Consider the following 72089-nt stretch of genomic DNA (forward strand, 5'->3'; position numbering starts at 1 on the left):
TTTCCAAAATTTGGGGTAAAATTTTGATTATTTTATAAATAAAGGTGAAATATATTGACTCAAATTTATCACTGTCGTGAAGTACAGTGTGTCACGAGAAAACAATCTCAGAATGGCTTGGATAAGTAAAAGCGTTCCAAAGTTATTACCACAAAAAATCGGCGTGGGATTTAAGATGCTCGGTAGTGAAAGGGTTAAATAAAGATTTGAAGTGTATCAAAGGAAGTATCTGGATAAAACCTGATACATTTAGGGTTGATAAACATAAGGTCTTAAGTTTCCATCCATCTCTTATTCACAGAAATTTTAAAAATGTATAAAACTTTTTATACTTTTTTTTTTTGCGTGGTATGCTATGTCATTGAGGCCTGCAAAAAAATAGTTTAGAGTAGTGAACGAGTTAAAAAAAAGTATCCCACCTTTAAGATATTGATGACCTATTATCTGGATAATTCATCAACATCAGATCAGGGGACGGGCTGACACCCAGCACCCCCGCCGATCAGCTGTTTGTGACAGTCGCCGACACTGGAAACCTAACAGGTGACAAAGCCAGACGCAGAAGGCTGTGTCCACTGTGTGACCACCATGCCGACATATTGCAGCTCAGCTCCCATTCACTATGAGGCTGCAGGAAATAACTGGGCACTGAATACAGCGGCAGTGTGCAAGCTCAACAGCCCAGTAAATGGGCACCAAACTCTTATTCTCATGTTTGGTGGGGTTCCCAATGGTTGGACCCCATCAATCTGATAATTATTACCTATTTCCTTGCTCCTCATTGGTGGCTCAGAAATAGACATCATAAGAAAATCAGGCCTGTCACAGAGCAGCTCGGACAATCATAAGCTATGAGGACCAATGGGGAGTTTTAGAAGGATACTAGGATTTTTTGGTGATTGATAAAAATCCATAAAAAAAAAATACTTTATTTATCTTTATGCCACAAATTTCATATGAAGAGGTACAGAAGAGCCTCAAATGCTTCTGTTGGTGTCCTATTACAGCTCTGCACAGTAGTGAGTGTTGAAGGAGGCCTAAATCTGCCAGGCTCCCTATATGTTAAATTATAATCTCATTAGTCCATTTCTGCAACAACGGTACAATCTCTTCGACAATTTTACACATCAAAATAAAATTTTTACTTTAAATTCTGCAAAAATGTATAGAGAAGCTGAAGGAGCTTTGAGAGGCAATCAGTGAAAACTGTGCTCTACTGAAAGGCTATGGACAATTTCGGGGCAATTTTTTTTATAATTGCATTTTACTAATTTGGGGCTAAAATTTTTTTTTTCAATTGGTATTAAAAATTTTCATCAGCTTGTGTGAAGTATGGGGTTAAAAAGAATTCAGTCTATTTGCAGACTGTCACTCCTGAGTTCTGGCAGCTCATGTGAAGCCTTATCTCTGATCTCCTGACCTCATAAACACTAATTTAAAGGGAATCTGTCAGGTCCAAACTAGAGTAACCGGTGTATAGTGTAAGTGACATAGAATCCGGTTATGTAATTTGTATTTTCATACTCACTTGCGTTCAGATGCTGTGCTCCCGCAAACCAGCAGTAACATGCACTGAGAGGACTCCTGTCTCACACACATAATGGAGAGGACTCAAAGAGGAGTCCTGTCAATGCATTTTACTGCTGGTTTGTCGGGGCACAGTGTCGGAACGCTAGTGAGTATGACGGTAAAATTTACATTGCTAGGCTCAGCATCATTTGCAATCTACACTGCTTACTCTAGTTTGGTGGGTGTTTCGGAGCTGACAAATTCCCTTAAAGTAAGGTTCTTATCAGTTTGAGTGATAGACTGCTTTTTTTTAGCCCCATGTATCACAAAAACTGTTAAAATTTGTAATAAATACCAATTGTAAAAAAAAAAAATTTTAGCTCAAAATGAGTAAAATGCAAAGGTGTCCATAGCCTTTAAATCTTGGAACTATTTCCGGGACTGGTTTTTGTCATTTATTGCACATGCTACCCGGTTTCTGTGTGTTAGTTAGTTCTGTATGTATACAGTTCTTGTGTTTTTGATCTGGCTTGTTTATCACACTTCTCTTTGCTTGCTACTATGTTTGACCCCAAATTCTTAATCACCATTCTCCCATCTTTGTGTCTCTGTGCCTTGTCTCTCTTGGTTTTGCCTCGGCTTGTTTCTGACATGTTTGACTTGTTTCTGGCTGTTTTGGCTTTGACATTGGACCATTCTGCTTCCGCTCCACCTGCCTGCAGCTACCCAGTGAATAGTGCAAGATAGATTCCATTCCACCTGCAAGGAGCTCTCAGGGTTATCTTGTTAGGTTCCTGACCGTGGGATCACTCTCGTCAGGGCGGCTATTCTGCTGTAGTGATAGAGGTGTTGCAGGGCTAGTTTCCCAACTCTTGTTCAGCCGGGTAGCTTGTTGGACAGGTTACTTATATCACACCAGTTGAGCCACAAGTGGATTCAAGTAGATTCTTTACTTCTGAATTTTGTACAATTAAGAAACTATAATATCAAGTATATTCACACCATTTATTCATTTGCTGAGGTACCTTTTGCAGCAGTAAGCCTTTTTATGAGAACTGAAATTTCTCTATTTCTTCGTTACAGATCTTCTCAAGCTCTGTCAGGGCAGATGGAAGCCTCTATGGACAGTTATGGAACAGGTTTTCAAAAAGTATCTCTTTGTAATTTGTTCCATTCATCTTCCCCTGAATCCTCACTAGTCTCCTAGATCCTGCAGCTCAAACACATTTTGATAGCATTTGATAGCATGGTATTGTCCAAGTGCTGAGTAGTGCAGGCATCATGCTTGGCATTCATACCAAGAAGTTCAATCTTCGTTTCCTTAGACCAAATAATCTTGTTTTTCTGCCGTCCATATGCCTTTTACTGAGGGGCGCCTGTCATCATTCTGGCCACCCTACCATAAAAGCCTAATTGGCGTGATGCTGATAAGTGTTGTTCTGGAAGCTTCTCTCATCTGCACAGTGGAACTCTAGAGCACTGACCAATGAGATCTTGGTCATCTTAAAAAATTGCTCAGTTTGGCTGGAAAACCAACTTTAGGGCATGTTCGCCCACCTTTATAACTTGGTTGCCATGATGTCTTTGACATGCCCCTTTATCATGGGACACCCCCCAGTTTTATGCGACACTACGCGGCACCTCATTGGAAGTATGAATGCTGGGAGTGAGTTTAAGTTTAGACATGGCTGCTCCCCAGGAGACATTGGACAGCTTTTGCACCATGCACAAGATTTGCAGCTCTTCCAGGACCCTGTGAGGTCTCCCCTTATTTTGGGAACCACTCAACCAGAGAGAATAATCCTGGTGAGTCTGACCTTCTACCATTTGTACCCTACAGTAGATCTGTGCCTTGAGTTAAGGCTGCTTTCACATCAGTATTCTTATTTACACTGTTCTGCTACATTAACATGACATTGATGCCACTGGGGCTAATTACATGGCTGTTTTTTGTTTTTTAAAAGGCCAGTGAATAGCAGCAATAAAAAAAAATAGAACATTTTTCACGGCCAGATGGACCGCATTGAAATTAAGGAGTCCATTTTTAACGGCTTTTAGATAGAGTACACCTACCTAACGGCCATTAAAAATGGGTACACTAGTGGAAAATGACCTTTTAGGAGTTAAAACCCAAAAAATTACTCACCTTATCCACTTTCACACGCAGAGACAGTCACTCCTCTATTGATGCTATAGGACCTGCTCTACCAGCGTGATGATGTGAGTAATTAATTTTTTACTACTGGGGGCCACTCTGGAGGACATTACTACTGCTGGGGGACATTATTACTGGTGAGGGCCACTCTAGGGACATTATCACTGTTGGGGGCCGCTCTGGGGTACATTATTACTCTTGGGGCTGCTCTGGGGGACATTATTAATGCTGGTGGCCACTCTGGGGGACATTAAGTAAAAAAAAATGTAAACAATGACATTCATCTGGATCCAAAACGGCCATTAAAAACGGACAAACGGTCGGAAAATGGATGCTCACATGGTTGCAGAATGGCCATAAAAAACAGACACAGTCCGTTTTTAATTGGCATTTTTTTCCCCGTCATGTGAATATAGCCTTATAGGAGCAAAACAACTGAAATAACGGAAGCGTTGTTTGCATCGAGGTATTACTTTCAAATTCGTAAGTTGGTTCCTTTCCTATTAGTATCTTTGGATAACAAAGCTAGTTTTGAACCTCAGCATTGGGGAAGCAGTAATGACTCATTCCTCTCTTACGAAAAATGTACTTTTTTTTATTTTTTTTGACCGTTCATATTAGCTTTGATCAAAAGAAAAGAGGAGGCTCGTAAAGTTACATTTCCTGGCTGTTATTTCCTCCACAGAATGCAGAAAATACCATTTAATTACAATAAATGCTTTGAAAACGTAATTATGTCCCCATGCTAATGCATTCCAACATACTAAAGAATTTCAATTTTCTAAAACTGCAACCCGATTTTCTAATAAAAAAAGACAGAAAATGAGATGAAAGGCCTGTATAAATGTTATTTATACAGCACAATGAATGATGCAAACATTCTAAAAATAAAAAAAACTAATAAAAATTGCTGTTTAAAACCTTAAAACCCCCTAAAAATATAATAAAAGTTATTGAATGTGTTATACGTACCCCAAAGATAGACCCTTAGAAAGGTCGAAACATTGCAATGTTTTATGAATAAAGCTTTTTAAAGGGGTTGCCCATCTCACACATTGGTGGCATATCACTAGTATATACCACCAACATCAGATAGGTGCAGGTCCTACCTTTGGGATCTGCATCGATCTCTAGAACAAGACTCCCAAAGCGAAGGATAGAGCACTGTGCATGTGCTACGTGCTTTCCATTCACTTCTATGCGAGTTCCAAAAAGAGCTGAAAGGGCGCATGGTTAGTGGAAATAGCCGATCCGGTGCTCAACTATTTTTGGCACTCCCATAGAAGTGAATAGAGGATGGTGGCGCTTCTGCTGTGCAATCTCTTTCACTTTGGGGGCCCCATTCCCAGTTAAGTGGGACCCGCACCTATCTTACAATGGTGGCATATCCTGGTGATACTGTATGGCACCAATGTTTGAGAGGTCTGCTGTTTTTCCACTTTTTCTGCGACTGTGGGGGTTCGTTAAGACCGGATCCTCTGACAATGTCTAAAGAACTAGGGGGTCATTTTCTATACTGAAATACTCCTAAATTAGGCGTATTTCAGGCGCAGATGGCGGCACAACAGTGTGAGCATGGGGTGGGCGGGGAAGGGCTGTCAGGCCCGTCTCATTCCCCATTTTCCATGCCTGTTTTAGGCGTAGAAAAAAGTCTAAATATAAGATAGCTCAGAAGCCGTGTTACATTTAGAACTGGTGTTGGATGCCCTGAAGTTATGGAGAAAGGCCGGCGCCTCTTCATAACTTTGGCGGATCCTCTGCCAGCTATGGGGCTTTATTAAGCCCAGCGTCTAAAATGCTGGTGTTAATAAATGTGCCCCTATTCCCTATATTTGGTCTATGGCTGTGCTGTTAATCTCGGTTGTTTACCCCAAAATTGTACGACTGTAAACTATAACCCGACTGGCAAAAAGCAAGCCCCCATGACGCTACATTGACAGGAATACAAAACATTTATTTGGAATGTTACAATGCAAAGAAAAAAAGAAAACATTCTATCAAAAATGTTAGGAAAGGGATCCAGAGACATAAAGGAAACGTAAATTAAAAGATGGATACAAATTTGATGCCAGGGGCGGAGAGCACAAAGCATGAAAATGGTGTCAATTAGGACTGGAAACTGACCCATTCCTACCAGGCTTACACGTAAGGTGTGGAGGGCTGAGGGGGTGAAAGCAATCCGCTTTTCCATCCACTGGACACAGGAAATTTCCTGAAACCGATCCTCCAGAGAGAGGATGTTTGCAGCAAGGGGAAATCCGTTTTGGCTGCCTTTAGAAGGCGATGTACAAGGGATGTGAACATAGCATTGGAAAAATGCAGAGAAGGATGGTGGACCTCAGAGAGCCATAACGTTTTACATTTTTTTAATGCTTTTTTCATTTCAATTTGTCATTTTTTAGCATTCAATATACATTTTTTCGGAAAGGAATGTCCTAATGTGTGTCCTCTAGGGTCACTTAGAAAAGGTGGCATGTTTGTACTCATCAAGTTTATAGGGAGAAGTTTAGGCTACCTTCCCACTTGCGTTTTGCCCGATCCGGCAGGGATCAGCAAAAACGCTTCCGTTACTGATAATACAACCGCCTGCATCCTTTATGAACGGATCCGGTCGTATTATTTTTTAACATTAGCAAGGACAGATCCGACATTGACACAACTGAAAGTCAATGGGTGACGGATCCGTTTTCTATTGTGTCTGAGAAAACTGATCCGTCCCCATTGACTTGCATTGTGGGTCATGCCGGATCCATTTTGCTCCGCATCCCAGGACGGAAAGAAAACTGCAGCATGCTGCGGTTTGCTCTCCTGTATGGGAATGCATTTTGGAGCACTCCGTTCTGTTCAGTTACATTTTGTCCGCGTTGACAATGAATGGGGACAAAACGGAAGCGTTTTTCTCCGGTATTGAGACCCCATGACGGATCTCAATACCGGAAAATGTAATCGCAAGTGTGAAAGTAGCCTTACAATCCAATTTTCTGCATATTTGTGTGACAGCGTTTAACAGAAAGCGACACAAGCCCCCATGTTATGTCTGTCAGAGGCTGTAGACGTTGGCACATATTAGTTACATTAGTACAGTTGTGGTTACAGTGTATCTGGCACAGGAAGCCACACAGATATGTAGTCACTTTAAGAACCTTCATACAAACCTGACATAGGAGGTCGGCGTGCCCTTCCATTAAATCCCCTCTGCGACCCAAAAGGAGTCTTGAAAACTGACATGATGTATGCCACCATCTTACCCTGATGAGCTTCTGAACTGTCCGTGGCCACAGAATTTATATTCATCTATTAGTTTTCTATACTTTGTAATTCAGGAAAATATACAGTGCATTCAGAAAGTCTTCAGACCTTATGCTAAAATAAAATAAAAATATATAGCGTTTCATAATTTTAGAAATCTTTGCAAATTTTTCGAAAAAGAAAAACTAAAATCTTGCATTCAGGCCCTTTACTCAGGAGTTGGAGCCCCTTTGGCAGTCTTCTTGGGTACGATGCCACAAGATTTGCACACCTGGATCTGGGGATTTTCCTCTCAAGCTCTGTCAGGTTGGATGGGGACCGTCAATGGACAGCCATTTTCAGGTCTCTCCAGAGATTTTCCATTGGATTCAAGTCAGGTTTGTGGCTAGTTGTCCCTAGGCCACTGCTGAGCTGTCTTGGCTGTGTGCTTTCAATCAGTGGGGCAGATTTACTATTGATAATGCATTGCATCACATTTACTGTTTTACACTCTTTTCTAAGCATTTTATGCCTCGTCTGACAAGGTGGCATTATGGGGAATGGGTGCGGCTTTACGGGAAAAGGGGACTTGCCTAAATGCACCTCCATGCGCCAAAAATCCGCATTTGGTGCATTTTTTTTGTGAAACTTCAAGGGAACCTGTCACCGGGATTTTGTGTACAGAGCTGAGGACATGGGTTGCTAGATGGTCGCTAGCACATCCGCAATACCCAGTCCCCATAGCTCTGTGTGCTTTTATTGTGTCAAAAAAACGATTTGATACATATGCAAATTAACCTGAGATGAGTCCTGTACGTGAGATGAGTCAGGGACAGGACTCATCTCAGGGTAATTTGCATATGTATCAAATCGTTTTTTTGACACAATAAAAGCACACAGAGCTCTGGGGACTGGGTATTGCGGATGTGCTAGAGGCCATCTAGCAACCCATGTCCCCAGCTCTATACACAAAATCCCGGTGACAGGTTCCCTTTCACTACCAGACTAGACAGTTTTTTTGGGCAAATGGACATATATTTTTTTTTTTGCGCACGGACAAATTTAAGGTGTGCAGAAAAAATTCTGGCACGTGGACAAATTTTTGCTGCATAAATGGAATTCTAGCGTAAATCTGAAGCAGGACTTACCATATTCCAAACTTAAAAACGTCCATGAGCCAGAATAGTAAATTTGTCTAATATTAAGACTGTGATTTGTATTCTTACTTCTTTACTATTAGTAAATCTGACCCATTGTCTTATTGGAAGGTGAACCTTCAGCCCAGTCTGAGGTCCACAGCATGTTGGGTCAGGTTTTCATTAAAAATATCTGTTTGCTACATTCAGCTTTCCCTCAACCATGACCAGTCTACCTGTGCCAGCTGCTGAAAAACATTCACAGAGCGTGATGCTGCCACCACCATGCTTCACTGTAGGGATGGTATTGGGTAGGTGGTGACATGACTCTTTGCATTAAGGCCAAAAAAGTTCAATCTTGGTTTCATCAGACCAGAAAATCTTGCTTGTCGCAGTCAGAGTCCTTTAGGTGCTTTTTGTAAACACCACGTGGGCTTTCATATGTCTTTTAGGGAGGAGAGGCTTCCTTCTGGCTGCTCTGCCATAAAGCCCAGATTGGTGGAGTCCTGCAGTGATGGATGACCTTCTGGAAGGTTCTCCCATCTGCAGACAGAATCTGTGGTTCTTGGTCACCTTTCTAACCAAGTGCAGAATGATGGTGAAAAATGTTATGTTGTGCCACAAGGCCACAACAAAACAAAATGAATAAAAAAATTAAAGGTCTGAAGACTTTCCAAATGCAATTTTTTATCACTTTGCTCAGCTCCAGGTCCTCTATAACATGGTGACTGCAGATTGGACAGCATATCCAATGTGACCGGTTTCCTTTAAAGGGAACCTGTCACCGGGATTTTGTGTATAGAGCTGAGGACATGGGTTGCTAGAACATCCACAATACCCAGTCCCCATAGCTCTGTGTGCTTTTATTATGTAAAAAAAAATTATTTGATCCATATGCAAATTAACCTGAGATGAGTCCTGTCCGTGACTCATCTCAGGTTAATTTGCATATGGATCAAATCGTTTTTTTACACAATAAGCACACAGAGCTATGGAGACTGGGTATTGCGGATGTCCTAGCGGCCATCTAGCAACCCATGTCCTCAGCTCTATACACAAAATCCCGGTGACCGGTTCCCTTTAAGAGTCATGTATCAAAGGCAGAAAATCAGTAAATGAAAGAATCAGCTGAAACTTGAAATATCACAAACTCCCGATGTGAGCTGCCTTTTTGCCATAGAAAAGTTATGCACTATGAATACAACCCCCCAAATGAAAACGATATGAGGAAATGTGCATAAAATAGAGACCTGAGTTATTTAAAAATTCAGTTTTTATAAATGAACCCCACAATATGTTTAGCTTCATTAGAGACATTCTATCTAATCATTATAATGTAAAAAAGACATTCTAGAAGAAAAATGTAATTGTAAAAACATTTGTTTCAACACCTGATAGACATAATATACAATTTATAGCATTTTTTACAACATAATACATCTCATTGGGCTCATGCACCTGAACATATTTTTTTTCCGTGCTGTTTGATTTGCGGCCCATATGTTGATCCATTCACTTCAATGGCTCCGCATAAAAAAGACCTGAATTTACTCTGTGTGCATTGCGTTTACGTATGTCTGGATGGCTGTTCCACAAAAGAAAATGGAACATGTCCTATTATTCGCCATATTACGGACAAGCATAGGACAGTTCTATTATAGGCCAGACGTTCCATTCCACAAAATGCGGAATGCATGCGGCCGGTATCCATGATTTGTGGATCTGCAATTTCAGGACTGCAAAACAGCCAGCAGTCGTGTGCATGAGCCCTTAAAAGTAGGAGAAATAATAAATAATCAAGGCCACAGAAAAGCTTCATTGCCACCAGGTCATCAATGGTCAATGCTACCAGTGAAGACCACCAGATACCCATTTACATCCTCGGGGCTGCAGAACAGGTTGGTACAAAAGCAATCATATAATAACTATTTTCTGCTTGCTACAGGAGCTAGTGCTTATTGAAAATATACAAAAAAAGTTCTTATTTCCTTCGGTGAAACAACAACTGTAAAGTCCTCCATGCTTTTCATAGGCATCCTCTCATCTAAACAAAACAAACACAAAAAAAATCTATTAATCTTCAAGTCATAATAATACAATATAAAAGTAGCCATTTTCTATTCTGTTAAGGCTACTTTCACACTGGCGTTCTGGCTTTCCGTTTGTGAGATCCGTCATGGGCTCCCACAAGCGGTCCAAAACGGATCAGTTTTGCCCTCAGTTCTGAATGGAAAATAATCCGCTCAGAATGCATCAGTTTGCCTCCGTTCAGTCTCCATTCTGCTCTGGAGGCTGCTTGCAGCGTTTTGGTGTCTGTCTGACGAAACTGAGCCAAACGGATCCGTCCTGACACACAATGTAAATGGGGACGGATCCATTTTCACTGACACAATAAGGCATAATAGAAAACGGATCTGTCCTCCATTGACTTTCAATGGTGTTCTAGACGGATCCGCCTTGGCTATGTTAAAGATAATACAGATAATACAAACGGAACCGTTCTGAACGGATGCATGCGGTTGTATTATCTTAATGGATCCATCTGTGCATATCCATGACGGATCCGCACCAAAACGCGAGTGTAAAAGTAGTCTAAACTGTAAAAAAAATTCATAACTGCTGTACATCCCATTGTAAAAAAAAAAAGCTGGGTGACAATGACATTTCCCCCTACTATAATATTAGTTAAAGGGGTTGTCCAGCTTTATAACCCCTTTAAAATTTGACCAGTACAGCTCTGGTCAAAAGCAACAAAACATAAGAACGTAGGGGGTCATTCATTAAGACCTACGTTTTAGACGCCGGTCTTAAAGGGATTCTGTCACCTCGTTTTCGGTTATAGAGCTGCGGACATGCACGGCTAGATCACTGCTAGCATGTCCGCAAAATACCGGTCCTATAGGGCTGTGTCCTTTTATTTCGTTTAAAAAATGATTTTAGAGATATGTAAATGAGTCTTGTAGGTGCCCAAGGGGCTTTACTAACCTTCCTGGTGCCCAGCCATGTCCCCTGTGAAGGAGCTCAGCACCGCCTGCATCCTCTGAATCTCCTCCTTTTGTCACAGTTAGATTGCCGTAATCTCGCAATGCGCATTGCGAGATTACGGCAATCTAATCTAACTGTGACAATAGGAGGAGATTCGGAGGACATAGGCCGTGCATGTCCGCATGTCTAGCCGTGCATGTCCGCAGCTCTATAACCGAAAACGAGGTGACAGAATCCCTATAATAAGCCCTATATGTGGTTGTGGATCTGCCAAAGTTATGAAGAGTCTCTGGCCTCTCCATAACTTCGGCGCATCCAGAGCTAGTTCTAAATGTAAGAACGCTTCCGAGCTGTCTTACATTTAGACCATTTTCTACGCCTAAAACAGGTGTAAAAAGTGATGAATGAGACGGGCCGACCGGCCCGTTTCCTTCCTCGCCCACTTTTTTTAGACCTGGCGTGAGCGTGGGAAAAGTGGCAGTTTGTGTTGCCAATAACCCTTGGGCCACAATCTGCGCCAGAAGTACACCCAATATATATGGATTTCTGGATAATAAATGACCCCTGTAGTTCTTGTACTGTTCACTAGAAGAAACATTTTAAAGAATTCGACTTGTCACACATAAATAACGATTACATGGTTAAGAGCGGAAATAATAATAATAATCTTTATATAGCGCCAACATATTCCGCAGCGCTTTACAGTTCAGGGGTTCATGTACAAACAGTCATAAATAGCGGAGCAACAGACAAGTCAATAATTACAACAAGAGGAATGAGGGCCCTACGTGTAAGAGCTTACAATTCCATTGGAATTGTTTTATTGCACCTTTAAAATGTACTCGTACTTAAATAAAAAACTTCTGATTTGTCATAGGGATATGTCAAAGGTTTTAGTCAATGGGGATCTGAGCGCGGAGACCCCCCAGTGATTGCTAAAATGAGGAGATAGAAGTGCTCAGTCTCCTTGCAGCTGCAGACGGGCTCATTGACTTTCCATTATGTCCGTCTTCAGCAGATAGGAGACACAACGCTCGGTGTCTCTATTTTTGGGACCTCTGCCTCGCGCGCAGTGCATCAGATTTGCCCAGAGTGCTCCTTTACATTAAATGGATTTACTGGTTTTACATTCACAAAGGTTCATCACTGGAATAGATGGAGAGTTCTACAGCTATCTAATATACTTTGTGTTTAAGTTTCTTAACATTGTCAAGAAAAGGAAATGCATTTGTATCCATTCTAGGCAATGCTCTGTGAGCTAAACAGCCTGGATTCCAAACTGATACATTGTAACAAACCATCAGTGAGATTTGTGCAGCTGCAGACTACACTGAATACAATGGAATCCACTTCTCAGTGGCGGGCCCGGACTAGTGTCCTCATTCACTGACGGCACGGAACGTGAAGACGCTGAAGAACTGAAACACAAAAGGGGGAGGAGGAGGGGAATTCATCAAGAATGGAGTGGGATCATCATACTGGAGTGGGTCGCAGCCAAATTATTAAGAAGAACCTCTTCATAAATTAGGCGCTTCTCTTGCTGTCCATGCACCAGAAGGCAACATCTACTCCTGCTTGCAAACATCTGAGCTATAAGCTACAGCAATTTCTGGTGTAAATTATAAAAACATGCAAGGCAGTGAGGCATCGGCCAACATTTAGTGACTTTTTAAGGCCAGTTCTCTGGCGTAAAAGAAGTGATAAATTCCCCGATAGTAGATTACGAAATTGTTAAAACCCCTTTAAATCCAAACTTGCTGGGGATCTGTTCCCTCATATACCAGGGACAAACACGTCCTCAATGGCAGAGACTCTAAATGTAGGAATTTGCCATCCCGTGCCAAGTGTGACCGCCATGGCTGGTGAGATGAGTGCATTCTTTGCTCTTCAAAATAGATGTTGGCATGTCAGGACTCGGAGGCAGGAAACCACAAATTATCGCCTGCTGACAGTACCGTCAAGCGGGTAAATACCCAGGGGTTGGTATGACTATAGATATGGCCACACAGTCAGATTTCTGCAAGGAGGCAGAATATAAAGGACAGATATGATGTCTCCTCTTTTTTTTTATTCATTCCTGGTTTTGGCTTACAAAACTGCATAAGAAACCTGACCGTGTGGCCGTACCTTAAGGAGAAGTTCTGCAACCATCCAATATTCTCAGCTTGCTGTCAGTGGATGGAAACAATCTTAGTTTTATCAAGAAAATTTATGGGAGCAGCAGAAATAGTTGAGCATTTTGTAACTCACACACCACTACTGTACAATGGAGATACATACTCCTCTCTACCAAGAGCGTCGAAGAGAAAACAGTTCTTCTATACGGGGGTCCCAGAGATAGCTGGGGGCTACAAAGAATGACAATGTGGTACAGATAGAGCAAGCATCCTCTGTACGGACAGCTTTCTCCACGATCTGAGTTTCACGCCACTGTCCATACAACGGCTCTTGCTACATCTGTAGCCATAGTAATTACAGGGGCTACAACCTTGACTATCTACACCAGATATTTTACCAGCTATGTTCTGCTTAGTTCAGGTAATATTACTATACTGATGGCTATTTTCTTGTAAGAGGGCACAAAATGAAATCCTCTTTCAGCTAAGCTGTGGAGAGAAGACACTTCGAGAAGTCCTTTCCGTCACTCCGCCGATTCTACGATCCCGGCTGGGATAAAGTGACCTCCTGAATAGGTTGCGAGCTTTTCCTTTGACCAGTCTTGCATAACGTCAATGTAGCTGAACAGAAATAAGAGGAGCTCATCTGGTTGCAAGGTTAGAGGAAGGGCATCACTACAAGTGTACATTGTAGTGCTGTCAATGTGTCATAGTGTACTGCTCTTTGATCTAAGGAAAGAGGGGGCTTCAAAAGAAGGAGTGGATGGGTGGAGGTGTGAAAAACCATGTTCTACAGATAACATCTTCCTAGACTATGATGAGCTGATAGCGCAAGGTTCAAGTACGCCATAGGTCAACAGAGTGCATGTTCATTCTTGATCACCTTCTGCTCGTTAGCGGCATTTACATTCAGTGATGATCGGGGGCGTATGGGGATGAACGCTACTACGATCAGTCGTCCCCATACCGTTTCATTCCTATTTACACAGGGTGATGTGCTGCTGATGAACACGGATTTTAGGTGCCGCATGAAAGCATTTACTCGTTCACTGGATGACTGGCGGTCTTTTTACACCAGGCGATTGTTGGAAATGAGTGTTTGTACATATGCTTGTCCCCGATATCTGTCCCACGCCTCTGTCTCACTTCAGCAATCGGCATTTATCATGTAGACAAGGTTAATACCAGGCACTTACTAATTTATTGTGATTGTCCATACTGCCTTCTTTGCTGGCTTGACTCGTTTCTCCTTCGCATTAGACACTGCTCATTTCCAGGGGTTACATCCACCGATGCAGCGCAGACTTGGCATGGCCGGTAGCTGCTGTGCATGCGCGCCTATGTGCACTCTAGCAGTCCCGGCCACTAGAGATGCTGGTGCTTTTTCCTATATTGTACAAGCACGACCACCACTGATAGATTAGAGAGTGGTCATAACCCCTCCCAGCGTGGTACATGTATAGCACTGGGGGGGGGGGTTTAAATATGGCGCTGGCTCGAGTGCAACGTACACCATAGCCGGCAGGTCTCTTCTGTTTCAAAGAGCAGAGGCCCGCAGCTAATGCCTGCGACCAGGAGGCATTTAACTCTTTAGAAGCAGGACCACGGCATCTAAATGGGCCAGCTCCCACATGCGGCAATTGGGGAAGCCGGTCCTTAATTCCAGTGGGCTGAGTCTCTCTAAAGAGACCCAGCGTATTAGAGCTGCAGTTTCTATGGAGACCTGCAGGTGGCAGGCCAACATAGAAAAACTACAAATTAAGCCAGTCATTTCAGTACTAAAACACAAGAGTTGTAATCCAGAGGATAAATGGCACAGGTCACTTTTGCTGTATAGTAAAGGCCGTAGGGACAAAACCCATAACACTGTTGTGGAATTCGGCTTTTTTCCCCTATTCCACCGCATTTGGAATTTTTTTTCCCGCTTGCCACTACTAACTTACTTGTATGCCATATTAAATGGTGGCATTAGAAAGTACAACTAGTCCTGCAAAAAACAAGCAATCCTACGGCTATGTAAACTGAAAAAAAAATCAAAAGGTTATGGCTCCATTAAGACAGGGAAGAAAATGAAAACGCAAAAAATGAAGAAACCTCTGTATCCAAGGGGCTAATACATCAATGCTAAGCAATGATATTTATCCACTCACCACTGTCTTTCCTCGGCGTGGACTTCCACTTCCATCTCTCCATGGTGGTCAGGTCCCAGGTTCCAGTAAGAGAGCGTTCTTCCACCAATCTCACAGACCCCAGTCCTTTAAGAAGAAGCTAACATAAAACATAATTTAGTATGCAAGTCCCAATATGAACAATCAGGCAACGAAACTGAATAGACAAAAAAGTGCCAGTCATACTGGAATAGACTTAAAGAGCTCCCAGTTTAGAAAACCCATCTTCATTCACCATAGAGGGTGGGTTCACCAGAATGGAGAGCAGTTACAGAGATCATCTCTGGTGCTGAAGGACCTGTCTTGTCCTGCTTTATACAACGACCAATCCCCTCGTAAGGACACTGTGTAATGCTTCATTTTGCCATGTGGTGGCGTTGCAGAGAAACCCAATGCTTACTGCCAGGTTTCCCACAGATAACAGCAGATTGCTGGGGGTTACAGCAGGGGGGGAACTTATGATCTGTGACAGGTGCCCCTATGCCTAAAATTTGTACCTCCAAGTGCCCAGTTCTGTCATTATGTTGTTCTCCTGTGTACTGTGCAGCGACTAGAAGATTTACAAAATCTCTCAAAAATAAACTTTTAGGTGATTTTAGCCCATGAGGAAATGGTTAATTATCCATATGCTTTCCAAAAGTAATACTGACAAGTGTGATGGGGGAATAATTACAACCATCTGTCATGTTGACGAATCAAACTGCTATGACAGCAGATACACACGACTGTAAGGAGGCATCTCATGTGTAGCCTTGTAAAGACTTCAACAGAATGGAGATCCTATGTCAAGACTTATACCAGCACTAAAGGTTACTGATGTCTCCACTAGAGGGACATATAGACATCATCCAGCAGAGATCGGCAACCTCCGGCACTCCAGCTGCTGTGAAACTACAACTCCCAGCATGCACACTTACTCGGTTGGTCTTGTAGCTCCCATAAAATTTAAAGGATGATTCTGGGAGTTGTAGTTTCTGAACAGCTGGACTGCCAATGTTTGCTAAGGCTACTTTCACACTGGCGTTTTGGCTTTCTGTTTGTGAGATCCGTTCAGGGCTCTCGCAAGCGGTCCAAAACGGATCAGTTTTGTCCTAATGCAGTGGCATTTTGCGGACCGCACATCGCCGGCACTCTCATCTTGTCCGCAATTACAAATATGCCATCTTTTTTTTTCTGTACAGAGCGGACATGCTCTAGTAGCACCCTGGATTTTCTGTCTTTTCCATCAGACTAGGAGCTGACGGGCACCTTATCTCTGCTCTCTGACCTCCTAAACACTCATTATAGATCTTACTGATAAGAATGTAGCTTAAAAGGGTCCTGCAGTTTGTTTAAACTGATGATCTATCCACTGGATAAATCATTAGCATCTGATCGGCGGGGATCCAACATCCGGGACACCGACCGATCAGCTATTTGAGATGGCAGCGGCGCTCCAGCAGCGCCGCAGCCTTTTCACAGTTTACAGCAGGCCCAGTGACGTCACGACTAGTATCACTGGCCTGGGCGGGGCTAAACTCCATTCAAGTGAACAGAGCTTAGCCGCACGCAGGCCAGTGATACTAGTCGTGACGTCACTGGGCCAGCAGTAAACAGTGAGAAGGCAGCGGTGCTCCTGGAGCGCCGCTGCCTTTTCAAACAGCTGATCAGCGGGGGTCCTGGGTGTCGGACCCTCGCTGATCAGATGCTGATGACCTATCCGGAGGATAGATCATCAGTTTAAACAAACTCCAGAACCCCTTTAAATAAGTGCTTATCACCTCTTAGAGATAAGGTTTATTCGACCAGCACAAAGTGAAAATGAAAGTTCCAGTCACACAGCTAAAAACAGTTAACCCTTTGTGATAGAACAGCTAAATATTTTTAATAAAGGCCAATGGAAAAAAATATTTTTAGCCAAAAATGCAATCATAAAAAAAAATTGCGTCCGAAGGTGTACATGGCCTTAAAGTTCCCAGTCGGCCGCTGGCAAAGTTTTAACAGGAATCGCTGAGGAAATTTAAATTGCTGGGGATGGCTACAGCACCTTTTTGCCCCATAAACGAGACTATAAGTGGGGTGTGGTTTGAAATAAAGGGGTTCACCTGCGTAGATGGGGCTCACAAATGTCCTGCGATACTGGATATTCGTGCTGGTAAGTATGCTGTGGAGAAGACACCTATAGATGGCTATAAACAATGTTAGTCCATAGCTTAGCGACATACATGAGGGATTTGATTAATGACGCGATATTGGAGAATATCACCTAGTATTTTCCCAAAGGCAGATACACAAATTATCCCTCAGTGAAGAAGGGATTGGCAGAACAAAGAACACCCTTACATAAGGAATCTCTGCGGTTCTGCACTGAGGACGCCTTCTGCTGCTGCAGCAGATTTCAGACTGTGCGGCAGATTGTCCGACATGTTCGTTGGATGAAATCCTGTCGTATTTGCATAGTTTACATGTGCAGCGCTGAGACAGACAGGGCTCCTTCTGCCTTGAAGTCAATTTTAACAGGTTTTTTGTTATTTTCAAGATCTGTTCACATATCCTTTTGTTGGAAGAACACATGGGGGAGAAGTAGCACCTCTGGCAGAAGTCATTATACAGGCAATCAGTGGCAGCGTTCACCACTGGAATATACAAATGCACACCGCTTTATTATTGTATGTCTCTATATAGGAAAGTACCTAATACAGTGGCCTGTGGTCTATTTTACAGGGGAGTAACAAGTAACAATGGGGCCCCATAGCAAAACTACATCATAACCATATTCAGCAGCATTTTTAAAAGATGATTATTTTGGTACACGCTGTACCTGTCGTTACGGATGCAGTGATACCAACTATGGCTTATATTTATATACAAATGTGCGTGTGTGTGTAAAAAGAGGGGGGGGGGGTTAAAATTTGTTTAGCCCCCCCCCAGGGGTCTTGAACCTGCAATTATTTGATCACTAGTACTATATACTGTAATACTTCTGTATTACAGTGCATAGTCACTCTGACAGACAGTCTGTTGTTACATCCTGGAACATGGCAGGCCCGGGGGCCACCAGATGCCCTCGGCTGCCATGACAACTTCTCAGCACCCTGCAAACCCAATCGGTACAGATGGAGCTTCCTTCTTCTGCCTGGATGTTGTGGTCGCTACCGACTGCTACATCTGAAGGTTTAAACTGACGGAATCTGAGTTATCTCCAATTCCAGCAGTAAAAGCTAGGTGTCTGCAGTATAATACAGCTGGCACCTGCAATCAGTGGATTGACAGCCATCACTGTGACCAACTATTATGGCACTGAGTGTTAACTACATACACTGAGTGACGTAATAATACATCACTAAGTGAGAAGGGGCATCACAGTCACATGACATAGACTACATTTACTGGTCTAAATTACATTCAGGGGCTGGATAATAATGCACTGCCACCCAGGAGTCAGTGGCAACCTAAAATTGTTGGAACCACAGAGGTCAGATACAAATGGATGCCTCAAATGTATTAACCACTTCAGCCCCGCTAGCTTAAACCCCCTTCATGACCAGAGCACTTTTTACACTTCGGCACTACACTACTTTCATCGTTTATCGCTCGGTCATACAACTTACCACCCAAATGAATTTTACCTCCTTTTCTTCTCACTAATAGAGCTTTCATTTGGTGGTATTTCATTGCTGCTGACATTTTTACTTTTTTTGTTATTAATCTAAATTTAACGATTTTTTTTGCAAAAAAAAAAGACATTTTTCACTTTCAGTTGTAAAATTTAGCAAAAAAAACTACATCCATATATAAATTTTTCGCTAAATTTATTGTTCTACATATCTTTGTTAAAAAAAAAATGTTTGGGTAAAAAAAAAAAATGGTTTGGGTAAAAGTTTACACATGTGGTATCGCCGTACTCAGGAGAAGTTGGGGAATGTGTTTTGGGGTGTCATTTTACATATACCCATGCTGGGTGAGAGAAATATCTTGGTCAAATGCCAACTTTGTATAAAAAAATGGGAAATGTTGTCTTTTGCCAAGATATTTCTCTCACCCAGCATGGGTATATGTAAAATGACACCCCAAAACACATTCCCCAACTTCTCCTGAGTACAGCGATACCAGATGTGTGACACTTTTTTGCAGCCTAGGTGGGCAAAGGGGCCCACATTCCAAAGAGCACCTTTCGGATTTCACCGGTCATTTTTTACAGATTTTGATTGCAAACTACTTCTCACGCATATAGGCCCCTAAAATGCCAGGGCAGTATAACTACCCCACAAGTGACCCCATTTTGGAAAGAAGACACCCCAGGATATTCCGTGAGGGGCATGGCGAGTTCCTAGAATTTTTTTTTTTGTCACAAGTTAGTGGAATATGAGACTTTGTAAGAAAAAAAATAATAATAAAAAATCATCATTTTCCGCTAACTTGTGACAAAAAATAAAAAATTCTAGGAACTCGCTATGCCCCTCACGGAATACCTTGGGGTGTCTTCTTTCCAAAATGGGGTCACTTGTGGGGTAGTTATACTGCCCTGGCATTCCATTCAGATGTCCGTATGTGTTTTGCGGATCCGATCCATGTATCCGTGGATCCGTAAATATCATACGGACGTCTGAATGGAGCCTTACAGGGGGGGTGATCAATAACAGGGGGGTGATCAATGACAGGGGGGTGATCAGGGAGTCTATATGGATGATCACCCCCCTGTCATTGATCACCCCCCTGTAAGGCTCCATTCAGACGTCCGTATGTGTTTTGCGGATCCGATCCATGTATCCGTGGATCCGTAAAAATCATACGGACGTCTGAATGGAGCCTTACGGGGGGTGATCAATGACAGGGGGGTGATCAGGGAGTGTATATGAGGTGATCACCCCCCTGTCATTGATCACCCCCCTGTGAGGCTCCATTCAGACGTCCGTATGTGTTTTGCGGATCCAATCCATGTATCCGTGGATCCATAAAAATCATACGGATGTCTGAATGGAGCCTTACAGGGGGTTGATCAATGACAGGGGGGTGATCAGGGAGTGTATATGAGGTGATCACCCCCCTGTCATTGATCACCCTCCTGTAAGGCTCCATTCAGATGTCCGTATGTGTTTTGCGGATCCGATCCATGTATCCGTGGATCCGTAAAAATCATACGGACGTCTGAATGGAGCCTTACAGGGGGGTGATCAATGACAGGGGGGTGATCAATGACAGGGGGTGATCAATGACAGGGGGTGATCAGGGAGTGTATATGAGGTGATCACCCCCCTGTCATTGATCACCCCCCTGTAAGGCTCCATTCAGACGTCCGTATGTGTTTTGCGGATCCGATCCATGTATCCTTGATTCCGTAAAAATCATAAGGACGTCTGAATGAATGGAGCCTTACAGGGGGGGGGGCTGATCAATGACAGGGGGGTGATCAGGGAGTGTATATGAGGTGATCACCCCCCTGTCAGGCTCCATTCAGACGGTGGTATGTGTTTTGCGGATCCGATCCATGTATCCGTGGATCCGTAAAAATCATACGGACGTCTGAATGGAGCCTTACAGGGGGGTGATCAATGACAGGGGGGTGATCAATGACAGCGGGGTGATCAGGGAGTCTATATGGGGTGATCAGGGGTTAATAAGTGACAGGGGGGGGGGGGGTGTAGTGTAGTGGTGTTTGGTGCTACTTTACACCGCTACCTGTGTCCTCTGGTGGTCGATCCAAACAAAAGGGACCACCAGAGGACCAGGTAGCAGGTATATTAGACGCCGTTATCAAAACAGCGTCTAATATACCTGTTAGGGGTTAAAAAAAATCGTATCTCCAGCCTGCCAGCGAACGATCGCCGCTGGCAGGCTGGAGATCCACTCGCTTACCTTCCTGCGCGCGTTCACAGGAAATCTCGCGTCTCGCGAGAGGACGCGTATATGCGTCCAGGAGGAATGAATCGACCGCCTCCAGGACGCGTCCCTGCGTTCGGCGGTTAAGACACACAGGCCTCTTGATAAATTTGGTGTACCCTATGCCAACTTCTGATGTAAATATAAAAAATTTGGTGGGCTGTGGCTGGCCCCACCCCTCCAGCTAATCCTGCCCCTTGTGAGAAGGCTAAAAAGTCGCAAATCATGCCACAAATATGGTGTGTACCATAATTTGTAACTTTTTATGCCAGAAAAAGCCGCAAATACCTTAAAGGGGTTATCCGACTTAAAAAAATGTGTTAGGGCTGCTTTATACATCATTAAAGATACATTTCTAATGTACTCACTTTATTGATTTTGCGCTGTTTCCACACTGCTGATTTGGGTCATGTGACCCCCGACGGCATCAACCGTTCTCTGGCACGGACGTCTCGTTTACAAGCTTCTCCCTGCTTGAGGGAGTGGCCCAGCTCTGTAAACGAGACGTCAGAGCCTTTGGTGCCCGCCCCCTCTCTCCCTGTATCTGTCTTCCGCGATCTCATTAGCATATCAATAGAGCAGCAGGGCTGTCATTACCATACACAGGGCTGACAGTACTGTGCAAAACAGAAGCTCCTGTGTTGCACTGAAAGAGTGTACAGGAGAGCTCTGATAAGGAAAGGGTTACCCAGGCGCTGCCAGTCGCTGTATTGCTGTGATCCCGGAGCAGGAATGAAGGACAAGCAGCTCAGGCAATAAAAGAGAGAAGGCAAAGTCAGGACAGCCAATCAGATGAAAGACCCGCCCTCCCTGCAGTTTACACTGGAGAGTAAAGACATGTGCTTCTGCCTGGGCTCTTAGGTTTCCCGGAGAGAGGAAGGTGGGGGACCCTGCATTGTGTATATTGTGTGTATGGAGGGGTGGGGGACACTGCATTGTGTATATTGTGTGTATGGAGGGGTGGGGGACACTGCATTGTGTGTATGGAGGGGTGGGGGACACTGCATTGTGTGTATGGAGGGGTGGGGGACACTGCATTGTGTGTATGGAGGGAGTGGGGGACACTGCATTGTGTGTATGGAGGGGTGGGGGGACACTGCATTGTGTGTATGGAGGGGTTGGGGGACACTGCATTGTGTATATTGTGTGTATGGGGTGGGGGGGGAGTACACTGCCATTTGGTTATATGGGGTGGGGGAGGGGGACACTGCGATTTGTGTATATTGTGTGTATGGGGAGGGGGGACACTGTGCATTATGTATATTGGTGTGTATGGGGTGGGGGAGGGTACACTGCATTGTGTATACTTGTGTGTATGGAGGGGGGGGGACACTGCATTTGTGTATATTGGTGTGTATTGGTGTTGGGGGGGACACTGCATTGTGTGTATGGAGGGGTGGGGGACACTGCATTGTGTGTAGAGGGTGGGTGACTGTGTGATGTGTGTATGGAGGGGTGGGGGACACTGCATTGTGTGTATGGAGGGGTGGGGGACACTGCATTGTGTGTATGGGGTGGGGGTGACTGCATTGTGGATACTGTTTGTATGGAGGGGTGGGGGACACTGCATTGTGTGTATGGAGGGGTGGGGGACACTGCATTGTGTATAATGTGTGTATGGAGGGGTGGGGGACACTGCATTGTGTGTATGGAGGGGTGGGGGACACTACATAGTATATAGTCAACATAGATATGGGTGTAATATAGCTTAGATAGATATAGGTGTCATATATGACACCTATATCTATCTAAGCTATATTAGATACATACAGCTTAGATACACAGATCTGCCTCAGAGCTTAGATACACAGAGCTGCCTCAGAGCTTAGATACACAGAGCTGCCTCAGAGCTTAGATACACAGAGCTGCCATAGAGCTTAGATACACAGAGCTGCCATAGAGCTTAGATACACAGAGCTGCCATAGAGCTTAGATACACAGAGCTGCCATAGAGCTTAGATACACAGAGCTGCCATAGAGCTTAGATACACAGAGCTGCCATAGAGCTTAGATACACAGAGCTGCTATAGAGCTTAGATACACAGAGCTGCCATAGAGCTTAGATACACAGAGCTGCCATAGAGCTTAGATACACAGAGCTGCCATAGAGATTAGATACACAGAGCTGCCATAGAACTTAGATACACAGAGCTGCCATAGAACTTAGATACACAGAGCTGCCATAGAGCTTAGATACATAGAGCCTGTGTTTCTGCAATGTGACAGGATGATCTGTCTGTGTGAGCTGGGAGATGATCATGTGACTGGTTTATGCAAAGTTAGGATGTGCAGAGCAGGGTGAGGGGAAGGTCAGATTGTTCACGCCCACAAATATTCATGAGGCAGAGCTCAGGCTTTGTTGTTATACGCCCCCTCAGCATGTACTTCAGCATGTAAACAAAGCAATGACAGAACCATGAAAAGGTGTACATATGGGTTTTAACTTGATGAAATCTAGCTTAACCAAATTATATGTATATCCAGATGGGTTTTAAGAGTTATTTTTTTTTTTATTAACTCAGATAACCCCTTTAATAAATTTGCCCCAGTGTATACATGCTAGGCTGAATACATTTAGGGATATACCCTAAATACCTTGATATTTATGGAAGCTGGCCTGGAGAGTATGGGATCTTCATCGGCTTCATACAGGTGCTGCAATCTTAACAATATCCGGCTAAAATCTGCATCATCTCGTGTTTTACCTAAGGTAAAAGATGGAAATTCTGTGGGTGAAATCGCATCACTTATTTATTCTCCGAATTCATAAACGATTTACGGGAAAATATATTTAAAAGGGGACTCCAACTGAAAAGCCTAAAGTTAAAAACGTAAACATAACTGTGTAAAAAAAACGTTGACATCCCTAGATTTACGGTAGGATAGTCGGGGCAAGGATCAGCACTAAACTACTATTACATTTTATAATGTTCATCTAGTGACACTTCAGGACCTTCATCAATCGGCCAGTGGAATGAGTGGCTCTCACTCTGGAGGACTCAGCTTGTCCATTCATAATATAGAAAGCCTATTGTTTTCAAATAGAATTGTGTAATGATGCATTACCCATGTGAGTACTTCTCTGTAACATCTTCCATTATTCTGGGACTGCTTCTGCGAGACTGTGAGACAGTTAGGAAGCAGATTCTCCTCTACTTTCTGGGTATGCAGTGGAAGGCAGCTAGTATCCAACCACCATGTCTGGGAGTACTGCAAAGTAGACATTCGCCATGCACAGAGCAAAACGGTGTCCAGAAATAGTGTTATTCCTCATGTACACACACTTTACTATTGTTTAATGCAAAGTTTGTTGAAAGTGAAGCATTAAAAATATATATATTTTTCTACTTGTCTCAGGAGTTCAGCCATGTCCCCTCTCCTACTTTGCACAGTCTTGTGTCCAACGGAAAGACAACTGCCTGCAGCTGGAGCCTATCCCCCTGTTCCGTCTGCAGTTGGGACAGAATGTTTGTTAAACCCGTACCCCTTTGTAATGCCCCACCCGTCAGCCACTCACCAACTGAAAAATGTCCTACCTTTATGCACATTATGTATATGCTCTGTGTGGTCTGAAGAATATTTCCATCCAGGAATACTTAGGATCTGAAGGTGAATATTGGCTGGCAAAGTGACTGGAACATCATCCACCATTCGATTCTCAGCTTTTCCACTGCCCTGGCAAAAAATAATGAATAGTAACTTATTAGAAGATCAAGTGTGAATACATTCCAATAATAACAACGAGAAAAATCCATCTATCTACCTCAGCACAAGGGTCACATTACCCTATACACACAGTAAACACATATCTATAGTTTACTCTGGAGGCATGAGACATATTTTAAATACATCTGAGCCTGTAAATATACCTAAGGAATGAAAGGACGACCCCCAGGGGGACAAAGGGGTGGCTGCTGAGGGAGCTAGATGATATCTGGGAGGTCTCCCTACATAGTCTGACACTGTCCAATCATTGCTAACAGTGTGAGGGTGTATAAATGTGTATACACACTTACACAGAGAATACTATCAATCACTGATGACACCTCCTCCATGTACAGCTATCTCTGTAAACACACTTACACAGAGAATGATATCAATCACTGATGACACCTTCTCCATGTACAAATATCACTGACCGACAGCTATCTATGTATACACACTTACACAGAGAATGCTACTAATCACTGATAACACTTCCCCGTGTTCAACTATGAGAGACTGACAGCTATTTTGTATACACACTAACACAGAGAATACTATCAATCACTGATAATACCTCCCTGTGTACAGCCATCGGTGACTGACAGTTATCTCTGTATACACACTTACACAGAGAATACCATCACTGATAACCCTTCCTCCATATACAAGTAAAGTTAGAAAAAGCAGAGATATCAATGCATCAATTAAAAGTTTTACCGAATCTTTTCCCACAAAACTATATATCTGCTATATATCTGACCAGGAAGCTTCTCAGAAAAATAATCATGTGGTTTATATACACACACAAAACAACAAAAATAAAAAAGGCACCTGTATGTGGACTTATCATCACCAATGGTTTATGCTCCAAACACAGCCCCAATCTCTGGTACAAAGAGTCTGTAACTTCTTTGGATCCTACCATGAGCCAGATGGTGGGCCTGACTACTGAGGTATCATCCAGTGTAAGATTGTAGTTCAGGTCCCATTCCATGTTGTTCCACAATCTTCTATGCAACATAATCTAAAAGACAAACACAAAGAATTGATAAAACTAATATAAACCCCACCAATAGTGTAAGTTAAATGCTTTATTAAGTGTCTCATGATACCTCCACTTGGCCATTATCTTGACTGGAGACTCCATGTGATCTTTCAGATAGCAGGACAAGTCTCGTCTTCTCATCTTCAATATATGCTGTACGGACCATTGGGTAAAAGTTCTGAAAAAAATAATAATAATAATAATTGATGCTACAGATGTGTCTTTTTTTTTACCCTTCCTCTTGACTTAACTAAGATATGTGTAGTTTGAGTTGACCAGCTTTGGGGGAAAAAAAGATGTCACACGGTGTCTATGCTAAATGAGCCTATGCGTGGCCACCCAGTGGTTGTAATGCCTGTTTTGCTCCATATTGTGTTATTATATTGAATTTGTTTCATGAGAAATTGGAATTGGTAATAGTGACACATCTGTAGTTTCTGAGGTTCCTGCATTATGACATCTCGATATCTTGCTCTTCTGTATAGTCTTAGTATTGGTTGACCCAGCATTCATGAAGGACACTGCATTGGAAGAACGGAGCTTGTGTGCTCATTGTATCTACCGCTCTTACCCTTGCCACTGTGTTACTATTGTAGATCTTGAATTCTCTTGCTTGCATCTGGTACGCATTGTCATCTGTGTAAATCCTCTTACTGGTCTGAAGATTGGTTTGTATTCTGATGATGGCTTCACGATTGAGCTCCAGAGGGCCAACTCGGTACTGCTGCTCGATGGCTCGACAAGCCAGCATCTTGTCGTAGCCATCGGGGACATGGTAAAGTCTGGAGAATATGGCATACATGTAACTCTGCTGGCTGATATCCCTGTAATAAAAGTGAGAAAGCATCAGTTACACATGCAATATGTTCAATCCTAATCAAGGATGTACATAGTATAATGGCAGCCCATGCTACACGGCCCTTAGAAACAGGGGGCCCACATCTAGTTAGGCCTATGCGCCCTTGCTATTAGGTGTTGCATGCATGTGTGTGTATCCCCAACTGTACCGTTAGCAAAAAAGGAGAAGAAATAGCCCAAAAGTCATAGAAAAGGGGTGAAAGGAAGGGGTCAACACAGGATTTACAGGGGGGCTTCCAAGTAAGATCCTTTTAATTATATACAACTTTCTAAGTTTCTCCATGTACTACATCATACACTTTTCAGCTCTCTTCACACAGGTTATTTTGAGTGTTTTTTCGCCATTTTTGCTGAATTTTTTATTGTAACATTTTACACAGGCTTTTTTTTTTTTTTTCCAGGTGTTTTACAACTAACATAGAAATGCCTAAGGGAAAAACACCTGAAAAAACGGAATACACAAAGCAAAAGCGTTGTCATAGTTAAATATAGACCTTAAAGAAACATCTGGACCCCCAAAAAAGAAAATGTGGAGAAATGCTGGAAAGACAAAGCCTGTAGAAAAAGCTAAAAATGCCAAAAGGAATAATGTGTGAAACCTGCCTTATGTAGGGATCATCACTGGCATTTTGTTCTGCTGATCATACACTGATGACCTATGCCCTAGGATAGCCCCATCAAGCAAAACCACTTTATATGATACATTTCTGATAGCCTACAACCGCCACTAGAGGGAGCTCACTGCTGAAGGAACTATACAGTTCCCATTTAATGCCATAATGAATTAGTATGCAAGTGCGCTGCCCCTAGTGGTGATAGAATTGTTTAATTTAACTCAATAGCCCACATTTATTATTGTGAGTGCACCTAGACATTGTGCCTATGTTTCTCAGCTATGGGTCTTCGATGTTCACCACTGGTGACAATGAATACATTTTGTCCAATTGTCCAGAAGCATTACCTGTAAAAGTACTGTCGGATTTCAGTCACTAGTGTCCCAGTCACAATCTCCAGCCCTACAGACTTGGCTACTGAAGCAGCATATCCATTTGTAAAAAACATGTAGTTGTCGGATATTGGCCCAGCACCAGTATCCCCATTTGCATGGTATTCCAAAAATTCCTGGGCAGTCTGGACTGTGTAATTCCTCTCCCTGCAGATGATAATAGTTAATAGAAGACTTTAACCATGTATAATAGCATTAACAGGCACTGGATGACCTGTCCAGTCTAGAAAACTCATTTTCATATTCTCTAGTAGGGAATTAGAAGGGTCCTCTGTTCGGGTCGCTCCTCTTTTGACCAGAGTGGACAGCGGTTATAAAGAGAGTTTCTTGCTTTGGAGGACCTGACCTGTCCTGCATTACAAGGATATCCCATTGATTTGAATGGCCACTGTGTAATGCTTCATTTCCCATAGCACTTACCGAGCACAATGCTGTAGATTGTACAGCGGCTGTGCTTGGTATCGCAGCTCAGCCCTGTTGACTTTAATGGAGCTGAGCTGCAACTAGACCACGTGACCAAATTATGGTGATGTCTCCGGCCTGGGAGGCGGGATCAATATCTGATCTGGACCCCCGCACATCTGGTGTCGAGAACCTATCCTGAGGATAGATCATCAATATCTTTTCCAGGATAACCCCATTACGTTCCTCCAACATGTCAACATGTTTCACTGCACCAGTGGTGCCTTCATAAGCTCTGTGACCCCTGATGACGCTGCAGCGAGTTTCCCTGTTTGGTATTAACTGATAAGGGATTGTGTATAGGGTAGGGGAAATGTAAAAAAGCATGGCGACTGATGCCACTGTATGGCATCTGAAGGATGCCATACATCACCATACATCTCCGTTGTAAATTTAAAAAATAATAAAACATATAGTACACTAGGCTTTTCCATCCTGCAGTATGTGTTCTGCTGGACCCGGCAGAATGTAAAAGCATGGTGTACTACACTTTAGCAACCTTTTTACTCCCAACATATATGTTCAACATAGGGCAAACAGATGATGTAAACCCCGCCTAAGCTCATTGCAGTTATAACAGGACACTGGACATGAAAGTTAGGTGCAATAGTAGGTGCAATAGTAGAGTCACATTGCCCTAAGGATGAATACTATTTTATCTGAGCTAGATACTCATACGCAGCCATGAGCCTGTGACTGTATAGTACATTGCATCTTCACAAAAAAGAAATAATTTGTTGCCGAAACTACAGCTGTACAAGAGCAGAATTACCCTGACAGGGTAGCAGCAGGATTAGCCAGAGGGTCCGCAGTTAGCAGCAAGGTCAACATTTATGTACTCTCTCTGTCCTAGACAGAACTGTCTAAAATGTTTACATTTCGAAAAATCCCCTTAAAATTAGGAATCTAGAAAAAAATCTCACCTATCTGTTATGCTGACAAGCATGTTAGTGCTCAGGTCTATCCATAGAGTGTAGCAGTCGTTGGACAAAGGCATCATCCTGCTTCTGCTGTTTTTTCTGCTAGGTGATGACTGTCTCCCCATGTGAACTGTCTCCTTACGCGGCTCAGCATTCTCTGACTTTATAAAATACCTCCTATAGCCCAGACCCGGCAGCACAACAAGCACATACAGATCAAAAGCATGACTGGGATCACTGGAGTTGTGGATCTGAAAGAAAATGGTCCGGCCGAATGAGTATGTGAAATGCAAAGCTTCATGACACAAGTGCTCCTCAGAAGCCAATGTTACATCGTACCTAATCCTTCAACAGACTTGGCATTAATCAGTAGGAACAATAATATTTATGACCATTATATGGGTTTTTTCATGGCGGCTTTCTCCACTGTATGCTAAATCTTAGGCTTGGGTGAAAACTGTCAATCCAGCTGGCAGTCTCTCTGGCTATGTGTCTCAATCAGCTCCAGCTCACTTACCACCCCTCCCTCTCCATAAACTTGTAAGAAATGATGTAGTCTGATCGTACAGTGAGAAATCATCTGTCTTATATATATCAGAAACCAACTCACTTTACAAAGGAGGTACGGGGAAGAAACAGATGATAACTGTAGAACAAGGCATTTTTCTCTGATAAGACATATTATAAAGTTTCTTATGGTCGCTTGTACTATTGATTTAGTCAAAGTTGTGTGAAAGGTTAGTGACCATTTAAGGACATTATAAATTACCATGTCTTGTCTATAATAAGAGTACCTAAGTATCCTCAAGGATCAAAGATCTCAGTCTACTTCTTACCATTAGATCTCATACCAATGCTTTTATTATTATAATACAGAATAACATGTTAAAAGGATTTTCCAGGATTTATTATTATTTTTTTACCGATGACCTATCCTCTGCATAGGTCAGAATCTAATTGATACCCGGCACCCCTGCCGATGAGCTGTTTTAAGATGGCAGCAGCAGTCCTGTGAGTGCCGCGGCCTTCTTGCAGCATACCAAGCACAGCATGGTACATTGTATAGTGGCTGTGCTTGGTATCGCACACAACCCCATTAACTTAAAAGGGGCTGAGCTGCTCCTAGGCCATGAGAACGATGAACGTGAATGGCCTAGGAAAAGCAGAGAAAAGGGTGCGGTGCTCACAGGAGTGCGGCTTCTTTCTCAAACAGCTGACCGGAAGGGGTTCCCGGGTGTCGGACTCCCACCGATCAGATACTGATGACCCATCCAGAGGATAAGTCATCAGTATAAAACGCCCAGAAACCCCTTTAATATATTAAAACAATCATTTATCAACCCTTTGCAGAAAATGCCAGTAAACAGAAAAATATAAAATTGCATATTTTGTGCCTTTTAAGCCATCCAGTCGTTGGCCAAGTATGCATGTGTCCTGTATGGGGAGAAGGGAGTAAGCCGTTGCCAGATACCTCTGGTGGTGGCTTTTCTCCCCCAACAACAAAAGGATTGGGCATGCTGAACTCCAACAGCCTGATTCTCTTCTTCCCTCCAACATCTTTATAAAATAGGATGCAATGCAGTCTCAATCTCTCTATAAAAAAAAAATAATAAAAAACAACTGCATTCTTTTTCCTTTTGGTATTGTTTCTTAAAGCACCGTTATCTTAATGACTAAAATAGGGAAGACTTTGGCATTAAAAAAATTAAATAAAAAAATTAAAAAACCACAGTTGTAACACATCTTTCCACTGGACTGCAGCCAGTGCATACACTACATTTTACTGTACATACAATGAAAACACTATTAAATGTCAGACAAGTAAAAGCAGTATACATCCTCCTCCAAAATGGAAAAAGTAAAACTACAAAAATTCTTTCAGAATCAATGAAACTTTTACACCGATAACCATCAGTAGACCTGTAAGTACAACGATGCAGACTGTAAATGTAAAAACAGAAGTGTGACAGGCACAAAAGGAAGTTGATTTATGTGGTAGGAAGTTGGACACGACTGAAGACGAATCCATAAATGAGATGTCAATGATGTGGTTTGTGTATAAGCTGTGCCAAGTTGAGCTAAAATATAATATATATTAAAGGAGAATAAGCAATGCAAATAACGCTGCTCTCACATGAGGATCTCAATGTTACAGGACATATCCATAAGGTCAATTCACTCTTGGATGTGGTAGAACATCCTGCATTTTGATTTAGGCATCAAAGCACAATCAGACATATAGTCTTTGTGCAGGGGCAGATTTTCTGTCCGTTAACGAACCACGCTAACATGGGGATCAGTGATCATGACATGTGCCAGTTATTGTGCACAAACTATCATTCACGCAATTATTCACCCCTCAAAGTCTTCATATTGTAAACAGCATATTCCCTATTTACACCTGTATAAACGGGCCTAAAGTTTGGACATACCTCCATAACAGCAGTCTGGGCCTCCACCTATAACAGCAGTATGGATGTGTAGTCAGGACCTCCAGCTATAAAAGCAGTCTGGTAGTGTAGTCAGGACCCCCCTATAACAGCAGTCTGGTCCTCCACCTATAATAGCAGTATGGATGTGTAGTCAGGACCTCCAGCTATAAAAACAGTCTGGTAGTGTAGTCAGGACCTCCTCCTATAACAGCAGTCTGGTAGTGTAGTCAGGACCCCCCTATAACAGCAGTCTGGTAGTGTAGTCAGGACCCCCCTATAACAGCAGTCTGGTTGTGTAGTCAGTACCTCCCTATAACAGCAGTCTGGTTGTGTAGTCAGTACCTCCCCTTTAACAACAGTCTGGTTGTACTGTCAGTTACCCCAAACCCTCTGATCACTGCTCTGTTACCTCTGTTCAGGACCTCCTCCTATAACAGCATTCTGATGATGTAATCTGGACATCCCTCTATAACAGCATTCTGGTTGTGTAGTCTGGACATCCCTCTATAACAGAATTCTGGTTGTGTAGTCTGGACCTCCTCCTACAACAGCATTCTGGTTATGTAGGCTGGACCTCCCCATATAACAGCATTCTGGTTATGTAGTCTGGATCTCCTCCTATAACATCAGTCTGTCTGTGTAGTCTGGACCTCCTCCTACAACAGCATTCTGGTTGCATAATCTGGACTTCCCTCTATAACAGCAGTCTGTCTATGTAGTCTGGTCCTCCTCCTATAACAGCAGTCTGGTCCTCCTCCTATAACAGCAGTCGGGTTGTGTAGTCTGGACCTCCTCCTATAACAGCAGTCTGGTTGTGTAGTCTGGACCTCCTCGGATAACAGCAGTCTGGTTGTGTAGTCTGGACCTCCTCCTATAACAGCAGTCTGGTTGTGTAGTCTGGTCCTCCTCCTATAACAGCAGTCTGGTTGTGTAGTCTGGACCTCCTACTATAAAAGCAGTCTGGTTGTGTAGTCTGGACCTCCTCCTATAACAGCAGTCTGGTTGTGTAGTCTGGTCCTCCTCCTATAACAGCAGTCTGGTTGTGTAGTCTGGACCTCCTCCTATAACAGCAGTCTGGTTGTGTAGTCTGGGCTTCCTCCTATAACAGCAGTCAGGTTGTGTAGTCTGGACTTCCCTCTATACCAGCAGTCTGGTTGCGTAGTCTGGATCTCCTTCTATAACTGCAGTCTGGATCTCCTCCTATAACTGCGGTCCAGGTTTGGAGACACTCCCCCTTAACAACAATCCGGTTGTGTAGTGTGAAGTTGCCTTATACCAGCAGTCTGACTGCTATATATATCCAATTTATTTTATTATCTGTATATGAAGAATCCATACCTGTGCTGGCACAAGCTGACCGAGCTCATCGTACACAGCTGTGACAGAGGTATTCAGCGCCACGCTAATAAATGTGGTCATGTTCCATGCCAATGGGTTATAGACAGTAATATGTATGAGGCCTGGAGGACATAAGAGGAGGGTACATAAGGACACTGTATTTTACAAATAAATAAACTGAATAATTTTTAGATTGATAATAACTTCCATATTATTCTAATATTTAGTATCACATAGTGTGACGGACTAAATCGTCACTGGAGCTGCTGGAGAAGCCCGAGGGCCAGCCTCCTTCCTACGGACTATGGACCCAGAACTATGGAGACTCCCTCAAACCTTTTGGGGTTACAATGAAGTATGAACCCCGATTTATGTCTGGAATTTATATGCCACATATTTCCCATTGCCCATTAAAGGTGCAGGGTGTGAATTCAGCAACACAAAAAGGGGTTAACTCTGCACTGAGACTCCCACTGACTGTGTTAGTGATGGGATTAAGATAGCTGACTCTAGGAGCAGCCGACTCCTAGATGAGTAGATCACCTTATGATACACTCAGGAGATAATCCCATCACATGTGTCTCCTCTCTCCCTATTCATTCATTATGGAGTGGGGGGGGAGATGTCTGCTTACATGTTGTTCATGGTTGATTGCGTTATGTTGTTAGACTTCTTGAACTGTATATATATTGAGTTGGTCTTTAATAAAGAGAGTTCCTGTTTTGGCCTTCAACATAGAGCCTCGTTTCATGTGTGTGGGGATTGCTATATGCTGTATACTCCCCTGGCTATAACCCCTATCTCTTGTAAGAGCTGTTCCTGTTTCCTGTGGTGGTTACTGTGTCGAGCGGAGTGCTTGGAGCCCTCGGGAAGTACTAGGAGCATCCATCAACGGAGGTACCCTGTCGGGGTGCCAGGAGATCCGTTACACATAGTATCAGGCAAGCTATGTGTACACAGTATATACTCACACACCTGTCCTGATTCTGCATACTACAGATGACCACATAGACTTTTTATGATATATGAACTGGCACAGCCACATAAATAAGTGGTGGTCTGACAGCGAGACAGCCAAGAAATTCTAATGTGGATGGGGATGAGCAGACAAGTGGCCATAGTGAGAAAAACACAAAATAAGAAGAAACTGCAAAAATTGGTATACTAGGACTTTCTGCACCCTGTAGGTTATTCGCGGTACTGCATAATTTCCATTGGACATACTTATTGTGTGCACTGGCTGGGTCATTCTGCACAATGCATCGTAAGAACACCCTGCAAGAATCTAACATACTTTTTAAGATAAGTATACAAATACACTTCCTCAGGACGTGGTCACAGCAGGAACAGTGGACAACAGTTTTAAAAAGGGTTTAGATGAATTCTTAAAAATAAATGACATTAATGCTTATGAAAATGTGTAGAAATCTGAGTCTCACTTCCTTCTGGGATTCCTGTCCCCACCTATCCCTTGGTTGAACTTGATGGACTTACCGTATGTCTTTTTTCAATCATATCAACTATGTAACTATGGGTACGACACTTTTAGAAATGAATGACTAATAAAATACCTAAACTTTACGACTCATCTGTTGGTAGAATTTACTTTTTCACTAATAAAACTAAAGATTAAAAATACCTTCAGAATGTTCAGTTTTCTCATAGCTGAACTGGTCCATAACGATGGCTTCCATCAGTTTTCGTACACCAGTCATTCCTTCATGTAAGTGCGCTATGTACATATCTCTGACCTTTGGAGACTCTGTGCCTGTAATGCCATCATGATGTTGGACCTGAAAAACAGAACCCAAATATCATGTGCACTATGGCTTCTTATTCATGTGTCTATCAACAAACTGTTGACGATGTCTAGTAGCATTGGGGTTCTGAGCTAGGATCCAATCAAAGGGTGACATCTGCATGGAGTTTCTATGTTCTCCTGTGTTGAGTTCTTCACTTTTCTTCCACACTCCGAATGACCATTAAAGGGATTTTCAAGAACTTACCTGATGATTTTAGGAAAGTTGATCAATATCAGATTGGTAGGGGTCTGACTTCTGCCAATCAGCTGTTTTCAGGAGCTGCGGCACCAGAACCAGGCACAAGAAGAGCACAGCTTTGTAAGCTGTGTAGTGGCCATCAGGGCCGCTTCAAACATGGGGCAAGCGGTTAGGGAAGCCACCTTTCACAACTAGAAATATCGGCCAAGTTTACACTGATAAAGAGGGAGCATGGCTTAACAGTGGGTGTTATTAGGTATCTGTTTTGCAGTCTGCAAACCGCAGATCTGCTCGATACAGATACTGTCCGTGTGCCAGCAGAATATGGAGACCACAGCGGTGCAGTACAGCGCCTAAGAGCTGATACTCGACAAAGGATAGGAGAATATTCATGAAGGGGGGGGGGACTCACTAATGACAATTTTGCACTCGGCCAACCAATGTGGTTACTACAGTGGCGCATTCAGGCACACACAGCTCCTGAAAACAGCTGATCGTCGAGGTGCCAGGAGTTGGACCCCATGCCGATCTAATATTGACGAGCTATCCTAAGTAAGCGGTAGGTCATCAATAGATAAACCCTAGAAATCCTCTTTAAAAACATTCACATTTAATGGCACAGACTTGTAGACTGAGAAGACGACTGGTAGACCAAGGCCGCAATGAAATATCAAGTTAAACACACACATCTTGAACAAATAGAGAAAGAATTCACACATTTACTACACATGTGGATCCAGAAGCAATGTCACATTTTCATTTTTGACTGGCGGTACTGTACACTGTTTTTCCACAACAGACACTTAACACCTAGATTCAGGATCCTTGACAAACTTCTGATCACTAAGGGTCCCACTGCTTGGATGCCAACCAATCACTAGGACAATGTGGATAGGTAACACATCTATTGTGGGAAACTCTATGTTCAGTTTTACCTCTGAGACAGCCCATCTGAGAGCCCGCAGTTGTTCCAGTGCCCACATCTTGCAGACTGCACCAGATGGATACTTCATCAGATACCGAGTGAATGCAGACTCCCCCGCATACAGCAGTGAGCTGGCTCTGCGCGCTACCCCTTTAAGGACATTTCGGGATGCAAAGAATCCTGTCCAGGCTTGAAATACATCTGCAAGTTAAAAACAGTCCGTACTTAATACTTATTCGAGAAATATCCACCATCCATGTCACATTTATCTATCTAATATCCATCAAACATCCATCTCACATATATCTGTTTATTGTATCTACCTATCTCATATCTATCTTCCATCCACCGAGTTCTGAGCTTGCTTACACACCTGAAGAGTAAGGGAGGAAATCCTGACTACCTCGAATCTCCCAGGTTATGTTCCTGTTGTATAAATTTGTAAAATATTCTCCAAGCGTTGCATACTGTACAGTCACTCCAAACTCTGCTTTACTGTTGATATATTCCAGTAATAAATCCATGTTATTAAACTGGACAGAAGAATTGAAGAACTGCTTGTCGCACCCCTGTAATGGCAACCGTGGAAAAAAATACATTAAAAAGACACCAACATCAGATTAACCATATACTGTAAATCCAGTTGTAGATCGGCAAGTTACAGGAGGCGTCTATCTACACTGCATACAGCAAATCTGTCACGTGCCCAGCTGGTGGTATAGGTAGCTATGAGGGTGTAGTGGTCATTTACGTGTCTGATCAAATGTGGAATAGATTTTGGTCAATGTCGGAGACGAGTTGCCCCGGTCTGGGAGTTAACACAGTGCACAAAAGAAACCGATGAATGACAAATCCAGATCTGTACAGGTGTATCCAGTGCTGTGTAAAAGGTATTTTCCCCTTCCCTTTTATCTTTGCATATTTCTCACAGTGTGAGCCATTGGAGAAAACGTGGAAGAGTGATGAACCTTCCCAGGAGTGGCTACCAATATTTCACCAAGAGCGCATTGACGACTCAACTAAGAGGTCACCAAAGAATCCAGATGAATATCTAAAGAACTGCAGGCCTCACTTGCTTCAGTCAATGTACACGATTTCCCCCCAAAAAATAATGACACTGGGAAACAAATGGCATCGATGCTAGAGATGCAACGTCAAAACACTGCTGACCAAAACTAACACAAAGGCTTGTCTCTCATCTGCCAAAAAACACCTAGATGAACCTCAACACTTTTGGGATAATAGTCTGTCAACTGATGAGTCAAAGGGTCACTTTTTGGAAGACATGGGTCCTGTTACATCTGGTTTAAAGCTAACACCATATTACGCCATAAGAACATCACACCAACAGTTAAACATGGTGGTGGTAGTGTGGTGGTCTGGAAGTGCTGTGTTTCTGTAGGATCTGGACAACTTTTTTAACTGATGGAACCATGACTTCTGCTCTACACAGGGACATTTGCGCCGCATAGCAAGGACTCACAGCACAGCTTCTTCCGGGTCCCGATGTGTATTATGACCTGATGCGCACAGCGTCAGGTCATAGTGTGCGTCTATGTGCACTACGTCCTGCTGCTGTGCACGGTCACCACAGCGTGACCCGAAAGAAGACCAGGAAGGGCGACTACAGCTAGCACAGCACATGCGCCTCCTGCATGCTAATGACCTCTTCCATAATGGAAGAGGTCATTAGCATTCAGACTATAAGACGAACTGCCACTTTTCCCCCATTTTATGGGGGGGAAAAAGTCTGTCTTATAGCCGAAAAATATGGTAACTTGAAAAAGATCCATCTTTGGTTCTAGGCTGTAAACAAGCAGGACAACCTGGTTGGACACCATCTAGTGTGCATTTAGCAGCAGGTATCACTGGACATAAAATGCTTTGATTTTTTCCTCAATTTTTTGGCCTCCAGCCACTATGGGAGGTGAGACCCTACCTATCAGGCATTTATGATGTATCCTAAGGATTCGCCATAAATGTCTATGGTCTGAACAGCCATTTTGAGTTTGTCAGTCTATTTGTGTTTTACCCATGCAGTTTTCTGACGTACAAAAGTAGCAATCTTTGGCATAAATGCTATTTTGCGCCAAAATTGCAACTTTTTACCCTTTTTCACCTCCCTCACCACTTTTACATAAAGCAGGCAAGCCATGGATGGAAGGAGGCAGAAAACTGGCACACATTAGACCAGAAATCTACACCATTATTAAAGGGTAATAATTCAGGTGCATTGTACACCAACAGCTATTAAGACCGGCGTAAGAATGCCAGTCTTAATACATTCCCCATAACATTTAATACGAAGCATTTAACTTGCTTGAAATGAAGCCTACAGGAACCATAGTTACCCAGGGCCACAAAACATCATTGCTTCTAAACCAGGCGGCTCGCATCTTTATGTTCTTCACCATGGTTTCTGCATACTGGTGAATGCTGTCACTTGTAACTGGGAGACTCATGTTAGGATAAATACCATCCTTTGGTGGATCAGGAAACAGAGCGACTCCATTCCAATAAAATCCGGATCTAGAGAAGTGAGAGGAGCCAGTTACCATAAATTGAGCATTATGTGGCCTGGGCGTTTTTGTTTTCTGTCTTAGAAATCTGCAAATCCATAATACACGCCTCAACATTGAAACTACAAGACCATGAAGGAAAAGTTGTGGAATTATGGAAATCACATCGATAGACATGTTAATTATAGGCAAATTCTAAAAAATGGAAACAAATTATTGAAAACCTCTTGAAATGAAGACCAGAGGGGTCCACTATCATAAATGATGCCACTCCAAAGCATAATTCCGGGAGTAGGACTGGTGTGATGTTCTCTTGTGAAGGCCTCTTCATGGTGTTGCCCACATGGTCTCCAGACCAATCTCGGACTATCACTACATCCAAGACAAAAGCTGGTCTCATTGCTAAAAAGGGTAGCCCTCCATTCCAGCCTCCATTGCCGTCTTGCTGTACACCATGATAGACTTTGAAAACAGTGGTGTAAGGACAACCTGTAGCTGGATGTCTGGAGCCCAATATCATGAAAATGCCACAATAAACATGACTGGCCACAAACCTGTCAGAATAGATGTCCAGGATCTGCAGAGGTGTAGCTGTGGGGCACAAGGGGATTGTGGGGTGAGGAGTCTTCTGGGTGATGGGTGTCATGGAGGGTGACAACAAGCCATTCTTGCCTTGGCCAGGGTTTTTAGCTACAGGGCTTGGACAGCAAAGGCTTAGCCACGAATTTTAGGATCTGGCCTACAGACTCATCTGATAGTGATACACCCAGCAAATTTAAAGGCCATGGACACCACTGAGGGCAATTTTTTATTATTCAGTTTTACAGATTTTTGAGCTAAAAATCATTTTTTCAGTTGATCTTTGTTAAAAAAAATGTTCAACAGTTTTTCCTCTGCAGATTTTTCACTGCATTTACAGACTAATGCTCTCTGCCTCACCCTGAATCCATCATGGAACTGCTCTGACGGCTCAATCAGTGACCCTTATTTCTGAACCCCTGACAGATCATAAACACACATTAAAGTGAAATTCTTACCAAATGGAAAATACGGTTTAAACTTTTGTTTATGATCTGTCAGAGGTTCCGAGATAAGGGCTACAGATCGAGCCGTCAGAGCAGTTCCCGGACAGATTCAGTGTGAGGCAGAGAGCATTAGTCCGTAAATGCAGTCAAACTGAAAGCTGTAGCGGAAAAACTGCTGAACATTTCTAACAAAGACTAATAGAAAAAATTATTTTAAGCCCAAGATGAGTAGAATGCAATGATTTTCCCCAAAAGTGTCCTTTAATATTAAGTTGATTCTTTATACGACTGTACCTGTCGGTAAACGGCAGGTAAGAAGGGGTGCAGTAACTGAACTGGTCCATGACATGCGTAAAGATCTCCTGCTTCTCAGATAAGGAGCGAGAGCCTCGCCAAACAAACTGCAGCTTCTGCAAAGAGAAAATAATGCAAGAGCCACACAGCTAATGGTGCTTTGTACCCTGGAGATTAGGGCTTGTTGTGATGATTCAGTCCTGGCATTTACAACAAACAACTAATAAATCATGCAGAAAAAAATACTAGTTCAGAAGAAAAAACTGGCCCTTAGCCCAGGAACCCACGAGAGACCTGCACAGGGGAACATAAGACTACCACATACACATGAAGAATCCTCATAGCTATTCACACAGTCCAGTAATTGCTGTTATCAGGGGAACAACAGCCACAAGGGGGCGACATTCTGATATGTTAACAACAGCCACAAGGGGGCGACATTCTGATATGTTAACAACAGCCACAAGGGGGCGACATTCTGATATGTTAACGGCAGCCACAAGGGGGCGACATTCTGAAGTGTGAACGGCAGCCACAAGGGGGCGACATTCTGAAGTGTGAACAGCAGCCACAAGGGGGCGACATTCTGAAGTGTGAACAGCAGCCACAAGGGGGCGACATTCTGAAGTGTGAACAGCAGCCACAAGGGGGCGACATTCTGAAGTGTGAACAGCAGCCACAAGGGGGCGACATTCTGAAGTGTGAACAGCAGCCACAAGGGGGCATGTTCTAACATAAGAACAAAAGCCACAAGGGGGCAATGTTCTGGCCTGATATAAGCAGAAGGGGGCAAACTACTTAAAAAAGACAAAAAAAAATAATATTTAGACAGTGACCGATCAAACACTCATTCAGCCGACAGCTATTCCTTCAGACCACCCTCCCTGACAGCCCATGCAACATAACCCGCTGGGTGACGATTAAAAGCGCCCAAATTAAAGTTTTTTTCCAATACTTTTCTACTGATGGACGGAGCTGTGTAGTTCTGCAAACTACCCTAGAACAGCTAATCTGTGGGGGTACAGCGTGTCAGACCCGAGCCAAGAGATATACCGTATATAGTCAGATATTGAAGGCCTATCCTGAGGACAGGCCATCTGCAGCAAAGGGGTGGACAACCCCTTTAATGTCCAATAAACCAGAAAGTCTGATAATCCGACACCTTCAAAGTACCATGTTTGCCAAATTAAAGGATGTTTTATGAGAGAAAGTTAGTAATCATATTGCAATGCGTTTGTCTGTATACATAATAATAATAACAACAACATCATTACATTCATACCTTGGAATCCTGCATGGCAGCCTTACTGTCATAATCAATGCGGGAAATAAGGTGGGCATTGAATCCAGACATGGAGAAAATGGTAGGTGAGGTGGCAGAAGCTCCAAAGGGGTCCACGTGCCAAGAAAACTGGGGCCTTACTCCAAATGTTTCATACAAAAATCCATGGCCCTCTGTGTACAGACATATGTATTATTCAATGTTCGTTAGTTTCCAAGCACACCTACATAATAACCTGGCTGCAAAAACTATGAAAACTAGCAGGACCCTCACCGTCAGGCCTGTATATGGACCAGACCTGTCCAGATTTTGAAGACCCCTTCATTTAACACAATTTCGGTATGCTCCTGCCTAGATACAAGCGGTATGTCAATTCTGAAATTCTGACTAGGGGAATATAAAAGGGATGCAGGGTTTATTTGGTTTTACGGTAATTAAAGAGGAGCACTGGCCAATCGAAGCGCACAGCTCATAGCCAGGCTATGAGCTGTGCGCTGCGATTGGCCAGCAGTGCAGCAAGGGACACGCCTCCTACAAAAAAATCAGTCCAGTACAACAGACGGAGCTGAGTCACCGGAGCTTATACCGGGCGAACGGAGCGGCACCCAGGCATACTAGTAAGTGCAGGGGGGCCCCTGGGCGCCGGTCTGCCCACAGGTATAGTTAGTTTTTAGTTTGTACAGTAGTGAAAGGTCCTCTTTAAATATTGTTGACCAATCCTACTGATGACGTCACATGTCGTAGACCCTTCCAGCAGCTGATCGGGGGGGGGGGGGGGGGGGGCTGAGAGTCGGGCCTCCACTGTTCTGATATCGATGACCTATTCTCAGGATCGTCCCTTTAACCTCCCTCCCTTTTAAATCTTTGCTGAACGTTTATACAGCGTTTCCACCAGCAGGCGTCACTATCGGAAGTGTAATTCTTGTGTATTAACACAGACCCTATTGACTTCAATGGGAGCTTTATAAATGCAGTGAGTGCCCTCTAGTGGTGGCTGCAGACAGCCAGAATGTTATCATTTTAGGGTTTGGCCACACATGTGGGATTTAAGCAGTTGTTGAAACCAAAACCAGGAGTGGGTTAAAAAAAAAGGAGAAGTAGAATCTGTCCTTAAAGGGGTTGGCCCATCTCACGCATTAGTGGCATATCGCTAGGTGCGCCTATCCCTAGAACAGAGCCCGCAAAATAAAGAAGAGTGGACTGCATTGCCGCACTTAATTCATTTCTATGGGAGTGCTGAAAAGAGCCAAGCACTGGCTCGGCTATTTCCGTCAGCCCCATAGAAGTGAATGGAGCGGTGGCTGCGCTTGCGTGGTGCCCTTCCCAATAATTTCTATGGGACTTTCTATGGGATTTCTATGCGCCACTCGGCTAGTTTCAGGATTCCCATAGAACTTAATGAAAGCCGGCTGCGCGGTCCACTCTCCTACACTTTTCGAGCTCTGTTCTAGGGGTAGATGCAGATCCTAAGGGTGAGATACTGAAGCGGTTACACTGTATCCCTATTTCCTAAGAAGGCCCAATGGCTTTACTGCTGCATAAGAAATTAGCACTATTATAAATGGCACATGGTAGGCCGGGGCCTTGTAACTGAGATTGTAGTAAGGCCCAGGAGGCCCCTACTAACCAATCAGATTGCAGATCTCATTTCTCAGCAGCTCTCTGAGGAATAAAAGCAGCAAACTGATTGGTTGTGATGGCAACTTTTCCATTGGTTTTGATAAATCTCTTCCATAGTGTATACAGTGAGTACCTGTTAGCTGTATGATCTGATCGTCCACTGTGGTCACGGCTTCATCATGCATCACTTGCCCCCCAATAATGAACTCCAATTGTCCCTCCCGTACCAGCTGATGCACCTGCAAACACCAGAGGAAATATTATATAGGGTAGAGTGCCTAATGTGTAAATATATACCCCTCATATATGACGTCCATACAAGCTGACAGGGCATATGGACAGAGGTTGTGGGTCATGAACCAACCCTTCATTCTGTTTCCATATATGCGTGTCTAAGCCTCATTTTTCCATTCAGTTACATTGAGCTTTATTGTTATGCCATTTTTATTTTAGTACTTTCTTTTTCATTTTAGAAAAAAAAAAAAAACGTAAAATTTTTTCACATTTTTTATTTCATTGTGTACTCTTTCCTTTTCATTTTTATATAGAGGGATATACGGTATAGTTTATGGTCCTCAAAGAGGTTACAAGCTGCAGTTTGGGCTGGTAGTGGTATTCTTTTTATTAGTTTTTTTCTTCACTCATTCATTAATTTTACACATTGCACCCGCATAAGTTCAGAGAAGGCCTTAGGCCTCTTTCAGACGGGCGTTGCGGGAAAATGTGCGGGTGCGTTGCAGGAACACCTGCGATTTTTCCGCACGAGTGCAAAACATTGTAATGCGTTTTGCACTCGCGTGAGAAAAATCACGCATGTTTGGTACCCAAACCCGTTCGGGTCTGGGATCGGTGTTCTGTAGATTGTATTATTTTCACTTATAACATGGTTATAAGGGAAAATAATAGCATTCTGAATATAGAATGCATAGTAAAATAGCGCTGGAGGGGTAAAAAAATAAAAATAAATAATTTAACTCACCTTAGTCCACTTGATCGCGTAGCCCGGCATCTCTTCTGTCTCCTTTGCTGTACAGGACCTGTGGTGAGCATTCATTGCAGGAACAGGACCTGTGGTGACGTCACTCCGGTCATCACATGATCCATCACCATGGTAAAAGAACATGTGATGACCGGAGTGACGTCACCACAGGTCCTGTTCAGCAAAGCAGACAGATGAGATGCCGGGCAGCGCGATCAAGTGGACTAAGGTGAGTTAAATTATTATTTTTTAACCCCTCCAGCGCTATTGTTCTATGCATTCTATATTCAGAATGCTATTATTTTCCCTTATAACCATGTTATAAGGGAAAATAATAATGATCGGGTCTCCATCCCGATCGTCTCCTAGCAACCGTGCGTGAAAATCGCACCGCATCCGCACTTGCTTGCGGATGCTTGCGATTTTCACGCAACCCCATTCATTTCTATGGGGCCTGCGTTACGTGAAAAACGCACAAAATAGAGCATGCTGCGATTTTCACGCAACGCATAAGTGATGCGTGAAAATCACCGCTCATGTGAACAGCCCCATAGAAATTAATGGGTCGGTATTCAGTGCGGGTGCAATGCGTTCAACTCACGCATCGCATCCGCACGGAATACTCGCCCGTGTGAAAGGGGCCTTAGGAGTGATTAATAACTTTACATTAAATTTTTATTGCCAATTTTCTATAGTAACAGGGTCCAATACATCAACAGACAGAGGGTAAATCAGCAATAAAAAATAATAATAATATAGCCTCTGAAGACTCACTGCAGAGCTGCTCTGGATCTAGTAAGACCTAGCAGCCCCTGCAGATATGGGGACTACTCAGGAAGTGTCATGGCTGCTTCCTGAATGGTATACAAAATACACACTAAGGCCTCATGCACACAGCCGTTGCATGCATTGGGGACTGCAATTTGCAGCCCCCCATGCACGGGCAACATCCGCATGGCTGCCGCAGACGGATCCAGACCCATTCAACTTGAATGGGTCCATGATCCATCCGCACCACAAAGAAATAGAACAAGTTCTATTTTTTTGCGGTGCAGAGGCACAGACAGAAAACCAATGGAAGCACTCCGCACCTTCCAGATTGAATGAGTCGCAATACGGGCACGGCCAGGCAACGGCCGTGTGCATGATGCCTAAGAGTCAATTAAACAGAGGTTGGGACCGCTCTTTTGCAAGCTCGACTGTCACCGACAACTGGCTCCCCGCTCCTGCAGCTTCACAATGTCCGCGCACATGCAGGCACTTATGTGAACTGACCATCCTGTGGTCCGCAAATAGTTATATATCTAAAAGATTAAAGGGGTTGTCTAGTTTGAACTATTTCTTAATTGCAGGTTACCCCCCAAAAACGCCAAATACAAGGAGATTTGCTTTCGGCAGTAGGAACCATAATTTAACGTCTAAGGTTACTTTCACACTGGCGTTTGGTGCGAATCCGTCATGGATCTGCACAAACGCATCCGTTCAGATAATACAACCATCTGCATGCGTTCAGAATGGATCCGTTTGTATTATCTTTAAAATAGCCAAGACGGATTCGTCTTGAACACCATTGAAAGTCAATGGAGGACGGATCCGTTTTCTATTGTGCCAGATTGTGTCAGTGAGAACGGATCCGTCCCCATTGACTTACATTGTGTGTCAGGACGGATCTGTTTGGCTCAGTTTCATCAGACGGACACCAAAACGCTGCAAGCAGTGTTTTGGTGTCCGCCTTAATAAATCTCCCCCTCCTCTCATGTAGAAGGCCCATTCTTTAGCATTTCTCTATCTCCGGCTCACCTGTTGCTTCTGAAATTCTCCGGCCACCGTATCCCACCACAAGCGAAAAAATTCCTGCTCGACCACAATAAACCTCCGATGCTTGGCCTTTATCAGCTCTTCCACTACTGTCGTGTAGACGTTGGCAGCGTAGGCATGCATGCTCTCCTGGAATGATATCACTGTATTTTATTACTACCAGAAAATATGAAAAAAAGAAAATCTGTGCAAAGGGCTGCCGATGTAGTAACCTGAGTGGAAGACAACGCAGAACAGTCACAGGGCAGTAAGGGCTGGAAAGAAAACTGACGTTTCCTTAAACTGACCGAGACCAAGGTTATCACTAATAGACCCGTTTTTTCAACCCGATTATATATTTTTTTTTTTGTTGCTCGAGACCCCCTTTCCCTCTAGGACCTAGAGTTCTGAAGGGTCGGTCCATCCATTTATTACATTTCAAATGATCAGAACACCACAGCTTAAAGGCTATGTACACCTTTGGGGCTCATGCACACGACCGTATGTATTTTGAGGTCCACAAAAAACACCGAACAGTTGGCCCTTCATAGAACAGTAATATCCTTGTCCGTAATGTGGACAATAATAGGACATGTTCTATTTTTTTGTGGAACAGAAATACGGACATACGGAAAAGGAATGCACACGGAGTAACTTCCAGTTTTTTTTGCGGACCCATTGAAGTGAATGGGCCAGCTGTGCGCAAAAAAAAAAAAAACGGAACAGAATACAGAAAGAAAATAAGTTTGTACATGAGCCCTTGGGGGGAATTTTTTTATTATTTCATAGTACTAATTTTGAGCTTTATATCTTTTTTTCAGTTGTTTTTATTAAAAATGTTGAGCCCCTTTCTCTGTGCAGCCTTGAGTTTTTCTAGTAGCAGGATCTGAATTTTCACTCTGTTTCAGCTGACGGCTCCTTATCTCCGATCTCCTAACACTCATTATAGCTCAGTTCTTATCTTACTAATAAGCATTTATGACCTCTTAGTAGTTTAGAGATACGGTTTATTAGATGACCGACACAAAGTGAAAGTACCAGTCACACAGCTAGAAAACCAGCTAACCTTTTATGACAGAACGGATCAATTTTTTTAATAAAGACCAATTGGAAACATGATTTTTAGTCAAAAATGAGTAAAATGCAATCATAAACAAAAATTGCTTCCGAAGGTGTACACTGCCTTTAATCTAACAAAATCCGCTGTTTCATGGGGCTCTGATATTAAAAGGTTGCCTGATCGCACACAACCCCTTTAATTATATCCTGAGCAGCTATATAAGACAATGCTCAGAGGGGTTTAAATACCGAAGACCTGTCCTAAGGATAGGTCATTAATATGAATTGGTGGGGTGCGACTACCAGCACCAATGCCTTTTTATACTATACCAAGCACAGCGCTATACATTGTACAGTGGCCATGCTCGGTATTGCAGATCCTTCCTGATGGGACTGATGGACGTGACATCAGAGGAAGCAGCCGCAGCGCTCGCTGAGACCACAGTCAGGCCCCCAGCTTGTCCTAGACGGCCATACCAAGGGATCGGCCGAATATGCAAGTGTACTCTATGAGGAGAGTGGAGAAAGATGCTGCCAGACACTTCTGACGAAGGCTTGTCTATCTCCGAGGAGAACAAAAGGAGAGGGCGAATATACTCCACATTTGTCAGGGCAGAGTTGAGAGGTCCCCCATATACATTAAAGTGTTGGCTGAACCCCCCATTCTCAGATGACAAAACTCTAATGTGTATGGGGGGCTCAAGTATGTCAGCAGATTAGTAAGGGCGCTCATGCACACGACCGTTGTTGTTTTGCGGTCCGTTTTTGTTGTTCCGTATCTGAGTTTATTTTCCCTCTGATTTAAGTCCTCTTCCGTTCCGCTATTCCACAAAACATATCCTTATGGTTTCCGTATTTGATCAGTTTTTTTAAGAATCGGAAACGTAAACAGTAACTTATTAATCACCAAACACATGAGCAATATGGGCTGGGCATAGCATTTCTACAGTACGGATCCGCAAAATACGCATGTGTTCCGTGTGCGTTCAGTATTTTTTGCGGACTTCAATGTGGCCTCGGACCGTGATTTGCGGACAATAATAGGACATGTACTACTTTTTTGCAATACGGAAAACGGAATGTACACTGAGTACATTCCGTTGTTTTTGCGGACCCATTAAAGGTAATAGTTCTGCATATGGTCCGCAAAAAAAAACAAAACGGAACTGAAGCAGAAAGAAAAAACGTTCGTGTGCATGAGCCCCAATAGAGTGAGGCCTCATGCACAAGTGTTTTGTGATCTGCAAACTACGGATGCGCAAAACATGGATATCGGATGTGTGCACGCTCCTTTCCAGGTGTTCTGACCATCGCTGGAGTGCAGATAGACCGTACCTTTTCCTAAAGTGTGCAAGCACGACCACCACTGATGGATCGCAGGGTGGTCATAACCCCTGGAAACAAACCGTATATAATGTGATGGAAAAATGAATCCAGCCGGCAAAGGAAGCAATATGGATAATAACAATACATTAGTAAGTGCGTTGTATTAACTTTCTCTACATGATAAATGCCACTTGCTGAAGTGAGACAACCCCTTTAAGGCAAGTTTTTAGACAAACATGTTCATTACACGCTCCATGTGTGAGCGGCAATTCACAGACCGAACGCTGATGACGTGAAGTGAACTCGCAACATTATAGTGAATTCTGATGCTGTGAATTCCCACTTTTACTGCCGATCTACTGAACTGTAGTCCCCGCAGTACAGTACGTGATAACAGTTCTGTAGATCAGACATTCTGCACTCACTGCTGCCATGAGGCACACGTAGCACCCTAGACAGCTCATGTGGCACCACACTCTGCACCTGTGACCAAAACAGTGCAGCCCCGATGCCTGCCTTATGATGGGCACATATCACACAATCAGCAGGGAACTGCCAAAGGCCCAGCACCCGGGACGCACGTGGCCAAAACGCAAGATCCAAAGCGCAGGAAATAAAGTAGACGTCTCTTGCAAGGGGCGAGGGGTGGGGGAATGGTCAATCATCACTAGTGAGGAGCCAAGTATTCAAAAATTCGATTCGGCTGCTTTGCCGAATTTTACAAAAAAATTTGCTTTGTGACGCATTTCTTTGTAAGTCGCCCCATCCCCCCCCAGATACTGCCTTCATAGCTGACATTGATAATACAGTGTAAAAAATGTTTTAAAAAATTAATAAAATCATACTTACCTCATCCATTTGATTGTAAAGAGCTGGCTGCCGCCGTCTTGATTGAATATCTTGCGCAAAATCTCACGCGGCCCGTGGTGACATTGTACGTCACCACTAGAGATGAGCGAATTTCATATTTTGCAATTTGTTCACGCTTCGTTTGGTGGTAAAAGCAGAATTGCGTTATGGATTCTGTTACCACGGACCATAACGCAATTCTATGACGGAATGCCTTTAGAGGCCTTCCGTTATTCATTCCGTCATAATAGAAGTCTATGGGCTGCAAAACTGATCCGTCCCGTTTCCGTTATGCAGGAGAGGACTCAGGATCAGGGGAGGACTTTCCTGCATAACCGAAACGGGACCGATCCGTTTTGCCGCCCATAGACTTCTATTATGACGAAACGAATAACGGAATGCCTCTAGAATTGCGTTATGGTCCGTGGTAACGGAATCCGTAACGCAAAATTCTGCTTTTACCACTAAACGAGGCATGAACGAATTTCAAAAATATGAAATTCGCTCATCTCTTGTCATCACGCACGTGTTTTCATTCAAGATCTTCAATCAAGATGGCAGCGGCAATCAAACAGATGCATTAAGTATGATCTTTTTAATTTTCTACCGCCATTCAGGGAAAATCGATTCACTACTACGAAGCATGAGGAAATTTGGCTTTGCGCGCAGATCAGATTTTCCCTGAAATTCGGATTTAAGTCCACTTTGTGGAGTCCGATTCGCTCAACACTAATCACCACCTTACAAATTGATTATAAGGGTCCATAAAGTATATTCGAACCCTCCCAGTATAGCAAAACTAAGAAACTGCCCCGTCCTGCCATGTACTACTACACTACTACTCCCAGCAGGCACACTTCAGCCATGTACTGCAGTATATATATGGATACATTGTAACATCTCCCCACGTCATGTGCCCTGAGTCACGTGATCTGAGGCTGGTGTCAGCTGACTGCCCAGTAATAACATATACTGGACGTATATACACGGCCTGTACCTGCACTGTATACACCCAGCCGACGTCCATGTGGCTGTGGGGGATGACAAAGACATGAATGGGGTCTGCAGAGGTGACAGCTCCACACACGGAGAGGAGGACGAGCAGCAGCCGCCACATTCTGCCGCCAGAACCCGGAAGCCGGGAGTGGACGGCAAGCCGCAGGAGACAAGAGCGCTCAAACGCGTTTCCCTTCAGATTGGCTTCTGTGATATTTCCAAGGGGGATACAGTCCCCATTAAACCATAAAAGGGTAACAGAAAGAAAAGGTAGGCATTGTGGGGAATAAATCAGGTACATGAGCAAAGCACAGCAAGATCTAAAAAGAAAATGACTTCAATGGACCTTATTCTTCAAATGAAGGTGAATTCTAACTGAGCCATTTGCGTGCAGTCTGTGGAAAAAGGGGAGATTTATTAAAACTGGCTTAGTTGCCCATAGCAACCAATCAGATGCCACCTTTCATTTTCCAACGGAGCTCTGAAAAATGAAAGGTGGAATCTGATTGGCTGATAAATGTCCACCAATGTGTGTGATAGTTATGTCCCGGGGAACGTCCACACAGGAAACATGACATTACATGGAGATTTTCATGGGTGTTTTTTTTTTTTTTTGCATTGCAAAAGGTGTAATAAAATCCATAGTGGAAATTGACAGCCTATGCTGACACCCTGCCGATTTAGAGCAACATTTGTTTAAATGATTGTCAATGGTGTCGCAGTGATGCAACAGTCGCAAAAAATCCGGACGTTGTGTCACACGTTGCTACCGGCCATGTGTGACTTTTCTGCCATTGGCTTTAATGGAAGTCACGTGCGACTTTTTCCCAGCCAAATCACTGTTCTAAAACGGAATGCATAACGGAAACGGGACGGATCCGTTTTGCAGCCCATAGACTTCTATTATGACGGAATGAATAACGGACTGCCTCTAAATGGTAACGGAATCCATAAGGTAATTCTGCTTTTACCACCAAACGAAGCGCAAATGAACTTCATAACATGAAATTCGCTCATCCCTAGAGATAACCTATCAACCAATGCGACTGACAGCGTCTTTCTTCTCTCTCTCTCTCTCTATACTGAAAATACATGCATGCTCAGCCAAACCGAGCGTGTATGTGTATAGATGAGCTGGGATGTTACAGGTCTACAATAGCTGTTACAGGTCTATGGCCACCTACAGAGGCTATAAGTGCAGGGTGCACTTTTCATCAGATTTACTGGCACTTTTATTTTTCCTTCTGGCCTCATGCACATGACTTCCGTTTTTTGCAGTCCGCAAATTGTGGATACACAATTTGCGGAACGGAACAGGCGGCCCAGTGTAGAAATGCCTTTTCCTGTCCGCAAAACGGACAAGAATAGGACATGTTATATTTTTCTTGCGGGGCTACGTAACGGAGCAACGGATGCGGACAGCACACGGAGAGCTGTCCGCATCTTTTACGGCCCCATTGAAGTGAATGGGTCCGCACCCGAGCCGCAAAAACTGCAGCTCGGATGCGGACCAGAACAACGGTCGTGTGCATGAGGCCTCACACACAGATGTGCTGTTTTTTGACTGAACAAAAAAAGTGCCATAAAAGGTGTTTGTTTTTTGTTCCATACCGCCAGCACATGACTGGTATTCCTTGGGACCGCCAGAGGAAATGGGTCTGAGGGCCCACCCTCCACATATACAGGGCATATGCACATCCAATTCTTAGTAATATTTGTTCTCATTTCACAGGTAGTTGTTATTATCAGTAAGGTTTAAAGGGGTTATCCAAGACCTATAGTGCCCCTCATATGCCCGGGCCCCTCACACAGATAGTACTTCTCTCGCTTCCCATCACCCCCATTGCTTCTGATCCCCGCACGGCCACCGCAGCATCTAGGGACGAGCTTCTCTAGCATCACCTACGATGCTAGGAAGGCTCGTTCCCATCGTGGCCTGCTATTGGCTGCCTCCCCCTAACCTATTGCCGAATGTTTTAATCCACGCGACACAGCGGCGGCCGTGCCGGCATCAGAGGCAATATAGGTGCCGGGGAGCCGGGTAAGTACAATCTGTGTGAGGGGCCCTGGCATATGGAGGGGCATTATAGGTCTTTGATAACCCATTTAATAGGATATCTGGTTCGGAGGAGGACATAGAGGAAATTTACCAAGACTGGAGTTTCATACGACCATCTTGATTCCCTGTGCACTGAGGTGAGCAGCATCTAATTTATTAAGAGCCGGTATGGAATTTAGCTATAGTTCACACCTTCTTTTTTCATCAGTTTGGAAAAGTGGCATGAACTGTGACAAGTCGTAAATGATGGCGCAAACAGGTGTGCGCCATTATTTACCACTATTTTACGCAACATTTCCATATAGAGAAGGAGAAAAAAACCTGACCTTAACGGATGCTAGTCTTCAGAGGTGCTATGGCTGGTTAAAGGAAGTATTCTGGTTTCAGCAAATAAATGTATAATGAAAACATTTACAATTTTCTACCATCATTTGTGTATCAATTTGCAAAATCTCTGCTGTTATCTAGTCATAACTTTCATTTTGCTTACTTCTAGCGGATAACAATCTGTCCTTGTCACGTGATGTACAGGTTCCCTCATAGTACCGGTTTGGGTACAACTATACAGGTCCTTATAAAAAAATTAGCATATTGTGATAAAGTTCATTATTTTCTGTAATGTACTGATAAACATTAGACTTTCATATATTTTAGATTCATTACACACCAACTGAAGTAGTTCAAGCCTTTTATTGTTTTAATATTGATGATTTTGGCATACAGCTCATGAAAACCCAAATTCCTATCTCCAAAAATTAGCATATCATGAAAAGGTTCTCTAAACGAGCTATTACCGTATTTTTCGCTTTATAAGACGCACCTGATGATAAGACGCACCCAGTTTTCAGAGGAGGAAAATGTAGAAAAAAATAATTTGAACTAAAAGGTGGACTAAAACATTTTAATAAAATAACATATAATGTGCAAACATTACCAACAGCCATCAGCAGCATTATGAAGCATTAACAATAACAGAAGAGAGAGATTTTCAGTACGACATGACCTCTAGTCATCTGAGAACCCCAAAAACTCTTCACTGCTGTCCGAACTCAGTGGCTCAATGTCAGTGGTATCACTGTCACTGGTGTCTTCATATAGGACACCATCCTCCGAACCGTCCAGGGCATTACTGATGCCGCATTTTTTTTTAAGGATTTGACAACCGTTTCTTCCTTTACTGATTGCCATGATGACTTCACCCACTCGCAGACTTGGGTGATAGTGGGCCTCTTCATCCGTCCACTGGGTGTAAGGTCATGATTCCCAGCAGCCATCCACTTATTCCACTCCTCCCGCATGCAAACCTTAAATGGCTTGTTTAATGATACATCAAGAGGCTGCAGCTGGCTGGTAAGCCCCCCAGGAATGACCGCTAGATGAGTGTTCACGTCTTTGAACCTCTTTTTTGTGTTTTCGGTGATATGTGCCCTAAACTGGTCAAGCACAAGTAAGGCCAGTTTCTTCAGAAGCCCTCCAGGTCGTTTGGACCACACTTTGTCGACCCATATTCCCATGCCATTCTCGTCCATCCACCCTTTCTCATGAACATGGACAATCACTCCTCTTGGAATCACCTATTTTGGCATGTTCTTCCTTTTGAAAATGATCATTGGTGGCAGTTTGGTCCCATCTGCGCAGCAGGACAATACAACCGTGTAATGTTTTTTTTTTCGTGCCCTGAGGTCTACACTGTTACGGTTTTTGTGCCTCTCATATCAACAGTCCTGTTCGATGGAACATCAAAGGTTAATGGTCCATATTCCCAATCTGGCTTATTTGATAGCCATTTTTCTTTCTTGAATCCAGCACAAATTTGTGAAAATAAAGAATCTTGGACTCGTATTCTTTTGGCATTTTTTGTGCTATTCTAGTTTTGGTGCGCATAGCAAGGCCACATCTCCTCATAAATCTGTAGCACCATGATGGGGATCCAGTGAACTCCTCAATGCCTTTTTCTGCAGCTAGACGCTTGGCTTCATATATGATCATTTTGGTAGATACGCAGAAGCCATTGTTCCTATGACGCGTGATCCACTCTTTCATTTCCACGTCAATCTGTGGCCATTTTGCAGTACGCCCACGAAAAGTGCGTTTGCTTTTATCTGCTTTCTGCAGCTGATCCTCCTGTTTCCTCCACTCCCGTATCATTTTTTCTGTTGGAGGCGGCCCAAAATGTCTCTCAGCTGCCCTGTTTCCATGTTCTTTGGCATATTTTATCACCTCCAGTTTAAAAGGGATCTTATATGAAAGCCTTTTCTGCTTTGACATCTTTCTACAGTATGGATGCAGCAGGAGACTACAGTACGGTAGTATTCTACAACAAAATACAGTAATAAAAGCATGTCAGTGTCATGGGGATACTAGCTAAGAATATCAGTGGATGACACTGTTATGGGGGACCTGTGGACGTCACACTGTTATTGGGGACCGGTGGATGTCACGCTGTTATGGGGGATCTCTGGATGTCACACTGTTATGGGGGATCTCTGGACGTCACACTGTTATTGGGGACCGGTGGATGTCACGCTGTTATGGGGGATCTCTGGATGTCACACTGTTATGGGGGATCTCTGGATGTCACACTGTTATGGGGGATCTCTGGATGTCACACTGTTATGGGGGATCTCTGGACGTCACACGGTTATGGGGGATCTGTGGACGTCACACTATTATGGGGGATCTGTGGACGTCACACTGTTATGGGGGACCTGTGGACGTCACACGGTTATGGGGGATCTGTGGACGTCACACTGTTATGGGGGATCTGTGGACGTCACACGGTTATGGGGGATCTGTGGACGTCACACGGTTATGGGGGACCTGTGGACGTCACACGGTTATGGGGGACCTGTGGACGTCACACGGTTATGGGGGACCTGTGGACGTCACACGGTTATGGGGGACCTGTGGACGTCACACGGTTATGGGGGACCTGTGGACGTCACACGGTTATGGGGGACCTGTGGACGTCACACGGTTATGGGGGACCTGTGGACGTCACACGGTTATGGGGACCTGTGGACGTCACACGGTAATGGGGGACCTGTGGACGTCACACTGTTATGGGGGATCTCTGGACGTCACACGGTTATGGGGGATCTGTGGACGTCACACGGTTATGGGGGATCTCTGGACGTCACACTGTTATGGGGGATCTGTGGACGTCACACGGTTATGGGGGATCTGTGGACGTCACACTGTTATGGGGGATCTGTGGACGTCACACTGTTATGGGGGACCTGTGGACGTCACACTGTTATGGGGGACCTGTGGATGTCACGCTGTTATGGGGCATCTCTGGATGTCACACTGTTATGGGGGATCATCGCTGGATGACACACGGGAATCTGTGGATGATACACTATTATGGGGGATCTGTGGATGCCACTGTTATGTGATTACCGTATAACCCCCATCATAAAGAATACACTGATGAGGGGAGTTATAGTCACATTAAATATGAACACTGTCCAGGGACTGTACCCTGGACTGTATTACAATAGCTTACGGTAACTGATATGGCTACCATATACCGTAACCCACCTCATCCATAGGAATCCACCAGTGAACTGCAGTATATGGGTGGATTCCTATGGATGAGGGGGGTTATAGTCATTTTTAATATACTGTAGACAGATGCCAATTACAGAACAGTACCTGGACACTGTTTATATTATGGTACGGTAAATATGACTATAACTCCTCATCCATAGGAATCCACCCATATTTTGCAGTACATGGGTGGATTTCTATGGATGAGGGGGGTTATAGTCATATTTAATATAGACACATGACAATTGCAGAACAGTGTTTATTTTAAATATGACTATAACCCCCCCCCCTCCCCCACATCCATAGGAATTCACCCATATACTGCAGTATATGAGTGGATTTCTATGGATGATGGGGGTTATAGTCATATTTGGCACTTTAATTAGGGTACCATAAATTGCCTTAAGATGTCCTCACCTTGGGACTTAGGATGCAATCTATGGTACCCAGAGGGGGGTGGGGGAGTGTCATGTGACACTGAACAGTGTACCGGTAGCTGATTGGTGGAGGAAGGGGGAGCAGGATTCACCACCAATCAGCCCCGGACAAGTAGAGTTGGGGTGAGTAGAAACTGCCCAAGGGGGATAGGAGAAACTGCCTGCCTGGGGCAAGGGGGGTCTGGATCCCGATTGGATACAGCAGGCTGGCGGGAAAGGGAAAGAGGGAGGGGGGGGGGGGCTTGAGGGGCGGCGCTTTACCACACAGGCTGGCGGCACTATATGGCATACAGAGATGCCGCCAGCCTGCAGACAGTTATGATACCGGTCCGGACGCTCCAGGACTAGCTTACGGTACATGGAGGAGATCGGGCGCAGCACTTGGTCATCAGTGAAACCGCCAGCCCGCTGCTTAGTGCCGCAATGTATGCACGGGCTGGCGGCTTCACTGAAGGGTACCGCTAGTGCTGCCCGCCCGTTCTCCTGTCCGTCCTCCCGCCTGTTCTCCCGTTGTTTTATAGCAGCTCAGGAGCAGTTAGCGAGAGCTCCTGAGCTGCATTAAGTTACACATTTGGGCCACATTCGTTTTATAAGACGCACTAACTTTTTCCCTCCACTTTGGAGGGAAAAAAGTGCGTCTTATAAAACGAAAAATACGGTAACCTAATCATCTGAATCAACTAATTAACTCTAAACACCTGCAAAAGATTCCTGAGGCTTTTAAAAACTCCCAGCCTGGTTCATTACTCAAAACCGCAATCATGGGTCAGACTGCCGACCTGACTGCTGTCCAGAAGGCCATCATTGACACCCTCAAGCAGGAGGGTAAGACACAGAAAGAAATTTCTGAAGGAATAGGCTGTTCCCAGAGTGCTGTACCAAGGCACCTCAGTGGGAAGTCTGTGGGAAGGAAAAAGTGTGGCAGAAAACGCTAGCACAACGAGAAGGTGACCGGACCCTGAGGAAGATTGTGGAGAAGGACCTGATTCCAGACCTTGGGGGACCTGCGGAAGCAGTGGACTGAGTCTGGAGTAGAAACATCCAGAGCCACCGTGTACAGGCGTGTGCAGGAAATGGGCTACAGGTGCCGCATTCCCCAGAAACAGCGGCAGAAGCGCCTGACCTGGGCTACAGAGAAGCAGCACTGGACTGTTGCTCAGTGGTCCAAAGTACTTTTTTCGGATGAAAGCAAATTTTGCATGTCATTCGGAAATCAAGGTGCCAGAGTCTGGAGGAAGACTGGGGAGAGGGAAATGCCAAAATGCCTGAAGTCCAGTGTCAAGTACCCACAGTCAGTGATGGTCTGGGGTGCCATGTCAGCTGCTGGTGTTGGTCCACTGTGTTTTATCAAGGGCAGGGTCAATGCAGCTAGCTATCTTGAGATTTTGGAGCACTTCATGCTTCCATCTGCTGAAAAGCTTTATGGAGATGAAGATTTCATTTTTCAGCACGACCTGGCACCTGCTCACAGTGCCAACACCACTGGTAAATGGTTTACTGACCATGGTATTACTGTGCTCCATTGGCCTGCCAACTCTCCTGACCTGAACCCCATAGAGAATCTGTGGGATATTGGGAAGAGAAAGTTGAGAGACGCAAGACCCAACACTCTGGATGAGCTTAAGGCCGCTATCGAAGCCTCCTGGGCCTCCATAACACCTCAGCAGTGCCACAGGCTGATTGCCTCCATGCCACGCCGCATTGAAGCAGTCATTTCTGCAAAAGGATTCCCGACCAAGTATTGAGGGCATAACTGAACATAATTATTTGAAGGTTGACTTTTTTTGTATTAAAAACACTTTTCTTTTATTGGTCGGATGAAATATGCTAATTTTTTGAGATAGGAAATTTGGGTTTTCATGAGCTGTATGCCAAAATCATCAATATTAAAACAATAAAAGGCTTGAACTACTTCAGTTGGTGTGTAATGAATCTAAAATATATGAAAGTCTAATGTTTATCAGTACATTACAGAAAATAATGAACTTTATCACAATATGCTAATTTTTTTAGAAGGACCTGTACAGGGCAGAAGATACACCAGAATTTTCACTGCAGATTTTGAAACGATTCCGCAGCAGAATTTCCCAGAATTTGTTGTGGATTGCACCCTCTGCATTGCAGAAGTATAGTCCGCAGTGGAAATCGGCAGCAGAAATTGACATGCTGTGGACTTCTGCACCACAGTTTATTTTGCAATGAAGATTCATTTTCTTAAAATCTCATCAACGTTGCTGACACCGTGAAATGTGACGCAAATCCGCAGCGTTTATGGCCCATGCGGACGTACCCCTACTGTGCAGTTATCAGAGCTGTGAGATTACTAGGACAGTTATACTTTACTATGTAAAGGAAAGGGTTGAGACCTGGCATAAAATTTTACATATAATCAGGGCCGTCATCAGGACACCCTCAGTGGCTTACCCACGTCGAGGCACCCGCTGTCTATTTTAGATATACCATTAGGCTGCTCATAAAGACTGCCTGGCTCCCACCCACAATTTTTCTTAGCTGGAAGGCTCAAGCTCCATAACACTATAGGGCACATACTTTTCACTAAATGGGCCCCACAAGACCTGAGCACAGCGCATAGCTCGGTCCTCCTATCGGCTGCTGCAACATGGGAAGACTGCTGTGGGGTCCAGATCCTGGGCACCCCTTGATTTCAGTGGTGTTGTGTGCTATACTGAAATAGAGATAATCATACATTAAGTGGTACTTTTGACGACGACCTGGCAATAAGGGCATGTTCACATGTTGCATTCTGATCATGTCAAAATCTGCCATGTATCCCACGGCAGAAACTGCTGCAGCTTCTGGTGGTTTTTCATTATGACTTCTGCTGTATCACTCTCGGTTTCACTCCATTGAACATGCCACATAGGAAAGGGATTAGTGCAGCCTTCAACTCCACCCACACCACTGTCCCCACCTACTCGGACGATCCACCCTAAATGGCGGACCCCAACTGGTCGATGGTCTGTAATCTGGATAAATGCACAGGACCAAAACTAGAGGGGGAAAGAGAAGTCAGACAGGCCAGGTCAGAACCAGAGACTAAATGTCAGAACCAGAATGAATAAACTTGCAATCCAACCAGACACCAGCGTCAATACCAGGAAGTCACGTTAGGAGTGGGTGAGCAGACAGAAATCCAGCAAAACACGCTTGTGTCGCAAGGAAGACCAATCACAGGCAACTGTGGCAAGTATAAAGAAAAGGTAGGTTGCTGGTGGCTCACCTGACCAGTACAATGTATAGGTGCTCTAGGTTTGGACTGATTCACCCGATCAGAAAGGAGGGTTATGTAAAAGAAGAGTATAATGGAAACTGGCACTCTACATCTGGCGGTAACGCTTAAAGAGCAATGTACACAGGTAGGGTGGTAAAAATACGTATTTATTTTTAATCTATGTCAATAATATAGGGGAGGGTCGATTAACACCTTCAGGACCTTGGACGAGTATACTCGTCCTGGAGCAAGGGTACTTAGCGCTCCAGGACGAGTATACTCGTCCTGGCATTAAACTGTCACCATGTCTGCAGACATGGTGACAGCGCTGAGTGCCGGCTGTTACACACAGCTAGGCACTCAGGCTCAATGCCGAGGGGGGTCCTGTGACCCCCCCATATCGGCGATCGCTGCAAACCGCAGGTCAATTCAGACCTGCGGTTTGCAGCGCTTTATGTAGTTACTGATCCCTGCGGTCCCTGACCGCAGGGATCAGAAACTTATAAATGGCTAAAGTTAAATTTTTTTAACCCCCCCCCCCCTGCACCCCTGAATGCAATTATGACGGCGGGGTGCAGGGGGGTGGTTTGTGGGCGTTTTTTGGGGGGAGGTGCGGCAGTTGCGGGAGGCGGGCGGTGCGGCAGGCGGTATCGCGATCCCCCGCCCGCCTCCCGCTAAATTTTCATTGGTGTCCAGTGGTATACCAGAGTGTCAGCACATTGCTGACACTCTGGTATAAACGGCTGACATCGCTGCGATGTCAGCCGTTTAGCCGTTTCACCCTTTCCATACCGCGGTCCGTACGGACCGTGGTATGGAAAGGGTTAAGTCAGGGAGCTCCCCCCCCTCTGTCATCGGGGGGCTGCTGTGCCTTTGCAGCCCCCAGATGGATGGGGGGACAGAGGGAGGGAATTCTCCTCCTTCCCCTTCCCCGTCTGCTCAGTTGTGGCAGACGGGGAAGGTTCCCATGGCAACAGGACGCCTTCTCAGGCGTCCTGCTGTCCATGGTGCTGAACAGATCTATGCTAAAAGCATAGAGCTGTTCAGTGTAAGTAAAATACAGTACAGTACAATATATATTGTACTGTACTGTATTATACAGACATCAGACCCACTGGATCTTCAAGAACCAAGTGGGTCTGGGTCCAAAAAATGTAAAAAAATATAGTAAAGATAATAAAATCACATTTATCACTGAATAAAAAAAAATAAAAAAAATACACTACACATATTAGGTATCGCCGCGTCCGTAACGACCTGATCTATAAAACGGTCATGTTACTTTCCCCGCACGGTGAACGCCATAAAAAAAAAAAACTATCAGGAAATTGAAATTTTGCCCACCTTACTTCCCAAAAAGGTAATAAAAGTGATCAAAAGAGTTGCATGTACGCCAAAATAGTACCAATCAAACCGTCACCTCATCCCGCAAAAAATGAGCCCCTACATGAGACAATGGCCCAAAAAATAAAAAAACTATGGGGACACTATAACATGATTTTTTTTTTTTTTCAAAAATGATATTATTGTGTAAAACTTACATAAATAAAAAAAAGTATACATATTAGGTATCGCCGCATCCGTATCGACCAGCTCTATAATAATATCACATGAGCTAACCCCTCTGATGAACACCGTAAAAAATAAAAACTGTGCTAAATTAAAAAAAATTGTCACCTTACATCACACAAAGTGTAATAGCAAGCGATCAAAAAGTCATATGCACCCCAAAATAGCGCCAATCAAACCGTCATCTCATCCCGCAAAAATTATACCCTACTTAAAAAACTATGGCTCTTAGACTATGGAAACACTAAAACGTGATTTTTTGGTTTAAAAAATGAAATCATTGTGTAAAACTTACATAAATAAAAAAAATTGTATACATATTAGGTATCGCCGCGTCCGTATCGACCGGCTCTATAAAAATATCACATGACCTAACCCCTCAGGTGAACACCGTAAAAAAATAAAAACGGTGTAAAAAAAAAAGCAATTTTTTGTCATCTTATGTCACAAAAAGTGTAATAGCAAGCGATCAAAAAGTCATATGCACCCCAAAATAGTGCCAATAAAACCATCATCTCATCCCACAAAAAATGAGACCCTACTTTAGATATTCGCCCAAAAACTGAAAAAACTATGGCTCTCCGACTATGGAGACACTAAAACATATTTTTTTGGTTTCAAAAATGAAATCATTGTGTAAAACTTACATAAATAAAAAAAATTGTATACATATTAGGTATCGCCGCATCCGTGACAACCTGCTCTATAAAAATACCACATGATCTAACCTGTCAGATGAATGTTGTAAATAAAAAAAAATAAAACAGTGCCAAAAAAGCTATTTCTTGTTACCTTGCCTCACAAAAAGTGTAATATAGAGCAACCAGAAATCATATGTACCCTAAACTAGTACCAACAAAACTTCCACCCTATCCCGTAGTTTCTAAAATGGGATCACTTTTTTGGAGTTTTTACTCTAGGGGTGCATCAGGGGGGCTTCAAATGGGACATGGTGTCAAAAAAACAGTCCAGCAAAATCTGCCTTCCAAAAACCGTATGGCATTCCTTTCCTTCTGCGCCCTGCCGTGTGCCCGTACAGCAGTTTACGACCACATATGGGGTGTTTCTGTAAACTACAGAATCAGGGCCATAAATAATGAGTTTTGTTTGGCTGTTAACCCTTGCTTTGTAACTGGAAAAAAATAGTAAAATGGAAAATTTGCCCAAAAATAGAAATTTTGAAATTGTATCTGTATTTTCCATTAATTCTTGTTTTTCCATTAATTTTGTTATCTTTTTATTGTGACCAACAACAGCGTCCGGCTAGCAATCCCTGAACAGGGAAACACTGCATTTTTTCCTCTGCAATATTTTATATATTTTATAGACATTTTCTATTGCGAACTGCTCATAATGGACACTCACCCACCAGGGTGCCAATGAACTATTGAACTAACTGAAGGTGGAAACCACCATCAGACGACCACCGTATTGTTCCATTTTCGCATCCACCATCTCTGCAGTCTGCCATTGTGCACCCCCACCGCTGCAATTTGCTATTTTTATTTTCATATTTTTTACCTTTCTTCAATTTTTATCTCTACTCTTATTATTATTACTATGACCCTCCCCTATATTATTGACATAGATTAAAAATAAATACGTATTTTTACCAGCCTACCTGTGTACATTGCTCTTTAAGCGTTACCGCCAGATGTAGAGTGCCAGTTTCCATTATACTCTTCTATTACATAACTGTGGCAAGTAGTTGCCTGTTTAAATACACAGTGCCTGATTGGTCGGGCATCCCTGCTCCCTGATGGGCTGGTCGCTACAATAACCGAATAATGCCGCAATAAGGAGGACAGGATCGCCGAGGAGGTGCAGGCAGGTAAATACATGACAGTAGCCCCCCTTTTACTAGGGGCCACTGGACTCTTAAGGAGGTATTCCAGTTGTTTCAAGTTATCCCCTATCTATAGAATAGGGGGTAACTATTAGATCAGTGGGGGTCCTACTGCTGGGACCCCCACCAACCAGTAGAACAGAGGCCCTGTACCCCCTGCAGCCCACCTGAAATGAACAGAGCGTCTGTTTGTACGTGCGTGCCGCTCTATTAAATTCTATGGAGATTCCTCAGCTCCGGAATTTATTTATCTCCGAAACTCCCAAAGAAATGAATGGAGCGGCCACTAGCATGTGCGACCAGCCCCTCCGTTCATTTTATTCTTATGATTGGTGTGGGTCCCAGCAGTAGGACCCACACCGATCTAATAGTTTTAGCTTGAAGCAACTGGAATACCCCTTTAACCAACAAGGCAGGCTTATAAGTTGTCAGCATGCATATCCCTAGCAGAAACCCACGATTTCTCCTCTGGTCCATAACCTTTCCAATGGAGCAGTTATTTTACTCTACCTATGGTCGTGTGAATGGACCTTTAAAGTGATAAGACAGGATTAATGACTTCAACCACTTTATAGGGGCCAATAAATCGAGGAGAGAGTTTACCAGAAGGTATTTTTAATCACAAATTGTTAGCAGAGAGCCACACCTTGTCTCCAACCACAAAAACAGAACCCTCCCTTTCTTTTTGTATAGACTGGGATTCTCAGGTACGATCGAACCTGAGCCCAGACTGTGCAGTTTGGCAGGGACATCAACCTCTGGATTATCAGAGATGACGAGAAAGGAAAATAGTACCGATGAAGAATGGAGGACTATAAATGGCCAGGTCAGAACCAGAGACTAAATGTCAGAACCAGAATGAACAAACTTGCAATCCAACCAGACACCAGCATCAATACCTCTTAACAGGGTTGTTAATGGCAAATTCTACCAAAGCTAAATGAGGCACCCAATCGGACAGTCAGAAATATAACATCTCAAATATTGGTTTAAGGACACAGTTTGGCCACTGGTTTCAGGATGAAAGGTGGAAGAAAAAGAAATACTAATCCCCAATTTAGAACAGAAAGCCTTCCAAAACTTAGAAACAAATTAAACCCCATGATCCAACACAATATCCTCTGAGAGACCGTGTAACCATACAACTTGGCCAATGAAAAGATAACTCTTTCGCATTAGGGAATTTACTAAGAGGAGCAAAATGGCACATTTTTCTGAATCTGTCCACAACCACCCAAACAACTGTCTTCCCTTAAGAAGATGGTAAATCCTTGATAAAATCTATAGACAGATGGGATCCAGGTCTTTTAGGAATAGGCAAAGGACAGAGTTCACCAGCAGGACATTTTTCTGGGAGCACAAATCTCACAAGCAGATACATATATTTGAAAAATCTTTACTCATGGTGGGCCACCGGCAATACTTAGCAACTAGTCTCTTAGAACCAGAAATCCCTGGGTGCTCACCCAGGAGACAAAGACAAAACAATCTAGGGATGAACAGTTTACCTTCAGGCCTGTTCTCAGGGGCCAGATCTTGTTAGATCTGATGTTAGATGCCAGATCAGGGCAGAAATGACAATATGTGCAGGCAGAATAGGTTCTGGTTTGGATTCCGGGGAATAACTGGCACAGAAACTTCTAGAAAAGGCATCCACCTTAATATTCTTAGACCCCAGCCTCAAAGTGGGTGAAAAAGAGTGCTCACTAAGCCAGTCTGGGATTCAAACATTTAGCTGATTCTAAGCATGTCAAATTCTTGTGATCGGTAAGGACCATTGATGTTGTACTCCCTCCAGAAAGTGGCACCACTCTTCAAAGGCTCACATGATTGCAAGGAGCTCTGTTCCCAATATCGTAATTTCTTTAACTTGAGGAAAATTAACGAGGAAAAAAAAAACACATGGTCTGAGGTTAGTCGTGAGGATGTGCCTTGAGAAAGCACAGCTCCCAACTCATAGGCATCAACCTCCACTACAAATGGCCTAGTCAGATAAGGCTTGACCAAAACAGGCGCTTCCAAAAGCTATTATTGCTTCTGGTGGCCAATGAAGAAGATCTTCCCCTTCCTAGTCATCAGTAGGAGGTTTCGCTATAACAGAAACATTTTTTATGAATTTACAGTAATAAAAAAGCCCAGAAATCACTGCAGGGCTTTAACCCCTTAAGGACACATTTTTCACCTTAAGGACCAGGCCATTTTTTGCAAATCTGACCAGTGTCACTTTATGTGGTAATAACTTTAAAACGCTTTGACTTATCCAGACCATTCTGAGATTGTTTTTTCGTCACATATTGTACTTCATGACACTGATAAATGGAGTCAAAAAAATTCATTTTTATTTATAAAAAAAATACCAAATTTACCAAAAATTTGAAAACATTAGCAAATTTTTAAGTTTCAATTTCTCTACTTCTATAATACATAGTAATACCTCCAAAAATAGTTATTACTTTACATTCCCCATATGTCCACTTCATGTTTGGATCATTTTGGGAATGATATTTTATTTTTGGGGATGTTACTAGGCTTAGAAGTTTAGAAGCAAATCTTGAAATTTTCAAAAACCCACTTTTTAAGGACTAATTCAGGCCTGAAGTCACTTTGTGAGGCTTACATAATAGAAATCACCCATTCTAGAAACTACAGCCCTCAAGGTATTCAAAACTGATTTTACAAACGTCGTTAACCCTTTAGGTGCTCCACAAGAATTAATGGAAAATAGAGATACAAATTAAAAATTTCACTTTTTTAGCAGATTTTCAATTTTAATATTTTTTTTCCAGTTACAAAGCAAGGGTTAACAGCCAAACAAAACTCAATATTTATGTTTACAGAAACACCCCCATATCAGTGCTCCAGACTAAAAAAAAATACCTAGTAGCCATTGGCTCCTGAACTGAAAAATGTAGGAGCCAAATAAAATTTATAGTCGCCAAATCGAAACCGAATCAAAATATTGGTATCGTGACAACGCTACGCCGATCAGATCGGCGTAGGGTTGTTTCGATACCAAAATTTTGATTAGCTTTCGTCACCATAAAAAAGTATTGCGATACTCAATACCACGCAAAAAAAAAAGCCGTGTGCATTTCGCATTTTATGAAACGTTCGGCCCATAATAGAACAATCCTATCCTATTTTTTGGGGTGACAAGGGGACTAAAAAATGGTGAATCACAGGTTTTTATTTATTTATTTCTGTTACGGCGCTCACCGCATAGGAGATATTTTTTAATAATTTAATAGTTTGGACTTTTTGGGCGCAGCGCTATGTAATATGTTTATTTATTTATTGTTTATATATTTTATATGTAAAATTGGGAAAGGGGGGATTTAAACTTAATATCTTAGGGTACTTTCACACTAGCGTTTTATCATTTCCGGCATAGAGTTCCGTCCTAGGGGCTCTATACTGGAAAAGAACTGATCAGTTTTATCCCCATGCATTCTGAATGGAGAGAAATCCGTTCAGGATACATCAGGATGTCTTCTGTTCAGTCATTTTGTAGCATGCTAGGGTTTTATCTCTGGCGAAAAAAACTGAAGACTTACCTGAATGCTGGATCCGGCATTTTTCCCCATAGGAATGTATTAGTGCCAGATCCGGCATTCAAAATACCAGAATGCCGGATCCATCCTTCCGGACCGGTAAAAATGTGTAAAAAGATACAAGACGGATCCGTCTGTCCGCATGACAAGCGGAGAGATGGATTCGTTCTTACAATGCATTTGTGAGATGGATCCACATCCGGATGCGTCTCACAAATGCTTTCAGTCACATCCAGATCGGCGGATCCGGCAGGCAGTTCTAACGACGGAACTGCCCGCCGAATCACACTGCCGCACGTATGAAAGTAGCCTTAGTGTTTGTGTTTTGTTTTTGTTTACTTACTATTAGCCCCTTAGGGGCTGGAACCCTTGTCCTATTCACCCTTAGGCCCCTTTCACATGGGGCGAGATTTCTGCGCGGGTGCAATGCGTGAGGTGAACGCATTGCACCCGCATTGAATCCGGACCCATTCACTTCTATGAGGCTGTGCACATGAGCAGTGATTTTCACGCATCACTTGTGTGTTGCGTGAAAATCGCGGAATTTTCTGTGTTGTGCGTTTTTCACGCAACGCAGGCCCCATAGAAGTTAATGGGACTGCATGAAAATCGCAAGCATCCGCAAGCAAGTGCAGATGCAGTGCAATTTTCACGCATGGTCGCTAGTATGAAAGTCTATTCACTGTGTTATTTTCCCTTATAACATGGTTATAAGGAAAAATAATAGCATTCTTTAATACAGAATGCTTAGTAGAAGGTCAATTGAGGGTTAAAAAAATAATTAACTCACCTCCTCCAATTGATCCCGTAGCTGCCGGTCTCCTGTTCTTTCTTCAGGACCTGTCAAAAGACCTGTGGTGACATCACTGTGCTCATCACATGGTTCATCACATGATCCATCGCCATGGTAATGGGCCATGTGATGAGCTCAGTGACGTCACCACAGGTCCTTTGACAGGTCCTGAAGAAAGAACAGGAGACCGGCAGCTATGGGATCAATTGGAGGAGGTGAGTTAATTTTTTTTTATTCCGGCACCCGCCTCCTGTATTTGTATTAACAGGTCAGTTATCTTAATTGGTGGCGCAGTGGCCACAGCCCCTCCTCTCCTTCTCCTGTCTCTCTTCTTATAGGCAGCGGCGGCGGCAGCACAGGGGCAAGGGAAAGACTCCTCCACTGCGCTGCTGAGAAGAACATCGGTGACGAGCAGAGAACTATCATCTCCTGTGCCCCGCCACTGTATTCAACGGCAGAGCTGCGGCGGCGGGTCTAGTCGCAAATGGCGACAAGACTAAATAACTAAATTTTAGTTTCATCAGTCCACAGCACCTTATTCCAAAATGAAGCTGGCTTGTCCAAATGTGCTTTAGCCCACCTCAAGAAAAATAAAAGAGGAGGGAAACTTACAATTGACCCCCTTAAATACTCTTTCTCATAATTGGATTCTCCTGTGTATGTAGGTCAGGGGTCACTGAGCTTACCAAGCCAATTTGAGTTCCAATAATTAGTTCTAAAGGTTTTGGAATCAATAAAATGACAACAGTGCCCAAATTTATGCACCTGCCTAATTGTGTTTAAACAATTATAGCACACTTTCTGTAAATCCAATAAACTTTATTTCACTTCTCAAATATCACTGTGTGTCTCCTATATGATATATTTAACTGACATTTTTTATCGTAACAACCAACGATTTATACAGGAAAATCATGACGATTAACAAGGTTGCCCAAACTTTCGCATCCCACTGTATATGGTTGTCACTGAGAATCTGTAAGGCCTCTTTCACACGGGCGAGATTTCTGCGCGGGTGCAATGCATGAGTTGAAAGCATTGCACCCGCACTGAATCCTGACCCATTCATTTCTATGGGGCTGTTCACATGAGCGGTGATTTTCACGCATCACTTGTGCGTTGCATGAAAATCACAGCATGCTCTATTTCGTGCGTTTTTCACGCAACGCAGGCCCCATAGAAGTGAATGGAGCTGCGTGAATGGAGCTGCGGTTGCTAGGAGACGATCGGGATGGAGACCCGATCATTATTATTTTCCCTTTTAACATGGTTATAACGGAAAATAATAGCATTCTGAATACAGAATGCAAAGTACAATAGCGCTGGAGGGGTTAAAAAAATAAAAATAAAAATTTTACTTCCCTTAATCCACTTGATCGCGCAGCCAGGCTTCTCTTCTGTCTTCTTATTTGCTGTGTGCAGGAAAAGGACCTGTGGTGACGTCACTCCGATCATCACATGATCCATCACCATGGTAAAAGATCATGTGACGGACCATGTGATGACCAGAGTGACGTCACCACAGGTCCTTTTCCTGCACACAGCAAATAAGAAGACAGAAGAGAAGCCGTGCTGCGCGATCAAGTAAATTAAGGTGAGTTAAATTATTTTTTCATTTTTTTTAACCCCTCCTGCCTTATTGTACTAAGCATTCTGTATTCAGAATGCTATTCTTTTCCCTTATAACCATGTTATAAGGGAAAATAATACAATCTACAGAACACCGATCTACCAATCATGCCGATTTTTCTCACGCGCGTGCAAAACGCATTACAATGTTTTGCACTCGCGCGGAAAAATCGTGCATGTTCCCGCAACGCACCCGCACCTTTTCCCGCAACGCCCGTGTGAAAGAGGCCTAACACAGTTCTGAGATGCTGTATGTGAGAAGACCAATCTGGTGATTAGATCAATAAATCATTAAGGTATACCACAAGAAACCAGATCTTGAAAAACTGCAGGTGCGTTACTTAACCCAAAATGCATAACTAGGTACTCAAGATGACCCTCAGGGGTATTAAGTTCTGTTTTCCATTCATCACCTTCTTTACCGCGAATAAGATTTTATTACAAGATGGAGACTCACATTATGCTAATCTTTCTTTACTGATTTGATAGCAGCAAATAAAAGGTTAATCAACAGTTAATAAGAAAAACTATTATTTTAGTCATGTATGGTTCAGTAATTGGACAATAATGGTACTGTCCAGGTGAATATAATGACCCCTCAGGTAAAACACCTCCTCTTTCTTTGCTGCTCAGTCAATGATAAGTACTAATAATTATTATTCTCTGTTAACTTGATAAATTAATATAGTATATATATATAGTTCATAACCTATTCCCCCTTATTCCCTATTCATTTTTATTCCCTTAATGATCCCATATTCCTAGTTACTGCTTGGTGTCAGTAACTGTCCTGTTTTTTCCATCTCAGTCACAGCTTGCCCTGTGTCTTTGTTTTGTTTTTTCCCGCCCTCAGCTGTTCCCGCACTTTCACCTCAGACGTGTCAGCTCTCTCTCTCTGCATCGCATCATTCTGGCACTGTCAGCCGACATTTTCCTCAGCTGTGACTCCGCTAACTATCCGGCATCAGATTTATCTGTGGTGCGCTGGTACCACTTTGAGCTAGTAATACTAACTGTCCTGCTACAGTATCCTTTATCAATCCTCCATTGGTTAACCTCTCTCCTTGCCTCCATATCAATTTCATTAGTCCTGATTGGTAATAAAAATTTATTGATAAATATTATTAGATAAATTAATAATATTAAATAAATCATTTCATATACATATCTTTATTTTCCTATATATATATATATATATATATATATATATATACACTCACCTAAAGAATTATTAGGAACACCATACTAATACGGTGTTGGACCCCCTTTTGCCTTCAGAACTGCCTTAATTCTACGTGGCATTGATTCAACAAGGTGCTGATAGCATTCTTTAGAAATGTTGGCCCATATTGATAGGATAGCATCTTGCAGTTAATGGAGATTTGAGGGATGCACATCCAGGGCACGAAGCTCCCGTTCCACCACATCCCAAAGATGCTCTATTGGGTTCAGATCTGGTGGGGGCCATTTTAGTACAGTGAAATCATTGTCATGTTCAAGAAACCAATTTGAAATGATTAGAGCTTTGTGACATGGTGCATTATCCTGCTGGAAGTAGCCATCAGAGGATGGGTACATGGTGGTCATGAAGGGATGGACATGGTCAGAAACAATGCTCAGGTAGCCCGTGGCATTTAAACGATGGCCAATTGGCACTAAGGGACCTGAAGTGTGCCCAGAAAACATCCCCCACACCATTACACCACCACCACCAGCCTGCACAGTGGTAACAAGGCATGATGGATACATGTTCTCATTCTGTTTACGCCAAATTCGGACTCTACCATTTGAATGTCTCAACAGAAATCGAGACTCATCAGACCAGGCAACATTTTTCCCGTCTTTAACAGTCCAATTTTGGTGAGCTCGTGCAAATTGTAGCCTCTTTTTCCTATTTGTAATGATGATGAGTGGTACCCGGTGGGGTCTTCTGCTGTTGTAGCCCATCCGCCTCAAGGTTGTGCGTGTTGTGGCTTCACAAATGCTTTGCTGCATACCTCGGTTGTAACGAGTGGTTATTTCAGTCAACGTTGCTCTATCAGCTTGAATCAGTCGGCCCATTCTCCTCTGACCTCTAGCATCAACAAGGCATTTTCGCCCACAGGACTGCCGCATACTGGATGTTTTTCCCTTTTCACACCATTCTTTGTAAACCCTAGAAATGGTTGTGCGTGAAAATCCCAGTAACTGAGCAGATTGTGAAATACTCAGACCGGCCTGTCTGGCACCAACAACCATGCCACGCTCAAAATTGCTTAAATCACCTTTCTTTCCCATTCCGACATTCAGTTTGGAGTTCAGGAGATTGTCTTGACCAGGACCACAACCCTACATGCATTGAAGCAACTGCCATGTGATTGGTTGACTAGATAATCACATTAATGAGAAATAGAACAGGTGTTCCTAATAATTCTTTAGGTGAGTGTATATGTATATATACTTTTATATATACTTCTCTCATACATGGAGAACTAAGAAGTTACCTTAATGTCTGAAACTAAACAAAATTTTAAACTTCTTGATGCAAATCTACTGCAATCCATAGTAGACCAATCGGTCTCTAAATCCGTGCAGGCTGCGGTTCGCTCAGCAATGTCTTCCATTTATGAAGTAATTGCAAAATCAGTTACATCAGCAATGAACCGCTCTACCTCAATTGAATCACCTTTAGGTTCATCCACACCCTCAAATTTATTTTGGTCTGCAGAAGACTCAACCTCGCATATGGCGGGAGGTTTAAAACAAGGCAAAGATAGCCAAAAAAGACGGCATGTATTTACCGGTCCTCCTGTAACCAAACACCAAAAAATGGTGTCACAATCAGAGGATCAGGTTCATTTGGAAGCTTTATCAAAAAGCACTAGTCAAGAGGTCACTAAGTTACCTCAGAAACCCTCGGCCCCTGAGGAATTATACCAAAAGCGGGCGATTAAGGCCTCTTCTAACAGAAAACCAAACTCCTTCCCTATATCACCAAGTCAATCCTCCTCTATTGAGGCTGATATTACTCCTATAACCTAAACATATGGCGATGTCCCTAGTAATTCAGTGAATCCTAAAGTGACTTTATCAAATGATTCTGTGGCTCTATAATCATAAAAAAGACGTTTATATCACCTGCCAATCACTTCAAAATGTGTCCAAGGGAAGGTCTCATGTTGAAAGGTGCCCGGCTGCAGCCATCTCGTTTATGTGCCCAGCGCCGCCTCCTCAGGTGAAATCGCCGCCCTCTTATTATATCCGCCTACTTCAGTTTGTGGCCGCCTCTGTAACCTCCGCTCGCTTCAGTCAGATCCCGCGCATGCTCACTAGGTATAATCCTGATGCGCCCGTGCGGACTACTGGCATCGGCCTCGTTTAGCGAAGTGCGCATGACCTAACCCCTCAGATGAACACCATAAAAAATAAAAACTGTGCTAAATAAACCATTTTTTTGTCACCTTACATCACAAAAAGTACAACAGCAAGCGATCAAAAAGGCGTTTGCCCACCAAAATAGTACCAATCTAACCGTCACCTCATCCCGCAAAAAATGAGCCCCTACCTGAGACAATAGCCCAAAAAATAAAAAAATATGACTCAGAATATGGAGACACTAAAACATCATTTTTTATTTTTTTTTAAAAGCTGTTATTGTGTAAAACTTACATAAATAAAAAAAGTATACATATTAGGTATCGCCACGTCTGTATCGACCGGCTCTATAAAAATATCACATGACCTAACCCCTCAGATGAACACCGTAAAAAAAATAATATGAAAACTGTGCTAAATAAACCATTTTTTGAGTCTGTCGATACGAACGCGGCGATACCTAATATGTTAAC

At 43.3% G+C, this 72089-nt stretch overlaps 1 protein-coding gene across 2 annotated transcripts; it reads right to left on the reverse strand.

Annotated features, from left to right (window-relative positions):
• Positions 1-9283: 9283 nt before the first annotated feature.
• On the reverse strand, positions 9284-49755 carry MAN2B2 (mannosidase alpha class 2B member 2). 2 transcript variants are annotated; one of them, XR_006390217.1, is made up of 20 exons: positions 49596-49755; positions 45368-45514; positions 42722-42827; positions 40969-41141; positions 39687-39802; positions 38200-38377; positions 36222-36417; positions 35859-36049; positions 34563-34716; positions 32924-33045; positions 29157-29404; positions 27727-27918; positions 26479-26731; positions 25975-26085; positions 25694-25886; positions 24694-24832; positions 23753-23862; positions 15281-15398; positions 12312-12431; positions 9284-10072 (listed from the first exon to the last, which is right to left on the reverse strand). XR_006390217.1 is itself a non-coding variant. In XM_044296209.1 (19 exons), exons 1-19 carry the CDS (start codon positions 49713-49715, stop codon positions 9984-9986), a joined length of 2943 nt encoding a protein of 980 aa, XP_044152144.1. In that variant the 5' UTR covers positions 49716-49755; the 3' UTR covers positions 9284-9983. The 2 variants fall into 2 exon arrangements, 1 of the variants encoding a protein (XP_044152144.1); XM_044296209.1 differs by lacking the exon at positions 12312-12431 and having other exon boundaries at positions 24694-24819.
• Between the last annotated feature and the right edge of the window lie 22334 nt (positions 49756-72089).

The sequence above is a fragment of the Bufo gargarizans genome, chromosome 1, assembly GCF_014858855.1.
Source record: "Bufo gargarizans isolate SCDJY-AF-19 chromosome 1, ASM1485885v1, whole genome shotgun sequence".
NCBI classification, from domain to species: domain Eukaryota; kingdom Metazoa; phylum Chordata; class Amphibia; order Anura; family Bufonidae; genus Bufo; species Bufo gargarizans.

Bases quoted from the DNA above. Each gene is read 5' to 3' on its own strand.
- MAN2B2 (XM_044296209.1), bottom strand. From the start codon at position 49,715: ATGTGGCGGCTGCTGCTCGTCCTCCTCTCCGTGTGTGGAGCTGTCACC. The intron at 34,717-35,858 runs GTAAAACTGAAC...TCTGTTTTTCAG, and splicing joins TCAGATGGGCTGTCTCAGAG to GTCCAACATCATGATGGCAT. The intron at 26,732-27,726 runs GTAATGCTTCTG...CTTTTATTACAG, and splicing joins ATCCGACAGTACTTTTACAG to GGATATCAGCCAGCAGAGTT.